At 37.7% G+C, this 72,089-nt stretch overlaps 1 pseudogene; it reads right to left on the reverse strand.

Annotated features, from left to right (window-relative positions):
- Nucleotides 1–24,786: 24,786 nt before the first annotated feature.
- On the reverse strand, nucleotides 24,787–39,843 carry LOC132233868 (RWD domain-containing protein 1-like; annotated as a pseudogene).
- Between the last annotated feature and the right edge of the window lie 32,246 nt (nucleotides 39,844–72,089).

A 72,089-nucleotide genomic window follows, 5' to 3' on the forward strand; every position in this document is an offset into this window, starting at 1 on the left:
ACACTTAATTGTTTTGAGAAAAATTAAATAATGAGGGCACTGAATTTTTAATTCACAAATAAAGGTTTTGATAATATAATTTACTATAGAACAGAACATATTGGGAATGTGAAATAAACAAAAACATTGTGTTATAAAGTGCTAGTGGCCATGTCAAGAAAGTTAAAGCCAGGAGTAGACAAGAAGGGGTTAGAATATGAGAAGTTTGGAGATTTATTTATTTTTTTAAGATGGCCATAGGGAAAGTAAGAACCCTTGAGTGAGGATATATACATATATCCTCACCCAAGGATATATTTCCACTGATTTTAGAGAGAGTGGAAGAGAGAAGAACAGAGAGAAATATCCATGTAAGAGAACCACATTGATTGGTTACCTCCTGCACTAGCCCTGACCAGGACCTGAGCTGGGGAGGAGCCTGCAACCAAGGTATGTGCCCTTGATCAGATTAACTTTGGTCCACAGGCTGATGCTCTATCCACTGAGCAAAACCTGCTAAGGCCTGTCAGTCATATTTATAATCATAAAAGCATAATATGCTAATTAGACCAGTCAGCCGAATGACCTTCTGGACATCCTTCCAGACAACCTTCTGGACGAAGCTGGGGCTGCGAGGGCCGAGCCCCTTGCACGAATTTCATGCATCGGGCCTCTAGTTTTTTAATAAAAACACTTCTCTACCACATGCACTGGTGCTGGCAAAAGCGAGTTTGGGAAATCAAATTGAAAAAAGGGAACAAAAAAACACCAAATCTTTGAGCAATAAAAATGCCTCATGTTATCCAAATTATTACAAGAAAAGACTTTAGTATAATCAGGACAGATGGCTAATGTTAGTCACTTTTGTATGACATTTAGAAAGCAAATTCTTGGTAATAGGAAACAATACTCATTATGGGTTTCCTAAAGACTAGAATTTTCAGATAGAAATTGGAAGGAGAAATAAAGCTACCCTGATATTATATGGATGGAGAAAATTTAAGAATCAAAATCAAATTATTAAAGGAGGAACAATGATAATTTTGAATATACACAGTTTACAGCAGGTCTCAAGTCCATGTCACAACTTGCAATAGGAAAGATTTTATAGCAAGCACAAAAATACTAAGATCAAGCCCGCTACCTGGGTATGTGCCGTGACCAGGAATCGAACCGTAACTTCCTGGTTCATAGGTCGACGCTCAACCACTGAACCACACTGGCTGGGCTGCTTTAATTTTTTATTTTGCTTTTTAAAATTATGGTGTCAATCTTATTCAGTATAAAGTAAAAATTAGGGGCCTTTAACATATTTTTATTATTAGAATATTTTAGATATGACTGGAAAAATCCATTCTTTGAAAACCTGATTGAACTCTATAAAATTATCTGGGCCTACATTGGGGGACAGTGGAGACGAGTGAGGTTTTTAATTCTTGACTCAATTGTTTAATACTTTTAGGAATATTAAGAGTTTTTTAATTCTTCTTGTGTCAATTTTTATAAAACTAGAATTTTCTAGATATTTATCATTTAAAATTGCCGGGGTCCAACCCCAGCGGGTCCAGGGGTCCCCAAAGGTGTGGACGGAGTCAGCGAAGAAGGAATGTCACGGAGACAGCGTTCAGTTGATCAGCAACCTAGCCAGGATCTCTAACCCGGATCTCCAGCCAAGTTCTGGTCTGGATCTCCAGAGAGGTTCTGCTTCGGATCTCCAGCGAGGTTCTGTAGCCATGTTCCCTCGCTAGGTTCTCCAGCCAGGTTCTGTCCAGGCTCTCCAGTCAGGTTCAGTGTCCAGGTTCCAGTCAGGTTCTCCTGCCAATCTCTGTAGTCAGGTTCAGTCCAGGATCCCTTGCCATGTTCTCCCGCTAGGCTCTGTCTCTAGGCTCCGAGGCCAGTCCCTCTCCAGGATCCTCCGGCATGCTCTCTCCAGCGAAATTCTTCTGTCTCTAGAGAACGTTCTGTGTAGGTTCTGTGCCTAGGCTCTGTCTCTCTTGGTCCTGTCTTCCAAGCCCTGTGTTCTGAGTTCTGTCTCTTGCTGTCTTGTTCTGAGTTCTGTCTCATGAGTTCTGTGTTCTGAGTTCTGAGTGTTTCTGTCTTGTTACAACTGTATTTATACCAGTTGATTCAATCCTATCAATCTCTATTACAAAGGTTAGGGCGTTTCTTATCTCCATTCCAGGGAGAAAAGATTATGTAGTTTAAGCATGATTGTTCGTAGTTAAAGGGATTAATTACCCGCCTGGCACTTAGTTGAGGGGTTTTATTCCCTCCCTAACTTCAGGGGAAAATCCCTACCTGGGGATTCAACCTTTCTCGGAGAGGTGACCTTGGTTAAAACACAGCGCCAAGAAGGTGAGCAAACATATTAAGAACCATATGCCATATATGCCAGGTCCCTTGAAACAGCAAGGATGGACCGGCTCCCGGCATAAAATGTTTTTAAATTTTCAGCAGAAGATAGTTATGTTATCTTACTATCTTTTTAATATCTATTGCATCAACATTTATTTACTTTTAACCCTCAAACATTTTTCCATCTCTCCTTTTGCTCTTTTTTCAAACTTGAAATAATTTTGCCAATTTTATCACTTTTTAATGAGTAATATTCAATTTTCATTTCTTTCTATAGCATATTTTAGGGTCCTAGTTTCTATTAGCTTCATATCTTTAAAATTCCTTCTGCTTTAGTAATTAGTCTTTATTGAACACTAGAGGCCCGGTGCACGAAATTCGTGCACTGGGTGTGTGTGGGGAGGGGAGTGTCCCTCAGCCCAGCCTGCCCCCTCTCACATACTGGGAGCCCTCAGGCGTTGACCCCCATCACCCTCCAATAGCAGGATCGGCCCCTTGCCCAGGCCTGACGCCTCCGCCAGAGGCATAGACCCCCATCACCCTCTGATCGCCTGATCGGCCCCTTGCCCAGGCCTGACGCCTGCGCCAGAGGTGTCTGGCTTGGACAGGGGACCCCCATCTTCCCCTGATCACTGGCTCTGGGCCCCGCCCAGGCCTGAGGCCTCTGACCCAGGCTTCAGGCCTGGGCAAGGGGACCATCATATCCCCCCAATGCCCGGCTCAGCCCCCCGCCCAGGCCTGATGCCTCGGCCAGAGGAGTTGACCCTCATCACCCTCCAATCACCAATAATCGGATCGGCCCCTTCACCAGGCCTGAGGCCTCCGGCAGAGGTGTCAGGCCTGGGCAGGGGTGGAGCCTGCAACCGTGGGGAGCTGGGGGTCCCCTGCCCAGGCCTGACACCTCTGGAGGAGGCGTCAGGCCTGGGCAAGGGGCCAATCAGGCGATCGGAGGGTTATGGGGGTCTATGCCTCTGGCGGAGGCGTCAGGCCTGGGCAAGGGGCCGATCAGGCGATCGGAGGGTGATGGGGGTCTACACCTCTGGCTGAGGCATCAGGCCTGGGCAGCGGGGACCCACAGCTGTAGCGGCCCCGCGATCGTGGGCTCTGCTTTAGGCCCAGGCAAGGGACCCCTAGCTCCCGGGACTGCCAGCTTCGACCGTGCCCAGCTCCCATTACTGGCTCCACCCCTACTTCCTGCTATCACTGGCCAGGGCGGCAAAGGCGCCTGATTCTCCGATCATGGCTGGGGGGCAGGGCAAAGGCGGCCCCAGGGCCGCCTTTGCCCTGCCCCCCAGCTCTTAGCTCCCCCCTGGGTTTCCGATCACTGTCAGTGGCAGGGGGCTTCTTCCTGCTTTCCCTTTCGCCTCCCTGCATTGTGCCTACATATGCAAATTAACCGCCATCTTGTTGGCAGTTAACTGTCAATCATAGTTGGCAGTTAATTTGCATATAGCCCTGATTAGCCAATGAAAAGGGTATCGTCGTACGCCAATTACCATTTTTCTCTTTTATTAGATAGGATTTTAAGTTTGAAAGTTAACTCATTTAAATAAAGATTTTTCTTATTTTTAAGTATTAACCTTCCAATATACAAATCTCTCCCACACCTCTTATAACTATTATATCTGTATTTATTAGGGCAATGCTGTTTACTGTAACAGAAAAGAGTTTCAGTGGTTTAAAAAACAGGGTTTATTTCTTCTTTGGTAAAGTTCAAGTGTTCCAGATTTGTATAAAGATCTCCCCTAAGCAGTGATTCATAAATCTAGTCTCCTTCCATTTATCTCTCTGATATCCTCTAGGTCTTGAAGTCAAATGCTGGAGCCTCTACAACCAGTTGCCTTCATAAAAAAGACAGACTGACCCATTCACATCCTATTTGGTGAGAGAGAGTACCATGGCCCATCCAGATGCAATAAAAGGTATGAAATATTACTGGATATCAGCTTGTTAAAGTTCAATGCCCAGGGTATTCACTGGGGCCTGGTCATGTATGCATTCTCTTCATATGCACATCAAAATTCCTGATTCCCAGAGGTAAGAGATGTTCAGAATAAACCATATCTTTTGCACAATTTAGGTACCACAAACCAGCTTAGGTTTCAGATAGGAAGAAGGGGGAAGTCCCTCAAAATCTAAGTTCTCAGATGCCAGGCAAGGGCCAAATTGCAAGCAGGCCTTTGTAAGGGAAGCGATCTTAGTTTTACTCTGTTAATTCTTTTCTGCATATTTGCCTTGTTTTGAGGGAGAAAGTGTCCAATTTAGCACCATATGCATGTTAGATTTTGTGGGTTTTTTTTAAGACGTTTTTGATCATATTGAGAAGTTTTCAGCTATTCCTAGTTTGCCAAGGATTTGTATCATAAATGAGTATATCAGTCAGGGTTCTCTAGAGAAACAGAACCAGTAAGAAGTATCTGTATGTATATATAGTCATGCACAACGTGATGATGTTTTGGTCAGTGATGTGGTCCCACAAGATTATAATGGAGCTGAAAAATTCCTTTCATCTAGTAATGCTGTGGCCATCGTAAAGTCAAGCAAAGCATTACTCACATGTTTGTGGTACTACCTTTGAGCTGGCATTCATATCAAAGTATAACATTTATAGTAATATCCAGTACATAATACTTGATAATGATAACAAGCAAAGATTTTGGTGGTTTAGTTATCTATACTACTGATACCCAAAAATGTGGGTGATGTTTGAGTCCGAGTTCTTGTGTCACAAAAATCAAAGAATGAAGTCGTGGACAAAAACAATTAATAGAACCAAAGTTTATTGGGAGAAGCCAGTCCTAGAAAAAGGAGCAACTGGGGTTCCCGAAGCAGGCCAGTGTCCGTAGCTTCCTTTCCATATTACAGTCAGGAGTAGTTTAGTATTCAAGCTAATTAAAGTCTCAGAGTCCATGTGTGGAGGCCATATGGCCATAAGCCACGTGGATGTGGGGATGTGCTCCCCTGCCACAAGAGTGAACGTCAGGAACCCATTCCATTGTGTTCTGGGAGAAGAGAAAGAGCTTGAGAGGAAGCACACACCTTTTAATTTTGGGGGTGAGTACCATCTTACAATCTCCTAATTCTCAGAGAATTCTGCTTTGGCAATATCCTTGGGATTGGTTTATATGCCTTACTGCCTTGTGATTGGTTATCTGCATGCTGCTTGTCTTAGCAGAACCCATACATTTTAAAATTCATGCCTCTGACTTGTGTGCCCTTTCTTCCCACCCAGTTGGGGTGTCTTAGTAATTCCATCTACTTGGGTTCTTAGGTTTTACTTTCCCTTCCCATGGTCCCACCCCTATGTACCTAGCTTTCTTCTGTCTCCTCGCTATAATATTGTGATTACATTGGTGCATTTTAGTTATCCTGTGTCCTTGGGTTGTGATGTTTTATAACAAGTGCTTCCTAGCTTTAGCCTTGAGGTAAATGGAGTCAGGTAAAAGCTCTTCCCCTAGGTGAATTAATGCTCTGATAAAGACCTTTTCCCATTTCTCATGTTAGAAGGGATGCTTTGTGTTTATTTCTCAATGGTTGATTTTTCCATCACCTTGCCAGATCCAGGAAGAAATCTTTCGTGGTTCTTCAGTGCAGGAGCCTGTTGGAGTTCCTAGAAGTAAAGCTCACAAAATTGTAGACTCCCCAAGATGAAGGCCCCGAGATTTCTCCTGCTAGTCCGCAATCAGCCTCTAGCAGTTTGTCACAATTACCATTTAAGTGTCCCTACTAGTGTTTATGGCTCCTAATCCAGGAATGCAAAGCTTGGCTGATAGTCTATGTATTTAATGTCTAGAGGGCTTGTGTGCCTTTCTGAATTTCTGCTTGTTTTTATTCTTTGGAACCTGTGAAGATTTCCTTTATGCAATTGTCTGCTCAACAGTGCCTTTTAAAAGTGTGACTTTGTATTTTATCAAATATTAGAAGTGTTTTGCACAAAGACACACCTCCAGCCCTAAGATATCATATTCCCTTGTTGACAGAAAGACAAGTACTTTTCATTTCTATACTCTTATTTTAAAACTCTCATTTTAGAACAATTCTATAAAGGCTACACGAACCATGCCAGCCAAATCTTAGATTACATTAAAAAGCATCATGTTAATATGCAGTCAACATAAAAATGAAGATACCTTATTTTATGTTATATTATTTAAACTAACTGTATGTATTACCCTTAAAGCACATTGCAATTAAGTCACCAAATGTTCATCAAATAAAATAAAATGTAGTCTCAATCACGGTAACCAAATTTTAAATGCTTAATAGCTTTATATATCTAGTGGCTACTGTATTGGACAATTCAGTTCTAGTACTTAGCCACTTTAATGTGTTGTTATTAGATAACTTCTCTGGTTATTTTTGATTCTTATAACATACAGAGATGGGAATGCAGATTTTTCTCCTTGCACGATACCAGTATTAGGACAAGGGAGGCCTTAGCTGATTCATTTACTCTCTCTTCAGCTTTTTGAGGCCATAGATAATAGAGATTATGACAGAAGCCCAATGTTTTGGGTCCCTCAAGGCCAAGCCATAAAAAGATGACCTCAAAATAGGAGAATTTGATTAATTTCAGCAGTCTTTCATGCTACCTCTGTATACAGAAGTTCTAATTAGAAAAAAAAAATATTTTAATGACAAAAATTGCAGGGGAAAAAATTGCCTTTATTTGGAAACATTTGATCTGAGAAAATCTAGAACCAACTTATTAAGAATGAACAGAGATTAGTAATGTTGTTAGGCACAAGAGAGGAAATGTAATGTCAGGAATGAAAAATTCACAAGCTATAGAACAGTATTGGGCTAGAGAAAAACTCTAATTCTGATCACAATAAAAATACAAAACTCTGAAATATTAAGACCATATCTCTTACCATTAGTCTGTATTTCCATTGTGCAAATACAGAATAGTGAATATACCTCATCCTTTTTTCAAATTTGTTTTTATTTATTTCATAGAGAGAGAGATTTGTTGTTCCACTTATTTATGAATTTATCTTGTATGTGCCCTGACAGGGAATCCAACCTGCAACCTTGCCATATGGGCACTATGATCCAACCAACTGAGCTACCTGGTCAGGTCAAAGTTTTTGTCATGTTCTATTATTTAACAGAAATTATTCCCAGACCTTGACATTTTAAAAATGCAGGCAATTATTTGCTGTAATGAGAAACTTTTCAACTCCTATGTTGGACCTCAGAATGGAAATTACCAAACACATAATTGACTATTAAATTAGCATCCTGCCTGTAGAACAGGGATGAATTTTAATATTTTTTTTATTAAATTTAACCATAAGCAAAATATATACATTGTTATAATTTGACTAGAGGCCTGTCGCACTAAGATTCACGCAATAGGCCTTCCCTCCCCTGGCTGCCGGCACTGGTTTTCCTCTGTCACCCAGGACCCAGGCCTTTGGACACAGCAGTGAGGCTAGGCTTCTCCACTCTGGCTGCAGCAGAGAAGCCAACCCTCTTCCGTCTTCAATTGTCTTCAGTCTTCGCTCTGTGCCTGCATATGCAAATTAAACGCCATCTTTGTCGAGTTAATTTGCATACTCATCCTGATTGGCTGGTAGGCGTAGCGGAGTGACACAAATTTGCATGTTTCTCTTTTATTAATGTAGACTAGGGGCCCGGTGCACGAAATTCATGCACTGGGTGTGTGTGGGGGGGAGTGTCCCTCAGCCCAGCCTGCCCCCTCTCACATACTGGGAGCCCTCAGGCGTTGACCCCCATCACCCTCCAATCGCAGGATCAGCCCCTTGCCCAGGCCTGACGCCTCTGGCTGAGGCGTCCGGCCCAGGCAGCGGGGACCCGCAGCTGCAGCAGCCCCACGATCGTGGGCTTTGCTTTAGGCCCAGGCAAGGGACCCCTAGCTCCTGGGACTGCCAGCTTCAACCGTGCCCAGCTCCCATCGCTGGCTCCACCCCTACTTCCTGCTATCACTGGCCAGGGTGGAAAAGGCACCTGATTCTCCGATCATGGCTGGGGGGCAGGACAAAGGCGGCCCTGGGGCCGCCTTTGTCCTGCCCCCCAGCTCTTAGCTCCCCCCTGGGTTTCCGATCACTGTCAGTGGCAGGGGGCTTCTTCCTGCTTTCCCTTTCGCCTCCCTGCATTGTGTCTACATATGCAAATTAACCGCCATCTTGTTGGCAGTTAATTTGCATATAGCCCTGATTAGCCAATGAAAAGGGTAGCTCGTATGCCAATTACCATTTTTCTCTTTTATTAGCGTTGATGTTTTCAGATAGGTGGCTCAATATGTGTACTCCCATTATTTAATAGAGTACAGCAGAAGAAAAATAAATCCTGAAAACAGAGTCTGACACTCAGAATTAAATGTGAATGAGTCATAAAAATATCTTCATAGTATGAATTGTGGAAGCAATTTGCTCACATAATTCTCTTGGTTATACTCATACACAAATACTAATCATTACCATGATGACATTTTCCTTTTGAAGGTAGCAATATATAGTTGTGGTTAAAGATTTAGTGTAATAAAATATATACAAGTGAATATTTATGTACAAATACAAACTGTGTATATATTTTTGCATATATGTCATAGTGACATGCTACAGAACATTATCAGGGAAGAAAAACAATCAAAGAATTTATGGATTAACTTCTGCCTATTCAAGAAAGAATTTACTTGTTTCTCTAATAATTGGTATTTTTAAATAAAAGAACTTATAGATGAAAGAATTATTCTGGTAAGGTTTATCTTAGATTTATGTATGTATGTATGTATGTATGTATGTATGTATGTATGTATATATTTGCTTTTCCAGAAAAGATATAAAAACACCAGCCATATGAAACCATGATGTTCTAATTCTACTGCTAACTTGAGTACCATTGTTCTTTACATATTGTTCAAGCTGTATCACAGACCTTTCCACCAAGATGCTTTGAATCTTGTTCCAACTGTAGTTTTATATATATAACTAGAAGCCTGGTGCTCAAATTCATGCACAGGTGCACTAGGCCTGGCCGGCAATCAGGGCCAATCTGTGGGACAACCAGTGGGGCAATTGGGAGACCCTCACTGGCACCCGCCTTGGCTGACCTGGCACCACCCTCTCACCAGCCCCCCCCCCCTGCACTGCCCCCAGTCACCTCCCTCTGCAGGGTGACCTGCGAAGTGACCAGGGGGGCCCCCGCTGTCACCCATCTTGGCTGGCCTGGGGCTTGCAAGCTGGGGCAGCTCCTGTGTTAAGTGTGGTCAGTACATGTCATAGCAACCAGTTGTTCCGCCGTTTGGTCAATTTGCATATTAGGCTTTTATTATTTAGAACTAGAGGCCCGGTGCACAAAAATTTGTGCACTCGGGTGGGTCCCTCAGCCCACCCTGTGCCCTCTCGCAATCTGGGGCCCCTTGGGGGCCCCTTCCCCTGGCTGCTGGCACCAGTTTTCCTCCGGTGCCCGGAACCCAGGCCTTCGCTCTTCGCTGGGAGGGGCCCACACGGTGGGTGAGGGGCTTAGCTCTTTTAAAAATACTTCTGAATGTTTGGTAAATAACCCTGTAGGAATCTACTTTCTGAAACATGCTGGTTGTTAAGGGCTGATTTGGGTAATCAACAAAATGTATGTTAAAATCCTAGTCCCCAGAACCTCAGAATGTACCTGTATATGGAGATAAGATCTTTAAAGAGGGGATTACATTAAATTGTGGCAATTCCAGTGGGACACTTAGCCCATCTCACTGAAGTCCTTATAAGAAGAGGAATGTTGGGGTCCAGCCCCAGCAGGTCCAGGGGTTCCCAAAGAAGGAATGACACAGAGGCAGCATTCAGGTTATCATCATAGCCAGGTTCTCTTTTTATTGTCCTGTTACATCTATATTTATACTATTTGATCCTATAAACATGCCTCTATAAGCTTTTTTTTTTTTTGCATCGGGTCCATTTATTGGGGGGTCAGTCAAAGGGGGAGCTGGCTAGGGTGGGGTAGGGCAGCAGCTTGTCTGGCCCCCGAGAAACCCAACTTAAGTCCAGAGCCTCGAGGGCTTAGAAGCCAAAGTCTTCCTCCACCTTTATCTGCACGGGGCCAGCTTCGGAGTCAGCGGGACTCCTGCCCAGTGCCCTTCCTATGGCACTCGCCGCCTCTTCCAACTGCTGGGCCCCTCGCCAGGGGCCGGGCTGCTGGCTTCTGTGGGCGCTGGCGTCCTCCTGGGCGGGGACAGCCCCTCTTTCTCTGGAGGCTCGTTCTCAGCGTTGCCTGGGTTGGGGGCGTCTCTGCCCTGGCTGCCCTCGTCCTCCAGTAAGATGGTGAACTGGCTGGCCCGGTAGTTGTCACCGTAGGAGTCCAGCACCTTCATGAGGAACCTCCGCTCCTGCTGGAGTCTCCATGTTATCCTCTATATCTGATGGAGCCTGTTCAGGACCCGCTCCTTCGCCTGCTCAATCTCCCTGCAGCGCCGATCCAGCGCCTGGTACTTCCTGTGATTGAGTTCCTGTTGGCGCTGCCCTTGCTGGCCTCAGGCTGCCTCCTCCTCTTCGTCTCGCTCCTGGAGGCTGGAGCTGCCCAGACCCCCAGACACGAACTCCACTTCGGAACTCCACTTCGGTCTCAAGCTAGCTCTCCAGGATGTGACCACCTTCAGCGGAGGCAGCGCCAGCTCCCAGCCGGGAGGTGCTGAGAACTCCTCAAAGCCCACAGCTGCCATGGACCCCTCTCTCTGCTCCAGCTCCATTTCTCCCTGGCTCCCGACGCAGAACTTCCAACCTTGCAAGCCTCTAGTTTAAAGTGGCTTGCGAAACTACAGCCCATCCGATTTCACAGCCAGGCACCCAGGCCCTGGCCGCTAAGCCTCCTGGGAGTTGTAGTTTTCTATTTCCGGCTTGCCTCCCTCGCCCCACCCCCACCCCAGTCCCAACTGAAAGGCCCTGCTGGCTGGTCTAACCCTGTGGCCAGGCATCTGAGTCACCTCGGGTCTTTATTCCTGTCCCGACACCACGCCATCTGACCATGGAGACTCTCCTCTTGCGAGGCCCCTGGGTCTCCTTCTGGGTCTCCTCAGCCCAGGTACTGGATCGCGTGCCCCAGCAGCGATACAGCCCTGGTGCCTGGGTCTCCTTCTGGGGCCTGGCTGTATCGCCCCCCCCCCCCCCCCCGACCAGATGGCGTGCCCCAGCGGCAAAAACAGCCCCGGCGCCTGGGTCTCCTTCTGGGTCTCCTCAGCCCAGGCACTGGATTGCGTACCACAGCTGCAACTCAACCCCGGGCCCTGGGTCTCCTTCTGGGGCCTGGCTGCATCGCCCCTGGGGTCCAGATGGTGTCCCCAGGCAGCTATGCAGCCTGGCCTCTGGCCCCGCCTCTGAGTGTTCTCCCATCACTGGTGATCAGTGATCTGAGAAGCCAGGCAGACATCCGCCTCTTCCCTGCCCCACCCAGCTTTTCCCATTACTGGCCCAGGGCCGGCAAAGGCGGCCAGGTTCTCTTATCACAGAAGCCAGCAAAGGAGGCCTGGCTTCTCCGAGCAAAGGCAGCTCGGTTCTCTGGCTTTTGGCTGCCGCCTGGGTTTCCGATTGCAGTCAGCGGCAGGCAGCTTCTTCCCTCCTTCCCCTTTCGCCTCCCAGCATTGCGCCTATGTTGGCAGTTAACTGCCAATCTTAGTTGGCAGTTAATTTGCATATAGCCCTGATTAGCCAATGAAAAGGGTATCGTCGTACGCCAATTACCATTTTTCTCTTTTATTATATAGGATTTCTAAGCTAAAAATGAGAGAATATGATAGTTATACATTTAAATGACTGCCTCCCTCTCCCATTAAACACTGTTTTCCATTATCTTATTAACAGTAAAAGTGTAGCCTGGCTGGTATGGCTCAGAGGTTAAGCACTGACCTATGAGCTAGGAGGTCAAGGTTCATTTAATTCCTGGTCAGGGCATATTCCTGGGTTGAGGGTTCAATCCCCAGTGTGGGCATGCAGGAGGCAGTCTATCAATGATTCTCTCTCATCATTGATGTTTCTATCTCACTTTCCGTCTCCCTTCCACTCTGATATCAATTAAAAAAAGTAGTAAAATGTATTAATACCTTACATTTTTCATAGCTATTTTGCATACTACTAAGTATATGTAGTATGGCTCTGAAATCAAGTCTATGTTCATGCTCCTGAATGGACTTCTCCTATTCCCAGCAACACTTGAGTGATTATTTCAACCTTGTTTGAAGTCATTCCTTATGTTCTGCTCTTCCCTGTGCTCGACTGCTAGAGCAATTCATGCTGAAATGATCATTTCCTTGAATCATTCCCTCTATATTAATTAAAGAAAAAGAACATTCTCCTGAAATTTTTCAGTTAATATTGCACATGTTTGTTTCTTTTTTCTTTTTTCCTTTATCATTATTTTCAAATGTCTTTACAGTAGATATAAGTAAATATATCATGGAAAATTTGCTGTCTACCCATTACAAATGATTCTGGATATATTCTGAGGGCCCACACTGTATCAGAATTACCAAAGGGCTATGAAAGTTTATGAAGGCTGCAAGGTCTTTTCTAGTGAAAAAGCAAATATAAATTGAATAAAATCTGTGAAAAACCATCTGTGTGTATTCCTCACAGATACCCCCCTGGTTCATCAATTGGTTAACCATTTTGACCTACTACATGTAGGCAACAGCAGTTCCACAATAATAAAGAGCCTAAATTATATTTTTTATTGAATAGTTACCTCAATTATAGTTAAAGCCTTAGGACAACTAGAAATATGTAATTACAACACTTTTATATTTAAAAAATGGAGTCCCAATACTTAAAGGTCACAATTTAATGTGAACTACTTTGAAATAAACTGCCACATGTAGTTATAGGCTAAATTATCCACAAAATTACCAGATGGTTAAGATGTTTTCATTTCATTTTGCAGAATATCAACTGTAAAACTTAAAATGGCACAACCAAATTTAAAGGGAGAGAAAATACATGTTCAAGACTTTCAAAATAATGCTCAGTCAGTTTTACAATACCTTGAAAAAAATCCTATTCAAATGGAGGAACTTTATGTGAAAAAAATTCTAATCAGAATCATAAATAGTTCATATTTAAAATGTTGAATTCCAAATCAATTGTTCTACCAACAACCTATTGAATTTTAACTACATTTTCCAATGGACCTATTTGGAATTCCTTAGAGATGGTCTGTAGGGTCCATTTGCTTCAGAATTACTTTCATTTCATTGATCTAGTAAGAAAAAAGCATGTGAGAGAGGGATTATAGAAGCTTAATTTAAAAGCAAAAGGTACGGTATGGTTTTGTCATTCCAAAGTGAACAAATCAATTAGGATTTGTAGTTCTTAGATGACAGAAATATTTCCAAGGTGATCACATGATGCATTTCAGACATATCCATTAACCACACTCTCACTTATGAGTATATCAAATTACTGTGTTTTAAGCAGAAATGATTGTGGCTGGTCCATGATCAATTACTTTTACTAGATGTTTTAGTTGGAGGCTATTTTGGGGTAAAAATAGCTTCTCTTTTAATAGACCCATTTGAAAAAATATCCATTAGTGGTCAATCATTTTCACAACTTGAACTGTTGTAGCTGATATGCAGAAAGCCACATAGAAAAGTATGAAATCAATAGAAGTGCAGGATCCAAGAGTTGGCTATGCTACAGCTAGTCTCTAATAAATAAAATGTATCTACGTTTTACTCACCATCTCTTCCCCACACCCATACCACCTACTACCCATAATTTGATTCCATTAAGCTTTCCTTTTATTTCTGGTCTTTCTTTTCTAACACTATGGTTCCTCTGTTTTCTCTTTTGAGTTTGGTGTCCTTGTTTAACCATAGCCTAACTGATTTTGGCTTAGACATCAATAATTTGTTTTTAATTTCTCCTCTATTCTAATAAGTAGTGCTGTATCTTAGTAAATCTCCTGCACAGTATAGGCAAAAGGAACCATGCATTCTTAAACCCAGCTACTTTTCTTGCTGCACAAAGTGAGAAAAAAAAATGGCAAATTGCATGTTAGAAAATAATATGTTTTTCCTCATTTTACAACCACAGAGCTAGTTAAGAAGGCAGTGTTTTTCTCCCATTATGCTTCTGGCAATATTTTGCTTCTATTTGGCATTTCAGCATCGAGACAACAGTCATAGGCATTAGACTCATTTGTTGTTAAAATGACTACACAGCATCCATTGCCAAGCATTTATTTAGGAATTTAAAATGTATTAAGAAGTCGCTCATGGATTTTACTGTGCTTGCTTCTGGAATTTAGTTAAATTCTTGAGTATCTAAATTGAGAGAAAGTCTTCCTTTTACCTTTAAAAATTAGATGTTTTTGGTACTATAAATATATTACCCTCCATGACAGAAATAAGATGTTTTCAAGCAACATCTTCTCAAGGAAACTGTTCAGGTTCTTTTCCCACTCTATGCATTAGAAACTTAACAAAAATGATGACATAGGGTCTATTTGCTACAAAACTTAGCAAGGTTCTGGCTTCCAAATAGATAATAAGTGCTCAATAACTATTTGTAGAACAGATAAATAGCTTTATAATGAAGAAGAAATAACTAGTGAAATTATATCGTAAAATAAGAATAAAAATGAGAGATTAACACACACACACACACACACACAAGCACGCATGCGTGCACACACACAGTAAGTACATATCAGTTATATATAATGTGGTTTTAATTTTAAATGCCAAACCTCATATCCAGAGATTTAGCAAACATCATTTTGAAAGCAATATGTACTGGTTTTATGTTTTTCTGTTTTTTAATCATTTTATGCAGTCTCAATCAACTTCTGTTAAGTTTGTCCATTTAATGTCATGGTTTTAGATCTCAGTCAGAGAAAATTTGTAATCCCTACTTGCTCAAGCAGTGAATGGTTATTAACACCTTCTACAGCACACATCATACTGGCATTTAAGAAACTCCTCTCTGTTGAATGCAAGTTTCCTCTTTTGTGTGAAAATTCCTTTTTTCTGTAGCTCTCCTCTTAAACTCCTTCCCCTCACTCTCCAAATTTTTTTCAGTATTCCTAAATTGTGGAATAATGGAATTGCTTCTTTGGTAGGAAATGATGCATTTATTAGATGAGTATGATCTGACTTCAAAATTAAAAATAAGAACTTAACTTCCTGCTTAGACATCAGCACTCCCTCCTGCAAATTTTCAACTAACAACTTGCACTCCACAGTTCAAAATTTCAATCTTTATCCATGTTAAAAAGTCATTTGTCAAACTATAATACCACTTGAATTTGGTGTTTAATTAGTTATATATATATATTTTTAATTTTTATTGTTGAAAGTATTGCATATGTGTCCCTTTTCTTCCCCATTGACCCCTTCTAGCCATCTTCCACCCTCCCCCTCCACCCCAGGCCTTCACCACCCTATTGTCTGTGTCCTTGAGTTATGCATATATGCATACAAGTTCTTTGAGGGATCTCTTTGTACCTACCCACCCACTTCTACCTTCCCTCTGAGAATATCAATATGAATGGTTTTATATTTATACTAGTAGTTATTAATAAATAGAAATAGCAGCAAAATTATTTTTTATTCATTCTTATTCATATAGTTTATTGTAGTCTTCTGAGGTTGCATCTGCAGTGGGGAAGATTTGGAGTTTTAAGAGAAAATGTGTTGATTTTTGAAGCCTTTTGATATAGTGTTCCCCAGCCTCCTCGCCTCAGATCCGTGTCATCTATAGAAGACTTTAACTGAAAAAAAAATAAAAAATGGTGAGAACGGGGGACTGCATCTAAGTGCCTGTGACATGCTCCTTGACTTTACCTGTGATAAGACCAACTTTGCTTCAGTTTTGAACTGTGAGCCTTCCTTGAAGAAAGAAACACAGAAGCAAAGAACAGCTTTTTTTGTTGTTTTTTTTTGTTTTGTTTTTTATCACCACATTTTTCCTTAAGTGATTCTTCAAGCCAAAGGCATAGTCCCACAGTCTTCTCATATTTTAAATGAATTGTCTCAAGCAGCATTTTACATTTGAATTGATGTTATATCACACATCACCATTTTCCTTTAGTTGCAGTATTTTCTTAGACTGACTTTTATTGTTTTAATTAAATTTATTAGCATGGCATTGGTTAATGAAATTTCAAGTATACATTTCCATGATATATGATCTGTATATTGTATTGTGCGCCCACTACACAAAATCAAATCACCATATATTTTACCCTCTTTACCCTTACTATACCCCTACACCCACTTCCCTCTGGTACCCACCATACTGTTGTCTGTGTCTATGGATTTCAGTTTTATATCCCCATCAAAATTCCAATGACATTTTTAAAAGAAATATAACAAAAAGTCATAGATTTGCATAGAATCACAAAAGACCCCGAATTGGCGAAGCAATCCTCAGAAAAAAGAACAAAGCTGGAGGTATTATATTACCTTATTTCAAATTATACAACAAAGCAATGATAATCAAAACAGCATAGTATTTGCAGAAAAACAGACATACAGACCAATGGAACAGAACTGAGAGCCCATAAATAAAACCACATGTATTGGGGCAAATAATTTTTTACTAAGGAGCCAAAAACATACAATGGAGAAAAGAAAGCCTCTTCAATAAGTAGTGCTGAAATTGGAAAGACACATGCAAAAGAATAAAACTAAACTACAGTTTGATGCCATGTATAAAAATTAATTCATATTTTGAAATCCTAATCCTGAGTATGTCAGAATGTGAATTTATTTTAAAACTAGAGGCCTGGTGCACAAAATTTATACATGGGCAGGGGATGTCCCTCAGCCTGGCCTGCACCCTCTCACAATTTGGGACCCCTCAGGGGATGTCTGACTGCCTGTCTGACTGCCAGGAGTCAGATATCCCTCTCTCAATCCAGGACTGCTGGCTCCTAACCACTCACTTGCCTGCCTGCCTGATTACACCTAATCACTTGCCTGCCTGCCTGATCTCCCATAACTGCTCGCCTGCCTATCCGCCTGATTGCCCCAACCACCTCTGCCTTGGCCCCTGTTGCCCCGGATTTGTCCAGAATGATGTCCAAAAGGTAGTTCGGCTGTCTGGTCTAATTAGCATATTACTCTTTTATTATTATAGAAATAAAACAGGTCATTGCTGATATAATTAGTCAAGTTAAAGTGATACTTTAGTGGGAGGTAATCCAATGCGACCCTTATCCCCCAAAGGGAAAATTTTGTCCCAGAGACAGATACACATGGAGAGTAGAGAATCTATGGGAGAACAGCATGTGATGATAAAGGCAAATGTGGTGATATTTCTGCCAGTCAAGAAACCAACCCTGCTGACACCTTGATCTTGTACTTGTAGTCTTCAAAACTATGAGATAATACATTTCTGTTATGTAAGCCACCCGATTTGTTACAACATCCTAGCAAACAAATACAAACATTATTTCTCTCTATCATGCTTCTGATAAAATTGTTTTGAAGTCTTTTTGAGGGTATATTCTTTAAGAAATACCTGGAGATGAGTGTTCTGTGTTGCACAGTAATTGCAGACGCAGTATTTTGTTTTAACTTTCTGCAACCCTACTGATATGCTTCAAGGACAAATATTTTTATCTTTTTATTTACTGATATAATCCAGCAACCTAAATGTTATTTTTGGCATATGGTTGGCACTCAATAAGTATTTCTTGCATGAATGATTGAATTCTCTTATGAGAGTTGAAGGGTGTAGCTATTACTTCTCCTTGAGTAGACTGCTATTCAACCATATTACAGAAGAGGACCAAGGGAGTAATTATCAGCAGATCCAAAAGATATTCTAAGCAAATATTATGGGTCAGATCTGAAAAAAATATATATTGTATCGTGCCTCTAAATTCCCAAATTAAAGAGAATACCAGAATCCTATTTTCAAGCTTTTGTTTCTATATATCCGTCATTGATCCATGAAGCAGAAAGAAATATTGAGAAATGAAAGCCACAATGGAAGGCAAATTTCTGCAAAGTACCTTCTTTTAATCTTTTAGAAGATGACTTTAGGCAAACTTTTTATTCATCTGTCTTTTCAGAAGGTATAATAGTGATTGGACTTAGTCTGGCAAATCATCAAGAGGTACATGTTAAATCACTGCTGTTACCACATTCAGAAAGAAAAATATGAATGCACCCCACTTTGGCACAATTGCTAAGCTAAAAATGGAAAAGCAATTCACATATTCAGAGTCTACAGTTGCACTATTGTAATAGAAAAGGAGTAATAAGAGTACTAATTTGATCTGCGATTGTGGGCTAGAAAAAAATCTTGAAATTAGGGTGAGCGATGATAGCACAAAACTCAGGAATGCATCCATAGGGAAAAAAACCAATCCCTTATTATACTTGTTATATAATTTTCTGATTTTTTTTAAGGGACCATTTCTGATTATTTCAATTCATAATTTTATTTTAAATAAATGTCTATAAGGAATCTATGCTGAATTTTTAGTACTGAATGCCTGTTCCTTGAGACAGAAAGAAAACCCCCAATAAATACTGAGGGTAATATTATATTATTTTAATTGTATTTTAGGTCATAATAAAAAATTACAAAGGTCAGGGGTGGATAGACATGCTTAAATTTCATCTGCTTCTCAATTAAACTAGTAGAGTAATGAGAATATTAGACATGTATTTTATCTGATTTTGAGTAGTTTCCTAATGCTTTCAACAACTGTCCAGATCAAGTAGTTTACTGTCAATGAAAATTATCAGACAATCTAGTTTCCATATTAATTTGAAAAGAATTTTGTATTTGTTTAGGCCAATAGTATGTAAATATTTGTATGAAAAATACTCAAACATATCTGAAAAATAATTGACAAGACTGTAGAATCTTTACATATACAAAAAATGATAACACAAGATATATTTATTTTTTTTTAAAGTTTATAATGGTCTCTATTATCCATGAATGAGTGAGATCATGTGGTATTTTTCCTTCATTGACTGGCTTATTTCACTTAGCATAATGCTCTCCAGTTCCATCCATGCCGTTGCAAATGGTACGAGTTCCTTCCTTTTTACAGCAGCATAGTATTCCATCATGTAGATGTACCACAGTTTTCTAATCCATTCATCTACTGATGGGCACTTTGGCTGTTTCCATATCTTAGCTATGGTGAATTGTGCTGCTATGAACATAGAGGTGCATATATCCTTTCTGATTGGTGTTTCTGGTTTCTTGGGATATATTCCTAGAAGTGGGATCACAGGGTCAAATGGGAGTTCCATTTTCAGTTTTTTGAGGAAACTCCATACTGTCTTCCATAGTGGCTGCACCAGTCTGCATTCCCACCAGCAGTGCACAAGTGTTCCTTTTTCTCCACATCCTCTCCAGCACTTGTCATTTGTTGATTTGTTGGTGATAGCCAGTCTGACAGGTGTGATGGTACCTCATTGTTGTTTTGATTTGCATCTCTCGGATGATTAGTGACTTTGAGCATGTTTTCATATGTCTCTCGGCTTTCTGAATGTCCTCTTTTGAAAGGTGTCTATTTAGGTCCTTTGCCCATTTTTTGATTGGATTGTTTATCTTCCTTTTGTTAAGTTGTATGAGTTCCCTATAAATTTCGGAGATTAACAAGATATATTTAATTGTTCATGGTTTATGGATGAAGATAAGTCTAAAGAAGTTAGTGGGGATTGTTGTAAGTAAGCATAAGTTTGAAAGTCAGGCATATCTGAATACAATTATCATTTGTATTTAGAAGTAATTTAACTTGGTCATATTATTTCACTTCTTGGAAGCTCAGTTTTCTTATATAGAAAATGGAGGCAAATAATTTACTTATAGGTTTTTTTTTGTGAGTTTTAGGGACTATATGCAATCCTTGGTGTCTTAAGATCTGGCTTTTCAACATATAAGAGCTCTTCATATTAGTATGAATATTAATAGTCATAGTCCAGGCCAAAGCAAGTTGGAATTTCTAATCTAAGCGAGTTTTCAGCATAGAGTAAGGTCTTTAAAATGAGTTAGGGGAGCAAGAAAGATTAGCTACTCTATGGAAAAATACAAATTTCTGTAAATATATAGGTGGACCAAGTGAAATCTCAGTTCTTAAAGAAAATACATCTTTAAAAATGAATGAAATTACCAAATATGAATAGCAAAAGTTTTATTTTAACTCTATTCTTTAAATACAAAATATAGGGAGATTGAGGTAAATTGCGTGAATAATGTAAATGAAAGGAAATGGAAAGCTCCCTGGGTAATGACAAGTTTTAACAGGAAGTCTTAAAAGATGATTTTAGAGACAAATAGGAAGCCTATAGCATAAGCATAAAAACCCAGCTACTTTGGCCTGTGTATAATAATAAAAAAATAGGACACATCCCAAGATGGGATATCAGAAGTCATGTGAATGTAGGAAGAAATGCATGAATGGTTTATAAGTGGATAGGAAAGATAATTCTTTTTTTTTTTAGTTCCATTAGACTAATAAAGTATTCACCCACAGAGGGACTTGAATGCTGTAAGACAGCAACCAGTAACTGGTGTGAATCCCACTGCTAATACTCATATTATCGTTAGGCCCAAAATTTTGGCTGTGAGGCAAAAACTTTGATTTAAATATTTGTTTAAAAACCAAACACCAATTGCCCTTACACTTCTATGCCTGGAATTTCTACTATGGTACTCATATTAAGACACAGAAAGAGGAGAAATGAAATCATTTAATTTGTGGCAACATTTTTTGAGTCCAGACTCCTTACACAGTCTTCTCCTACCTGGAAGCATGTAGAGGAGGATCTTTAAAATATATATATATTTCCAAACTGAATTGGATACAGTCCCTGACATTATTTTAATTTCATGCTGACCATCGAGTCCTCAGGTGAAATGTGCATTGGAGTCTATGGGAAACCTTTCAATTTGTGATCAAAGAGGATACATGCAATTTGCAGCTCTTTTCAATTCCCGCTTCCCCTTAACTTTTACCTTGAATATGGTTACTAGTCATTAGCAATTATCTCCTAGAGAATATGAGGTAAAGATTATACTAGCACCATAAAGTGAGCTGCCAAGTTTTTTTTTTCTTCTCTTTTATATACAATAGAATATATTTTTTTTAGGACTGGAATTATCTTTTTCTTGATCATTTCATAAAATTGAGTATATGGGCCGTAACTGGTTTGGCTCAGTGGATAGAGCATCGGCCTGCGGACTGAAGGGTCCCAGGTTAGATTCCAGTCAAGGGTATGTACCTTGGTTGCAGGCACATCCCCAGTAGGGGGTGTGCAGGAGGCACATGATCAATGTTTCTCTCTCATCGATGTTTCTAACTCTCTATCCCTCTTCCTTCCTCTCTGTAAAAAAATCAATAAAATTGAGTATATGGATTTTCACTGACTATCATTTAAATTGCTTTTAATATTGTGAGTATTGGTAAGGAATTTCAGATTACATATGTCTATTGAGGAAGTTTTTGACATGTATACATTCCTGGAATTTATCCTTTTATCTCTTTTTAATTTACTCTCAAGAGGTACTTCTACTTAATATCTATTCAATTTCTAGTCCTATTTTATGTTCCCAACATTAAGTATTTCAGCTGTACTTTATTTTTTAACTTGTCTTGAGGTTTTAAAAATATTATTAATCATTTCAAAGAACCAAATTCAGTTTCTCTCTCCTTACAGTTAAAAAAAACAAACAATACAAAAAACAGAAGGGTGATATGCAGGAAAGCCAAGGCATAGTGTAAGAAGTTACCATTCTTTTTTTTTTTTTTTAGTATTTTTATTGATTTTAAAGAGGGAGAGGGAGAGAGAGATAGAAACAGCAATGATGAGAATCATTGATCTGCTGCCTCCTGCACACACCACAGTGGGGGTTGAGCCCGCAACCTAGGCATATACCCTGACCAGGAATTGAACCATGACCTCCTGGTCCATAGGTCAATGCTCAAACACTGCCATCCTGGCCAGGCAGACGTTAGCATTCATTAACTGTATCTCCCTGGCTATGTTGTTGAGTCTCATTGTTTTCTTATCAGAAACTTGCTTGCAATAATATTTCTCATGTTTGGGGAGATTAAATTAGATAATTTATATAACACTACTTTCCAGCTTTATAGCACTTTGCAGCTTTCAGTATAACAAAATGACATGTTTCAAAAAGATGAAAAGCTTGACATCTCAGTAAATGCAACCATTTGGTGATGAATACAGCACTCTTGATATTATGGTGAAAAAATAGAAAACTGAACCCATGTTCTTACTGCAATAGAATGTGGTTCAGAAAGTATAGTTTGGAGACATAAGGAAATGTTATACTGCACAGATCTTAACTAGAGGGGTTGTCAAAAACTATGAAAGGTTTGAAGCTCTAACCTATTTGCAAGCTAACAAGGTAGCTTCCCATTTTCAAAGATGCTGATGGAAAGCACAAAACCCCTGGGTCAGAGACTAAGAATGTTGTTATTCTGAGAGAGCAGCATGAGTTTCCTGTTTATATCAGTTCCCCTTGCCCTGTCCCCAATTCTCTTGAGGCAATGGAGAGTACCCCGATTGAAAGCTATACCCAGGATGGAGCTCTCAGCAAACCTGCCCAACACTTCCCTGGAGAATGTCATTATTTTTATGAACCTGATCTGAAAACAAAATGTGCTTTCTACCCAAGAACGGGATACTCTATGTTCCAAGGCTATTTGCTACACAGACATCCTTGAAATAACCTGAGACACAAACTGTCAATACTTCACAAGATTATCAGAAATGTAAGAGATCCATTGAGGACTGTCTCTCCACACTAGTATTTACTACACATTTCTGCCTACTAATAACATTCATTATTTTTATTGCAAATCATATATGCATTTTTATCTGGAAAGCATAAACATTCATGCAGTTCCTATAATGGAATATTTTGAGAACTTAGATTTTGATATTTGTGTTTAACAACTTGATAACCTCACATGAATTAAATGAGAGAGAGAAAATCACATGATTCATGACAAAGGATGGCATTTTGTAATTTCTAAATAAAATGACATTTACCATTTCTCCTAGACTATATTTTTATCTCGAAATAAAATCACATCTTCTATGATATTTCACCACCAAGAGGTGGGCAAAAATAATCTAAATGAATGTCTTCTATTTGTAAAATATTATAGTAAGTACCGGATAATATGAATTACACATTTTCACAAAGGAGTTGATGGTTGGATGTGAGGGCGATCTGGCTGCGACATCTGTCACCCCATTGATCGCCAGGGTTGATTCGGCTGATCTGGCTGGCTAGGCGGGTGTCCCCCTCCTCCCTCACCGATCCATGTGCGTCCCTCCCGAAGCTGCGTGCTCGGTCGAAGAGGACGACCTTCCCCCCCGAGGAGAGGACCGGTCTTCGGTCAAGGGTATACGAGTAGCTGCGCTCCCCTGCTAGAACCTCCAAACAAGCTCTCACAAAGGAGTTGATGGTTTCATAGGATCATTTGGACATACATAGTACATAAAAGATTAATCCATTTTAAAATATAAATCACTGACAAAAGCATATCAGTAGTCAGTATAATATTGCTAATTGCCCATTTCAAGGAAGATCCAACTGTAGAAATTTCCTTGACATTTTCCTCAGGCAAAGCAATTGAGAAAAATCTACTTAGTCTCTTTGCAATTTCCCTTTTATCTAAAAGAACTTCATTTACACCCTCTTTATATAGTAATCCCACTGATTCTCAAGCTGGCTTCCTTCTTTTAATATGCTTTTAGAACTTTATAATTTTTATTTCAAGACTACATGCTGGTGACTCTATTTTCATTCTGCCTAACTTCTAGTTTTGTTTCCATATGAAGAAAGAGATTCAATAAAAGTTACCTAAAAATGAATCTCTGATATGCTTGCAGGATATAAATCCAAGGCCTTAAACGGAAAAGTAAACTAGACTAAGAACAAATTCAAACTTGAACATATTGTAGACTTAAATTATGAGAAAAAATAATTCATTTTGAATTAAGATTCTCTGAAATGCACCATTGCATATATATCACCCAAAATTTTAAACTATAATTTGAAGAACAATATTGATGGTTGAAGACTTTGAGAGATGTATCCTGGGCTTAACTAAATACATATTGACACAATTTCAGATAACATCAATTTTTATGTGTATTTATGACAGTGTTATTTATTAGGTGTATATGTTAATTTTTTAAAACAAACTGCCATGCTCAAGAACACCATAAGCTATCTCAAAAGAGATTTATGTAAGACAGACCTGGGTCATTTACTTGACAGGAACAATATGAGCCAACAATGTGTTGAGAAACACAGTATATCTAATTGAAACTTACACACCATCATTGAGAGCATCATGTGCTGAGAAAAGAAAATGATAATCTTTGTAAATCTCCAGAGGCCACCAACTCAGGGAAAAATATTTCTCTCACTGCCTAGTATTCCAACTTTACTTGAAGAAGAAGTATTCAGAACAAGTGTTAACTATATGATGTCATTCATATGTGGAACCTAAAGAACAAAATAAAAACAGACTCATAGGTACAGAAAACAAACCAGCTGGAAGGGCGTTGGCGGGCTGGGTGAAAAAGATAAAGGGATTAAGAAGTACTGATTGGCAGTTACAAAATTGTCAAAGGGAAATAAGCTAAACATTGGAAAGATAGTCAACAATATTGTCATAACTATGTATGATGCCTGCTGGGTACTTGAAATATGAGGGGAAAACACTTTGTAAAATATATGGTTGTCTACCAGTATTGCACACCTGAAACTAATACAAAATGATGTTGAATATAAACTGTAACTAAAAAATAAAATTAAAAATAAATAAATAACGTATTTGAAGCCAGGAGTAGGTTTAATGTGAATTACCCTAGAGAAAAATAGGGAAGTTATACACAAGTAGTTTCCAACTAAAAACTATGAAGACTATTCAAATGGAGAGAAAAAGCTTATCATTATAATGATGGAATGGATTACTTTCTTACAGATTATCATCAGCAGAGTATATGCTAAAGTATTGCTCCCCAACATCTCATGACTATTTCTTGCCAGCAGGGGCATGTGAAAATTCCTGTCCAGCATCGATATTCTGTGATTCTGTGACAATTAACCTGTAGATTTCTAAAATTTCCTCTCTCTTACTGTTTTTTTATTTCAATAGATATAATATGAAGTAAAATTAGTAATTGGTCAGAGGAGTATATTAACATCAGATTATTCAATTAATTTACTTTTTAAAAAGTTTTCTTTAAATATTTATTTCAGTTAAGGGAAATGGATTCAACAGTACAGAACACTTTAAATTTTTTTTATCCCCATACTAAAGGTCTGGTGCACAAATTTGTGCACTGGTGTGGTTCCTCAGCCTGTCCTGCACCCTCTCCCAATGCAAGATCCCTTGGGAGATGTCCGACTGCAGGGATTGGGCTGAAACTGGCAGTCTGACATCCCCTGAGGGATGTAGTAGTGCGCGAAGTAGCAGTCGGCCAGGGAGGAGCCCCAGCCAGGGCCAGGCACTGTGCTGCTCACACTCATCTTGGCCCCACTGCGCCTGCTACCACCAGTGCTCAGTAAGCTCACTAAGCAGCTCTCCTGCTGTAGGAGCACACTGACTACCAGAGAGCAGCTCCTGCATTGAGCGTCTGCACCCTGGTGGATAGTGAATGTCATAGGCACCGATCAAACGGTCAACCAGTTAAATAGTTGACTGGTCACTTAGGGTTTTATATATATAGATTGCCATGAATTCATAGGGAATGGGTTCCAGCAACTCAGGCTTGTTTCCATTGGTTCTCACAAAATGTGCTTCTCTGGGTGGAGCAGGCTGGCACTTCATTTGAGCCCAGGCAACTTTCTCTTTGGCTTCCTTCTTTTGCTGATCATTTCCTGCACAAATTTCAGCAAGCTATCTTGGCACTTAGAGTGCCAATACACTCAATATGAACATTAATTCTTTAGGCAAGAATCTTGCCCTTCACATGTTTGTTTATAGCAATGCCAACTGCATGCTGGGTGACATTGCAGACTCTTCCAGTTTTTCCATGGGAACATTTGCAGGGCAATTTTATTTTGAACAGTGCCCTTTCCCTTGATGTTTACAATATCACCTTTCTTGTGGGTTCACATCTATGTGGCCAAATGAATAACTCCATGTTTTCTAAAAGTCCTAGATAACATACAGCTGGGTATGTTACCCTTATGTGGGTCATTTTGGTGAGTCAGTGGTGAATCATTGAAACATGGCAGTTTAGGCCACAAGGTTAAATTAATTGACTGTTTGCACTGGGATTGGTATCTTTGAATGACACTAAGATTACAATGACATAGTCACATTTCAGTCAATTTTTTTTAAGTCACCAAAAGAAAATTAAACTTATGAAGGAGTGAAATTTTTTAACAGTGAGTTTTCAATTTTGGTGGGTAATATTACATAAGACTATAAGCCTAAAGAAGACTGGATTTGTAAGAGTGAGGTCTGCTGCCGGGGTCCAACCCCAGCGGGTCCAGGGGTCCCCAAAGGTGTAGACGGAGTCGGCGAAGAAGGAAGGGCACGGAGACAGCGTTCAGTTGATCAGCAGCCTAGCCAGGATCTCTAGCCAGGATCTCCAGCCAAGTTCTGGTCTCGATCTCCAGAGAGGTTCTGGTTCGGATCTCCAGCCAGGTTCTGTGGCCATGTTCCCTCGCTAGGTTCTCCAGCCAGGTTCTGTCCAGGTTCTCCAGCCAGATTCAGTCACCAGGTTCCAGTCAGGTTCTCTTGTCAATTTCTGTAGTCAGGTTCAGTCCAGGATCTTTTGCCATGTTCTCTCGCTAGGTTCTGTCTCTAGGTTCTGAGGCCAGTTTCTGTCCAGGATCTTTTGCCATGTTCTCTCCAGAGAAGTTCTTCTGTCTCTAGAGAATGTTCTTTGTAGGTTCTGTGTTCTGAGTTCTGTCTCTTGCTGTCTTGTTGCATCTGTATTTATACCAGTTGATTCCAATCCTATCAATCTCTATTCCAAAGGTTAGGGCGTTTCTTATCTCCATTCCAGGGAGTAAAGATTATGTAGCTTAAGCATGATTGTTTGTAGTTAAAATGATTAATTACCCGCCTGGCACTTAGTTGAGGGGTTTTATTCCCTCCCTAACTTCAGGGGAAAATCCCTACCTGGGGATTCAACCTTTCTCGGAGAGGTGACCTTGGTTAAAACACAGTGCCAAGAAGGTGAGCAAACATATTAAGAACTGTATGCCATATATGCCAGGTCCCTTGAAACAGCAAGGATGGACCGGCTCCCGGCAGTCTTCCTTATATCCTCTGGTGGCGTAATTCTTCCACCTCTCTGTTAAAAGTTGATTCCTGCTCGTCTCTGCATCATCACTTTTATCTCACACAGCTCCTGGTGCTATCCTATATAATAAAAGGCTAATATGCAAATTTTCCTCTTGACCAGGAGTTCTACCAGGAATTCAACGGGGAATTCAACCATGGGGCAGGGCCGGTCAGCCAACCTCCCATAGCCTCTCCCCCTGGCCAGCCAGGCCTGATCGGCCCTGATCAGGGCGGATCGGCTGGACCCCACCCATGCACGAATTCATGCACTGAGGCTCTAGTAATAAATAATGTCAGATCAGTGCTGCATAGTTCTCATAGTCACTACTTGCTACTTACCAGAGGGCTAGAAAGTGCACACTAAGAACACCAAGAAGCACAATCAGCATAGTTTCCCCTTTACAACAGTGGATTGATACATCAAAAATATCTTTGTTTTAACCCAGCCAGTCTGGCTCAGTGCTTGAGAATCGACCTATGAACCAAGAAGTCATATTTCAATCCTGGTCAGGAGGAGAGCAGGAGGAGCCAATCAATGATAATCTTTCATCACTGGTGTTTCTGTCTCTCTCCCTCTCCTGTCCTCTCTGAAATAAATGAAAACTATATGTATATATATTTAAAATCTATGTTTTAATTAATGATTGTATTAGGTATCAATTGGTACATTAAAAATATCTCACAATTTGACAGCTAATACAGCAAACATGTTCTCACAGTTTCTGACTGTCAGAAATTCAGGTGTCAGTCAGTTCCTTCTGGCTGAAGGTCTCCTATGGTTTTATAATTATGCTGTTGGCAGGGGCTGTGGACATATGTAAAAGCTCAAGTGGGGAAAATTGTGATTGTAGGCTGGCTTCAATCTCTTATTACCTGTATATCAGCACAGGGCTTTTTTATGACATGGCATCTAGCTATTCTATAATAAGACAGTTGACTTCTACCAGGGTAAACAAACCAGGAGAGAATGAGAAAGGCAAACCAAGATGAAAACCATAGAATTTTTTATAGTTTAATCTCAAGAATGGCATGGCATCACTTGTGCTGTATATTATTGGTTCAAAGTGAGTCATTAGTCCTGGCCACATTCAAGGAAGAGGAAGAGAGTAGACAAGGCTATGCTATCAGGAGGTGGGGATTAGTGGCAGCCATCCTAGAGTCATTTTATCAGAGTAGACTTTTAATTTTTTAATCACAAAGTACTCAGCAATATTTAGGTCTCAGTGGAATCTATGTTTTATTAAAAACAATATTATAAACAAGGGAATTAGTATTCATGAATTCTTCCTCAAGGGGACCATGACCTTACCACATTGTTAGTGTTCATTCAAAGTGATGCATGCAAACATTTCTTTCTTTTTAAAAAAAAAAATTATTTCAGAGAGGAAGGGAGAGGGAGAGGGAGATAGAAACATCAATGATGAGAGAGAATCATTGATTGGCTGCCTCCTGCATTCCCCACAACTGGGGCATGTGCCCTGATCCAGAATTGAACCATGACCTCCTGGTTCATAGGGCCATACTCAACCACTGAGCCACATTGGCCAGGCCAAACTTTTCTTATTAAGGATTTCCTGTGCTATCATCCTATGATATTATTCAATAGAAACAAAAATTAGCAATTAGTAAACAAATACCTATTTTTAATATTAAGAAAATATATTTTGTAAACATGAGTATTTTCTTGAGTATCTACATATTTTTCTATCCCCACACAGCTAAAGCCCACTTATGCCCCACTTTCATCATTAAGTTCACCTCTCTTTTCAGAGAAATGGGAAAATGTAAAATTTATCACAGGAAGGCAGTTCTTCATATTCTGTTTTGCGGCTCTTCTCACCTTCACTTTGGTCCCTCATTCTGACAACCTTGTACCATAAAATCTAACACCTCCTTGAACACTATGTTCATTATAAGCTACCTTAATATATATCAAGGTTTTTGCTGGATTTATTACCTGCTGTTAATTGGTTAGCTTGATATCCTTTAGCTGGCTGGTTGAATTCCTATAATTTGCTTTAGAGACATGCTTTATTTATTCTACATGCACCTTAGTAAGTATATTACTGCATTATTAATAATGTTGCTATTGACAAAAAGTACAAATATTCTAATGGTTTTCAAAGCTTTATTAAGACTTTTTATATTTAATTATAATAACATTAAGAGTTGAATATTACCATTTTATGATTTAGTTCATTGAAAGGTTCTTAGTTTAAGTGATATCTTTATTGTACTGTTAGTTAAATATAGGTTTTGTCTCCTGCATAGATTAAATTCTATATAATTCAATAGTTAAATTACCTAAGATTAGACTAAAAGATTATAAAACAGTTTATAAGTGAAGGGGACTCTTTTTTTCTCTTATTAAAATAGGAATATCTAGAAGGAAACTTGTTTCTGAGAAAACTTGCTTTAAATACGACATCTAAAATGATATACCCTTGTGATAAGTCAGACGTTCTGTACTGCCAAATTCGAGGAACAGGTACTTGGGAATCATTTGTTGATTTTTGAATTGCTAGATCAATCTGAGTGTTTGCAGAATTCCTCATTGTCTCACTCTGTGCCAGGAATCTTGGCATGACATCCATTAATGATATTGCTAGACAGAACAAAAGCTGAGGCAGGAGTCCCAGGATAAACATTAAGGAAATTCACTGACCTGGCAATCAGTAGGCAATTTAAATAGCTCTAATCAATTCAAAAAAGTGGGTATTAGAATGTGGTATTTAAGCAGTAAATGAATTTCTAAAATGGTGCACATTTACTTTAAATGGAACGTTAGGGATGCACAGAGGATTTTGAATTATTATTATTATTATTATTATTTTAAAAAAGAAGAAATCTGCTATGGCCAGTTTGTATCAGTGGATAGAGCTTTGGCCTGCCCTGGGACTGATGGATCCGGTTTGATTCATGGCATGAACCTCGGTTGCAGGCTCAATCCCAGGCCCTGGTCAGGCACGGGTGGGAGGCAATGAATCAATATGTCTCTCTCACATTGATGTTTCTCTTTCACTCTGCCACACCTCCTCCCTTGCACACTCTCTAAAAATCAATGGAAAAATATCTTCAAGTGAGGATTAACCAAAAAAAGAATTTTAAGTAATTTATTTATAACAAAAATAATAATTAGTAGAGCTGAGAGTTCAATCTCTTCCCTTAATTATTACTTACAGTACGCAGTATACAACAGAGAGATAGCAGTGGTTGCCGTAGAAGACTGTCCATTGCTTAAGTTTAGTGTTAAGCTTGTTTGCTCTTTTTTTCTAGTGAAAGCTTCATTTTTAATTAATGGATTCATCTGTAAACTATATGCCATGCCAAAGAATTATAACAAACTAGAGTTCTGGTGCACAAATTCGTGCACAGGCGGGGTTCCTCAGCCTGGCTGGCAATCAGGGCTGATCTGGGCTGATCGGAGCTGGCCAAGAGAGGTTGGCTGTGGGAGTGCACTGACTACCAGGAGGCAGCTCCTACATTGAGCGTCTGCTCCTGGTGGTCAGTGCGCATCATAGCAATGGGTCATAAAGGTTACTTAGGCTTTTATATATATAGATTAAGCAAAATGTTGAGACTGGAAAAATTGTTTCAAATTGGATCTTACATTATTTATTATTTTAAAATCTACCTATGTCACCGTCACCCCAATCCTATCTAATAAAAGAGTAATATGCAATTGACCATCACTCCAACACACAAGATGGCCTCCCCCATGTGGTCAAAGATGGCCGTCCCCATGTGGACACAAGATGGCCACCAGGGTAGGGCAGTTGGGGGTGACCAGGTCAGCAGGGGAGGGCAGTTGGGTGTGAGCAGGCCTTCAGGGGAGGGCAGTTGGGGGCAATCAGGCCAGTAAGAGAGCAGTTAGGCATCAATCAGGCTGGCAGAAAAGTGGTTAGGGGGTGATCAGGCTGGCAGGGGAGTGGTTAGGGGCAATCAGGCAGGCAGGTAGGTGATCGGTTGGGAGCCAGCAGTCCCGGATTGTGAGAGGGTGAAGGCTGGGCTGAGGGAATCCCCCCCACCCCAGTGCACGAATTTTGTGCACCAGGGCTCTAGTAAATTTAATAAAAGAGAAGATCTACTTATGTTGCTGTTTATGTCTGTATTTGGTTAATGAAATCATATAAATTGTGTAGAGAATAAAATAGTATATATTGCCTATGTTTGAATAATACTTTGAATTCATACATTTATTCATTTTATAAGGATGTTTTATTCAATCTGCCTTGGTTTCAAATGACTTTATTTTCCTCTGTATACCATCTTACTCTACTTTTCCTCGGTATCTCTTACTAATGTATCAAGTCCTAGCATTGTCTACTCTGAAATCCTTTATTCTATTCTCCATCAAAGGTAGATTCTATTCTCCTGTGCTTCTTTAGCATCCTATGCACATGTACACTTCCATCTGTCACCTCACCAATAAAATAGTTATCTTCTCATGACCCCTGCAAAAAAACCCCCAAAACAAACAAAAAGCACATTTGTTTATCAACATTTAAAAGTTGGTCTTGCCAACTTTTTTATTTTTTATGAAAATAGTTCTATCTTAGCATTAGTCTAATCAACTTTTGCCCTGTATAGCATGTTCTCTATTTTTTTATGAGTTACCACCTTATTTCCATGAATTCCATCATTTTGGCTCTCTTCAATATTTTCAAACATAAAAAATAATTAAACTTTAGTTTATTCTAATGTATTTCACTACGGATTGCCAGTCTCCATTTTATTAATGCGAAGTTTCTTGAAAAGGTGTCATGTACTCACCACACATTAATTCCTCAGATCACTCCAGTTGAAAATATTCTCCACCACTGTGTGAAATAAGTCTACCCTAAGTTACCAATAACTTCCTCATTGCTAAATCTTAATGCCAACTTTTATTCCACATATTAATTAATTTTGCAGCATTTGACATGCTTCTTTATTTGTTACTTCTCATTTTTTTTTAATTTCTTGCCATCCTTATTATTTATTTTTGTTCTACTCTATTCATACTCAATGTTTTTGTTTTTTGTGGATTGTGATCTCCCTTACTCATCACAGTATAACTTCGTATTACATAACATCCACATTTAGTTTGAGTTTACTTGCGAACTTCCATTTCCTTCTTTTGCATATTTGCACTCTTATGTTTGTTTCTACATATGTTATATGCCTCACAATTCATTACTAGTTTTTAAGTTTAGATAGTCAATTATTTTTATAGACTTAAAATAAGAAACTATGTGTTCTATGTTTATTCACTTCTAAAAACCATTCTTAGGACTACTAACTTTTTAGCATAGCTCATATGTCCGTCTGGTATCACTTTCTTTCAGAAGGATTATCTGTAATATTTTTGTACTGTAGTGTTGGTCTCCTGATAATGAATACTCTTGACTTTCTAAACTTTCTTTTTATCTGAGAAGGTCTTTATGTAAGTGTTCATTTAAAACACATCATTATTGAGGCATAAATGACATACAACAAACTATACATATTTAAAACTTAAAAATTAACTTTTGACATAATATTGCAAATGAAATTATGATCACAATAATTTTTAAAAGGCATATCTATCACCTCCATGTACTTAGGCAACCTGTATTGCTTTCAGTCATTATGCTTTTTAAAATGTTGAAACTTTTTTCCCTGCTCACATTAGGGAACTAATATAAAGCTCTTAATCCTAATAGATGAAAGTATGATATAAATATGTAATTACAAAGTTAACCACTAGAAACATGTCACAAAGAAAAGTTAAAAAAAACCTCTAAAAATAGAAAACATAGCATAAGAGTTTAAAGGGAGCTAGGATCAAATATATTGCCATATCAATACATTTAAGTGCATTTAACTTAACCTGTTAAATTTCAGTTCAGAATGACAAATTTGTAATTTTTGTCCTCTAAAAGGGATATACCTAAATCACACTGATTTTTAAAATAATTAAAAATGAAAGCATGACAAAATATATGCATTATAGGCAAAATTATATGAAAAGCTGTTGATATAAAAGAAGAAATAACAAATTTCATATTAGCCATGTGGATGCAAACCACAAAGCATTAAGACAAGAAAGACTTGTAACACTGACATTTGGCATTTCTAAAAAGGAATAAGGAAGCAATCTATGTAACTATAATTTTAAATGAAAAACATGTTGAATAGCAATATGAATAGCAGGTTATCCTCAGTAAAAATTAGTAAATCATCATTTTTGTTCTCTGATGAATATAAATTTGAATTAAAAGGTTAAGATATAAATTTTTAGGCTTACACTTGATTATTTTATTTTATAACATTAGAATTTTTAAAGACAGATTTCATTTAGTTAGAGAAATTACAAAGTAACTTAGAAGCACAGAATGTATGACATAAAGTAAATGTTGAAATTTGTAATATACTTTAATTAATGAGAATCAGAAATTACTTCTACAAAAAAATACAATGTTGCTTTTGATATTCCATGTTACTCTTGAAATTTCCATTATGTTGTTATAAAAGTCAATATTCTTTTGTATATAGCTATTTTGTATGATCATGGCAATTGCTTTTACATAGTGATTGCAATCTGTACTTGAGTACATAAAGTGTGTAAGTCTTTGTTATGTATTAATTTTAGTTCAAGTGGATATCATATATACTGAAGAATTATTTCTTCTTGAATTTTTAAAATATTTTTATGATATTTAAAAAAAACAACACCAAAGCAAAAATACATTTGGTTTCTTTAAATTGTTAGGTGTTTAGTATTATCCTAATATATAAAAACCCTTGGTCCGTCACCATGGGAGACTCACTAACCAGAAGTCAGTCCTGCAGTCAGCACTGGGTTGCTGTGATGACCCAGCGCTGACTGCTATGGCTGCTATGGCTGCAGGCACGATGACCCAGCACTGACTGCTGAGGGGCCTGAGAATCAGGCCTGAAGAGAGGCCTGAAGAGAGAAGCAAGGTCTGATCTGTAGCCTCTGTAGCAACTGTCGATCAGCACTTTCCTCTCCCTTTCTCTCTGGGTCTGGCCAGCAGCTGTGCCTCCATTTCTCTCCAGGTCTCCACTGGAGCTGCTGATCAGCCCCACCTTTCTGATCAGGCCCTGCTGATAGGCCCAGAGATGCTGACTGGCATAGAAACCGACCAATCAGAACCAAATCTGGGTGAATTGTGAGGAGCAAATGGCTGCCTAGGAGGCGGAGCTTTTGACAGAGATTGGCATAGAAACTGACCAATCAGAACCCAATTGGCTGGCAGAGGAGGGCAGTTGGGGGCAAGATTAGGCCAGCAGGGGAGGGCAGTTGGGGGATACCAGGCCAGCAGGGGAGGGCAGTTGGGGATGACCAAGCTGGCAGGGGAGGGAAGTTGGGGGTTATCGGGCCAGCAGGGGAGCAGTTAGGGGGTGATAAGGCTGGCAGGCAGAAGCAGTTAGGGGCAATCAGGCAGGCAGGCGAGCGGTTGGGAGCCAGCAGTTCCGGATTGTGAGAGAGATGTCTGGCAGTCAGACATCCCCCAAGGGGTCCCAGATTGGAGAGGGTGCAGGCTGTATGAATTTCATTCACTGGGCCTCTAGTATATATATATATTTCGTCAAGTACATTTTTATTCAATGTACATTACTTTTACATTCCCATTTACTTATTCAAGTATATTATGTATGCTACCCAGAAGCCGAAGATATTAACAGGTTTATTTGTAAGTTTAAAAAATGAATCATGATGATTATTGAATCAAGAAATTGTGCAGAATTTTTAATATTTGGCCTTCATTTTTATTTGTTTTTCTTTGCATTGAGTACTTGAACTTGAGGGTAAAATTTGATAGGGTGACTTTTCTCTAATTTCACTAGATTCAAAACTTGTTTGAATGTGACTGAATAAAAAAGGATTAAATTATTTGTAAAATCCAATTTGCCACACTATAGCAAGTTCCCAGAAACATAAGTCTTGAGGCTTTAAAGTCATTTAACAGGCTGTGTAATTTGGATCTAACTACAGTTGAATAACCTTGAAGAAAGTAGTGAAGTACCTTGAAGGAGTACATAAGTGTGTGTCAAATAAAGTCCTGCTGAACACACTCAACCTGTCTTCTTTCAATCCTGCTTTTTTTCAATTCTAGTTTGTTGAATTCAAACAAGTTCTTCCTACCTCTCATTATGTCTCCCTTATTTTTTTCCTTTGCTTCTTCCTAACTTCTTCTTTTTTTCCTGTTCTATGCCAAAGGCAATACATTTTTGTCATATAGTGAGCAAGATGGAGATGGTTCTCCTATAAGTCCCTTTTATTTGACCAAATATAGGAACTGATCTCTATCAATTTATGTGTGAGTACTGTATTTATGTCTGTGTTTGTATGTTGTGTGTGTGTATGAAGAGAGAACAGCAACAGATAGACAGACAGAGACCACAAAGGGAAGAGAAAGATGTGAAAATCATAGCTTATTTATTTTGATATTTTTATGATATAACACATAAAATAAATAGCAACTTCACAAAACCATTATCTTAAACTAAAAGCAAGATACTCATCCCTAGCCTGTTTTTCTCAGTGGATAGAGTGTGGGCCTGAGTACTGAGTGTGGGCCAGGTTCAATTTCAGTTTAGAGCATGTACCTGGGTTGCAGGCTCTATCTCTGGATGGAGCCTGTGTAGGAGGCAACGAATTGATGTTTTTCTCTTACATCGATGTCTCGTTCTCTTTGCCTCTCCCCTTCCCTTCCACTCTCTCTAAAAATCAATGGAAAAATATCTTCAGGTGAGGATTAACAAAATAAATAAATAAATAAATAAATAAAATATACTCAGAGCAAAGCTAATATTTTGTTTCATTAAAGAAAGTGAGTAGATGTGAGTCATTTTAAAAGGCACGATGCTAATGATTTCAATAAGATGTTTCCAAAGTTTCTCTTTTAGCCTCTAAGACCTCTATAAAAATATTTTAAAACTATAACCATATTCAATGATTTTTCATTTTTCTCTGTAATTCCATTTAGTGAAATTATGATTGAAAACGGAAAAATATGTCTATGAAATTTAGTATTTTCTATGAGTGATAAAATGAATAATTATATGATAGAAGCTAATGGTAAGATGTTCTATTGACAGTATTGATACTGGAATTTTGGGCTATCTTACATGGGAAAGCATTATTTCAGGCCAGTTTGTGTCTCTGAGTCAAACCTATTTCTAATGAATTACCTGCGTTCTTTTTCAGTGGCTGCTGTAACCAATTACCACAAACATGCTGACTTAAAAGAGCAGAGACTTATTCTCTCACAGTTCTGTAGTATCACCTAGCAGAAATCAAGGTTTTGGCCAGGTTTGGGTATCCCTTCTCTTTTTCCAGCATGTCAACTTATATTCCTTTTATTCCTTGGTTCACGGCACCTGTCTCTACCTTCAAAGCCGTTATGTATTAGCTTGCAAGGGCTGATATTACAAAATACCACAGACTGGTTGACCTAAACATGAACCTGGCCCGTGTGGCTCAGTGATTGAGGGTCGACCTGTGAACCAGGATATCACAGTTCAATTCCTGGTCAAGGCACATTCCGTGTTGTGGACTTGATCCCCAGTGTGAGGCATTCAGGAGGCAGCAGGTCAATGATTCTCTACCATCATTGATGTTTCTATCTCTCGCTTTCTCTCCCTTCCTCTCTGAAATCAATAAAAATATGATTTTTAAAAAATACCACAGACTGGTTGACTGAAACATCAAAAATAATTTGCTCTTAAACAGGAGGCTAAAGTCCAAGATCAAGGTGTTGGCAGGCTTGGTTTCCTTGGAGGCCTCTCTCCTCATGAGTGTATGGCTGCCTTTTTGCTGTGTCTGCACCTGCCTGTCTCCCTGTGCCTAATATCTCCCTTCCTGCATTCTCATCTCTCCTCTTATAAGGATATCAACCTATTGGATTGGGGACCACCCTAATGATCCCATTTTAACTTATTTTACCTCTTAAAGGCTTTGTGACCAAATACATTATACTCTGAAATGATTAGGGGTTAGAGCTTCAACATATGAACTGGGGGCATAGTACACATAATTCAGCCCATGACACAGTGGCATAACACCTTCTGTCACTGGTTCTGTTTTCCTCTTCTTCCATTGCAGTGCTAATTTTTAGTCTTTATCACATACACAATTTTTTCCATATATTTACAATATGTTAATAAAATTATTGCATATATAATATTTATTTAGACTTCATTATAATGTGGTAACTCATTACTCTATGGTCTCTTTTCCCCTTCCTTATCTATGATACTCTACAATCCCCTCCACTCAACCCATTACATTTTTAGTAAATAATGTCAACACTTCTCTTTCTATGTATATGAAGATTTTGGAGTAAGCATGATATAATTCTGTATGATCTTCTCTTACATTTTATTTCTCACTTAACAAAATATCATAAAAATGCTTCCAAGACTTTTGGTAAATATATACATATACTGCACATGCATGTATAAACTATATATATATATATACATTGCACATGCATGTATAAACTATATATATATGTATATATATATACATATATATATATATATATATATAATGTTTAATAGCTGCATAATAGTCCCCATTAAAATGTACCATTTTTTACTTACCCATTCCTATTGATGGATATTCCAGAAGTTCCCAGATTTCTATAAAAGATGCCAAAGTAAACACTGTATAATTTTATTATTGATGCTTTCATCTCTAAATATCTATAATAATAAAAGCATAGTATGCTAATTAGGCCAAAAATCCTTCTGGACAACTTTTCAGACAAAGCCGGTGCTGCGAGGGAAGCCCAGTTCCCGGGTGCCGGAGGGAAGCCAATGCCGGCAGCCGGGGGAAGGAAGACCCACTCTTGCATGAATTTCATACATCGGGCCTCTAGTTTTTGTATAAAGTACAATTTTTGACTGAAGAATGTATATTCTAATTTTAATTTTATTATCAGATTGTTTTGAAAAAACTACCAATACCCATTTCTAATAGCATTGTATGAGAACAGCACATTCTTTATATTTCTGCAAGCACTTAGTGTTATTTATTCATTTTTCCTAATCATAAGAAGTCAAGTTCATTATTATATTTGTTCAATTTCCTTGACAATCTCTAAGATTCAGCATCTTTCCTTCAGTCTATTGGCAGCTTGAAGATTCTCTTGGGATATCTTTTGCCTATTTTCTTTTTTATCACTCTGGATTTTTTTCTTAATAAGTAGCAGGTGTTTGGACAGTATAAATACCAAAATTTTATCTCTGTAAACATCTGTTAATAGCATTGTTTTGAAGCTGTGTAATGGTATAATTTTAAATTAAAAAGTATAAAACTTTGTACAGTCAAATATTATATATTTTATTATTTCTGAGTTTCTTCTCTTCTAAATATCTCTTTCCCTTGTATACACATTTATCACTAACATTTCTTCTTTAATCTTTTTTAACTTTAAGGTCATTTAATTAAGTCTAAGGACTAAAACTATCAGGAGAATATCCTCCTGAAAGTTATTATTTGTTTTTTAGAAAGAGAGAGAGAGGGAGAGAGAGAGAGAGAGAGGAAAATCTACCAGTAGGATTGTAGTCTGGGTCATCCTCACGGTCCTCCAGCTCCAGTTCATTTATTTCCTGGAACACAGACTCAGCTATCTCCACATTGTTTCCAGCATCTGCCAAGACCTATATAGCAGATGTGCCAAAATTATAATCTGTTTCAAATAACTATTTCCCATTTAATTTATTTTGTTCCCCCTTGTTCTACTTTCATTCCTATCTTCTTAATTTCCAAGAGTTCTGCATCAAACTTGGGTTCCAACATAAGAAATTCTCAATTGTAACAGTAGGGCCATGAAGTAATTCCTTTCAGCTTCTGCTTCTTTTTCCTTTTGTTGCTTTTCCTCTTCTCTTCTAGGTTTTATTTGACCAACACATCTAATGTTTCTTGCACAGCTGTCGCTGAAGTAAAGATCATCACCATACCAAAGTTTTCTTCTGCCTTCAATGCTAACAATTTTAAAATGCCTGAGACAGTATTATGTTCTAGATTTCCCTGGGAGAATATTTCATAAAGAGGGGTTTCCTCTAGGTATTTTTCACTGTAGGTAAAGTTGATGATCATCTGGATAATTTCATCATTTTCTCTAGCCTCAGATGGCACAATAATGGTGACGCTGAGAGCATTTTCTGATGATGCTGTAAACAGTCAGGATAGGTGGACTCCAGAGCCTCCAGCTGGATGCGCTGCTCCTCTCTATAATCTGTCATCAATCAATCAGGGCTCTCACTGCTGCCCATGGATCCCACAGACACCCAGGCAGCATGCTGCAGTCCATCCCCAGGGATACACCTATGTGTAGTTCTTCCTAGCTTTATAATCAGTCAACACATATTTTTTTTAATCTATTCTCTCCATAAAGAAAAACAAAGATTTTTTTTCAAGTGGCTACTAAAATCAATATATGCAATATCTTTTGTCTTTTAAAAGAATATTTGGTTAATTTTGCAAAATTCTTGAAATAGGGGCCAACATAATTTTTAGCCATTATCTAATAAATTGGAAAGACTCAAAAACAACTCTAAAACATCCATTTCAATATTTTGCCACTCTCATCAAACTTTTATGCATTAAATCAAAGATTTTGGCTTAGTTTTGCCTTTCTCTACTTTGTGTTGCTTTTTCATTCCCAGTGCTTATTCAGAAATCATCAATAGTTCTTCCAGCTTTCAATCTCTATTACAATATCTCTCAGACTTTGGAGTGCCTACTTTTTTTTCTGGAACAGAACATACTTGAGTACTTCTGATTATATTGGGATTGAAATCAGGACACCAAGAGAAAGGAACAAATCAAAGGGTTTTCACAAATCTACTATTCTCTTTCAATAATAATTCATTTTTCTGCATTGCTTTTATTTTTTGCCTAATGATGGAAAATTTGTTTTTCCCTTAATTTTCTGAAAAATTATTGAAGAGCAGAGCTACAATTTAATAATTTAATAATAACCAAAATGGTGATAGGGAAGAAAATATTAGAAGGTTGACTTTCAAGTCAACATCCTGGTCCCTTTAGGGAACACTGCCATGCAATGCCCAAAAGTTAAGGGACCATGCAGTTAAACCATGTTATTGCTTCCATTCTAAGAGAAGTTAACTGCACACAGACACACACAAATACACAGGAGGATGCTGTAACCTGTGGTTCTATCATCTATATTGCATTTACTTCTCTTTATGTTGGATATCATTTTGCTTATTACTAATTTTTAATTAAATTTATTGGGGTGACATTGGTTAAAAATATTATTTAGATTTCAAGTGTTTAGATGATGCATCATAGAACTGTACACTTGAAACCTATACTGAATTTTTCAATGGTTGACCAAATTAGACTTGAGTAAGTTCACTTTCTGTCAACTGTCTATATGTATCAATCATAGAGTTAGTTATGCATTTTAGTATCCACATAAGACCAACTATAGGCTTATTTTCACTTATATGCTACAATTTATTGATATTGTCATTATTTTCAGTTCTCAAAGTGGAATAAATATCTAGAAAAATTTTCCTAAGGGGAGGTTTACAAATTTCTCTTCATCACTTTTAATAGTGGCTACAGAGAGGCAATGGGGAAAAAAGGGGGGACCACTGTAATACTTTCAACAATAAAGATGAATTAAAAAAATAATGTTTTTTTTTTTAAAAAGAATATATGTGGTAAAACACCTGGGTCTCCATGTCAAATGCATTGTCAATTGTTTAGTCACAGGACAAATTAGCAAGATTTGTCCAAGCAAGGCAAAGTGCAGTGGGGAAATTTTGCCTATTCACCCATCTTAGTTCTATTTCTCCCCACCCTCTATGCTTCCTTATTAAGCTTCTTTTACACTCAGTACTCCTGGGACTTTTCTCTCCCTTTCCCCATAACAGTTTTCTAAGGGAACAGAAATTAAAAAGAGGGTATAATTCATTTTGAGTGTAGATAATTGCAGAAGAGCAGCATTTCAAAGAATGCAGAACCCAGTATTTTAAAACGCAGAGCACAGATATTTTTTTTAAAATGCTGTTTCTCCTTAATAAATTGAAGGATGATTTTCTAAATTATAGGAAAAATACCAGAATAGAGAATGTTGATAGTAATTTTCTCTTCCTTAGGTCTTGCATTTTTAAAGGGAACAATCCCTTTATAGGATACAATGGGCCCATTTTCAGTAGATGTTTAATTAGAAGTTGCTTTAATTTTCCAAATGTAAAACATTTTAATCATTCCTTATAATAAGCCCACAATATATTGCGTTCCCTTATTTTGAACCTAATCAATGAAGTAAAAAATAATAACAAATATGTGTTGACTTTAAGTCCTGAACTCCAAGCCCATTTCTCTACTGAGGCACAGACCTCTCTTGTCTCCATGTTTCCACATGCAATTTCCTATGGGTGTTTCAAGTATAACATTTCTAAAATGACTCCTACTGGTCATCATCCCTTCATCTTTTTCATTTTTTTTCCCTATGTATTTTTAAAGCTCATTCAGTGGTCATTATTGTCTAAGTTTATTTTCTTGCTCTGTCAAAAGTTGTTATGAGTATTTTGTAAAGCATTAATTTTTTATGAAGGCAGACAGCTACATCAACTCACTAGGATCAACATGGCTACTTTAAAGAATGTACAGCACAGGCTAAATAAATTTCACAAGTGGATAGAAAAGAAGAGGTGTGATGGAGACAAAGCCAAGATCCCCCCACCCAGGGCTTTCTCATTTAGAGGTTATTCATGGACAGCAAATGTTTTGAAATATAACACAGTTGATAATATTCCTCCTATTTTAAATTCAGTATTGAATACTTCTGTCCAATAGTAACCTCAGTTTCATATATTTTTTAAGTTTGGAATTCTTCCTGAACTGTACCTGTAGGACTATTAATATGTATTTCAATGTGAGATCATTTTGTGAGAAGTTGCAGAGAAGAGAGGATGCCCTCTCCTTTATAGCATTTATGTACTTATAAATATTCCTGTAAATATCTCCTTGGAAGTTCATTCAGCAGGGGTGGCAATTACTTGTCTACCAAAAATTTGCATACAACATGATAAACAGAACCTGCAGATGAACCAAATGGGAAATCAAAATTCTCCTAGAAAGTATTAAATTACAGTAAAGAACTTATTACAGTGCATCTAATCTCTATTTGAAGACTGTCATTTCTCTACAGCACAGCCACAGAACAAATTAACCCAAACTGATGCTCCAAATGAGAAGCTGTGTGGATGTGTTTATGCCTAATAATGTCTTCAGCTTTGGGTGGTAACGCCCACCTGGGCAAAGTCATTTCCACCTCTGCCTCCTCCCGTACATTAATTATGTAAAGAGGGTTTGCAAGCCTATCTGGGAATGTTTAGCTAAGTAAACACTGCATCTTATAAATTCCTACAATCTTCTCATTTCCTGTCATGTACGTGCTAATGTAAATCTTGTAACTCAGGTTTTCAAGTCACTCCATTTTTTGACTTTACATAATGATTCTTCTAAGCATTTGACAAAATTTGCAAATTGTTTTCTATTTTAAAACTTATTTTTAATTGTTGAATTGCAAAACTGATGTATACTTATTACACAATTTGCAAATTATCTTTTTGAGGATAAAGTGCACAACTCTTCTTGTATCATACCATACATCATTTATCACAATACGTCCAATGGTAAACTTCCTGTGATTTTCTTTATAAGACTTCCTACTCCCTCTTTTCCCACCCTCCCTCTTTCTTTCATTTTCTCTTTCTGTTTCACTTTTCCTCGTTTACATATATTTTTCCCTACAATCTGCTTCTTTCTTGGACATTCTTTAATTTTCTATCTCATCCTCATTTGTTATTGTTCTCTCGCTCTGACTTACACACACACACACACACACACACACACACACACACACACACACCATGATTATTCTTATACTGAGGAACTCTAGTTGCCTTCATAAGAATTCCTAACACGCAGAAACCGGTTTGGCTCAGTGGATAGAGCGTCGGCCTGCGGACTGAAGGATTCCAGGTTCGATTCCCGTCAAGGGCATGTACCTGGGTTGCGGGCATATGGAGATGTGCAGGAGGCAGCTGATCGATGTTTCTCTCTCATCGATGTTTCTAACTATCTATCTCTCTCCCTTCCTCTCTGTAAAAAATCAATAAAATATATTAAAAAAAAAGAATTCCTAACATTTCTTATTTTGATTACATCTAGACATGTTAAGGCAGTTGTTGTTTTCAGTTGCTGCTTTTAAGGAAATATTTTTGTCCATTATGTCTTCTAACTGTGTTTTCTGATATATATGAAAACTAGTTTCTTATACAAAACTTTTCATGGATCCTACTTTTATATAATGCTCCTTACATTAGGTAAACTTAATAAAAGAAAACTAAAAGTCACGACAGTGAGCAAGTTTATTTGTTCTCAATTTCAGAAGTAATTCTGCCAGCATTTCACTACATGAGGAGTATTTTCTGTTAGTTTGTGGCAATTAAATTTTCCCAGATTAAGGAAGTGGCTTCTATTATTATTAGTTTGTTATTAATTCACTTGTTTGTTGTTTATAGCTGTGGATTTTATTTAATATGCTTCAGCATTCATTTTGTTGTTGGAAGTTTTTATTAGCTGTATGATAAACACATTCTCAATATAAATAAAATATTTCAATATGGGTTATAATTCTTTTAAAAAGTTCTGTAAAACCAACTATTATTCTATGTAGAATTTTGCATATATATTTCACAGTTTTATTTTTCTAAATTTGTAGTGCTCTATCTCTGTTGTTTTAAGCTTAAGATTTGCTAGTATATAAAATATTTTGAATTACTATCTTTTTTTTAAAGATACTCAACTATGATTTTAAAGTACAAGAGAATTATTCAGTAGAATGATGTCATTTTGATATGAGCTTCTCTATCTATAATGGACAAAGTAAAGACACACACACAAACACACATTCATCTAATGCAGGGGTGGGCAAACTTTTTGACTCGAGGGCCATAATGGGTTCTTAAACTGGACCGGAGGGCCGGAACAAAAGCATGGATGGAGTGTTTGTGTGAACTAATACATGTTAACACTGCTGCTGGTGAAGGAGCGGAGGGGAGAGCAAGAGAACCCTCCGCTCTTTCGACTCCGCGGGCCGGATAGAACAGCCGAACGGGCCGGAACCGGCCCGCGGGCCGTAGTTTGCCCACGGCTGATATATAATATATATAAAGTAAATCCCATTGCATTTGTTGTGTTGATTGATATAATTATTTTTTTTATCTTTTAACTTTGCATTTACCAATTTTGTTTTTTATCTTCCCCTCTTTTTTTAAGTTGATCCAATTTCCTTTTTTGTCCCCCAAAAGTAAACATTCTAGTCCAGCCGGCATGGCTCAGTGGTTGAGAATTGACCTATGATCCAGGAGGTCACAGTTCGATTCCCAGTCAGGACATATGTCCTGTTTATGTGCTTGATCCCCAATGTGGGGCATGCAGGAGGCAGCCAATCAATGATCCTCTCTCATCATTGATGTTTCTATCTTTCTCTCCCTCTCCCTTCCTCTCTGAAATCAGTAAAAAAAAAAATATTTTTAAAAAGTAAATATTTTATTTATTTTCCCACAAATTATATATCTTTAAATGTGTCTAGATATGAGTGTATTTTTCATCTCTGTTTACAAATCTGGAAAATTATCCACCATTTATGCCTTTGAATAGTCCTTCTTGCCCACTTTCTCTTCCCATTTTCCATATAAATAAGAGTTTCCAATGATAAAGCCACAGACTTTTTTTGTTTTAATCTGATTTCAGAAATGGCATTCCATCATTTCTGTAGTGTTCTAGTCTTTAAAAGCTAGTCAAAGAAGTCCAGCCCATACTCAAGGGATGAATAATACATTAGGACAGGAGTCCAGGACAGGAATCATTTGGGGTCCTGGTAGAGATTGCTTACAACGATAAATTATTTAATGATAAGAATTTATCTCTGAAATCTATGGCCCATTCACATGTTTTCATATGTAATAGAACTGATATTTTTGTAGCCTTATCTGATCAAAAAGTGTCATGATGTTCTTGTAACAGAAAAACAAACTTTAAGGTTTATTTTAGCTCATAAAGTTTCACATGTAGCAGGCAAACACTATAGCATAAATCATTCCTATCATGTCTTTATTTTTAACAAATCTGATCTCTGAAAGGCTGAGGAAATTTTATTATTCCTGACAAATATCAGCTATTTACCAAGGTATACTTGTATTACTAAAAGGATTTGATTTCCTTATTTTGATATGGATTTCACTCTGGTAGAGTACTTGTTTGGATATTCATTTGAGTTATTTTCACCAACTCCCCACCCACCTCCAATTCTCAGAAAGAAACTAAAGCACATAGCTGAAGCTGTTTGATAGTAACTTTTAATTTTCAGTGAAAGTCCACACAAAAACTTTGAAAAAATAGTGTAGTTTAGTGCTCTACTTTCAATACAAAGGATATACAAGATATATGCATGATAAGATTTATCAGATCATAAGTCAAATGTAATAAAATGATAAAATAAATAAGTGGAAAAGGTATATAACAAACTCTCAAGAGCAGAAATGGTAACATGACTATAGACAGCATGAATGCATCTTGAATCTAGACTTTGTCCCTGGGCCTCTGAACAATGGTCATATCAACTATAACAGTTAATCTAACTCAAATCTCTAAGATCTTTACATAAAATTGAGATATAAAAAAACACACCCTCATAATGACTGAGGTTAACTTTTGCATAAGACCATTGGGTTTCAGGCACAGTGTGAATTTTAAGTTTGGTCCATTTGTATGTTTTATTTTATGTTTTCACCATGAGCCTTTGGCATCCCTGAGTCTCCACTCCATGCATTCCATACATTACATGCATGGAGCTTTATATCTAAAATTATAATGATTGCAAAGAAGTGCAGGCAGATTAGTCATTAAAGTTTATATATTTGGAAACAAAGATCATGACAGACTTTTTACCATTTTAAATAAATGACTAAAATACTAAATATGTCTTGGTCTACCTTTTGCTTATCCTCAATTGTGGATATGATAAGAAACTCAGAACAAGGTTGCTGCTATAGTAAATGAGCACCAACTCATTGGCATCTTACTGTTCTGTAGGTTATAAATCTCACTGGCTAAATCCAGATGTCAGCAGGGCTTTCTTCTTTTTGGAGTTTCTTGGAGAGAAGCCCTCTCCTTGCCTTTTCAAGCTTTTAGAGTTGGTCTCCAGTCCAGGTCTAACAGCCATCTTCTTCCAGCTCCAAAGTCAACGGAGAGGGTTGGAGACCTGCTCTCCTGACATCACTCTAGCCTCTATGTCTGTCATTACATCTTATCCTACACTAATACTTCTGCCTCCTCTACACTATTAAAAACCGTTGTAATTACATTAGGCCCAGCAGAATAACCCATGATAAGCTCCATATTTTATTTTTATAATAAAAAAATAGGGTTTTATTAGGACAATGTGACAAAAAAAAAGACCCAAAAAACAACAACAAAAAAACGACAACAAAAAAACGACACAAAGAACAGGGCATCCTTTTGAATATGAGCAACAGCCTATGAGCCTATGATTATGTAGCTTCCCCATGAATCCTTACTAACTACTGACTGACCCAAAATTCTTTCTCCAACATGCTAAACACTCACTTCAGTTTATTTAGAAGCTTTTTAAAATGAACCCTCCACTTCTGGCAGGAGGGACATTTCATCTGAAAACCTACAAATGGGGTCTTGTGCTTGTATGACAGTACCACGTAAGCTGGTCTCATATGTGCCCTGTGGCCTTGGCACCTGAGTCACTGACCAGCCCGGGACAGACCAACCCACATCTGCCTGACAGGGCATTCCTGGAAGGGCTCTGCACCACCTGGGAGGGATGGGGGACGGGGAGCATAGTACCAAGGTGGGTGGAGAGTCTAAAAGAAACTGAACCTAAACTCTTCATCAGGAGGGTCCAACATGCCCTCAGGTCCCCAGGCGAGGCAAGGCCTGCAAAGCCTTCGGCTCTTCTTTCTAGTTGCTTCACCTACAAGATATACCTGGGCTGAGTGAGCTGCTGTGAGGGAGGGAAGCGACAGTGTGTCAAAACTGAGTATTAACACTTAATATGAACTCTGCCCATGCAACCCTGACCCCTGTGCATAATTTAACCAATTAACTTCTCCAAATTCTTAGGTAGGTATTATCAACACCCCATTTAAAAGAAGAGATCCACTAATTTGTCAAAGGTCTTAAGGTTACGAAGTGATAGATGCAGGATTTGAATCCAGGTTATTTGAACCTAAACGACTATGGGATCAGATGGAGAGGAATGGACAGCAGAGAAAGTCTAGGCACAGACACAGTGAAGCAATTTTCTGCAACCCAGAAACAGGGGCAGCAGGAGACCAGGCTCCTGACCCTCCCTCCTAGATCCAGATCCGAGTTCTGTGTTCTGGGGAGGCCCAGGCTTCCTGTTTTCACCACTCCCTCAGGCTCCCTTAGCCAGTTCTCTCCCCCAACCAGCCTTGTTGCTTTGAGTTTCTCTTTTCACTCCCTGGGCTTTTGCTCTCTATCCACTTGAACAGAGCAGTCCTGAATCAACCAGTTCCCAGCTCTTTGCCCTTCCCGAGAGCCATATAGTCGCCACATGAGGAGCATCAGCTGCCTCTTCTGTGGCAGCGGCTTCTTTTTGAAGTGCATTACTGTATAGCCTACTCTTACATGGATAAAAATAACGTTTAGCCACCCTCGCTATCCTCACCTCCGGGCATCCTACCCCAAAGGCAACAATCCCATCCTCTGGCAGCACCAGTAGCATATAGCGCTGTCACTGCCCACCTCCCCCAACTCTGCACAAGGCCAGCTCACTCTCTTTGAGGCCAGCTCTCTGCATCTGGAAGCCCAGCTCCTGCTACTCCAGTCCCCAGGCCAGTTCTGGCCCGGCAGCTCTGCCGATGCCTATGGCAGATGAGGGACAGTAGCTTTGGGGAGGATTCCAACACACCCTTCCCATCCACCTTCTTGACATTACTTTGCACATCCCAAATCCCAGACCATCTAATCTTTCTATTTTGAAATTAGCTGATCTACTGCCCCTTCATCTTGCAACCAGAAATGGTCATAGGTTTGGGGATTAGGACATGGGCATTTGGGGCTGTGATTGTGATTCTGCCTACCATATTGTTATTCTGCCTACCATAATTTAAGATAACTTTAAATTAGTCAAATATTATCATTTAGTGAAAATATGCATTTATCCATACTGTTTTATATTACTTAAAATACAGATGTTAAAATAATGATGACTTAAAAACACATGAAATATGACTTTTAAAATGCTCCTTAAGGAAAGATGATGCTGAGGAAATATTAGATTACAGCTGAATCTTTGATAACATGGCTTTGAACTAGATCAGGGGTGGGCAACCTTTTTGTGAGTGCGTGCCAAAACCAGCAAAATCTCTGACTCAAAATTCTTCTGCGTGCCAACCCTAATTTTTTGAGAACATGTTATGCCTACTTGATATCTCTTAAGGTGTACATATGTGAAGAACCTTGAAGAAATAATAAAATTCATTCTAGCGGCAAAAACACAGTATATGATGATGAAAAATACTTTTTTAATGTATACATGTACAATGATAGTCCAACAGAAAACTTTATGACTCCGTTTGATATTATCAGTGGGACTTTTGCTGCTGCATCACTGATGACAGAGATTTTACATCAGGTTTATATTTAGTGACCTTCAGAGATATGCACGAGCTACTACTTTCATCCGTCAGGCTACTCCTATTATGAGACTTAACAAAATTCATCACTGAGAACAAAGATTCACAAGTGTATGTGGATGAAACCAAAACACTGGTCGGATCTAGGAAGACAGGGAGAGTTAAGGCAGAGGCATAGAAATTGCTCTACCCCTCACTCGTCAATCCATGTCTATGGTCTTTAAGATAACTTGTTATGTAAAATTATTTATTTATCTAAGATGAACTAACACTGAATTTATCTAAAAAATAAAAAAGTCAATATTAAGAAAAAAATTGTAAATGGAAGATTATAAGAGAGGGTTTCGCGTGCCAGCAAAAGTTACTGGTGTGCCATGTTTGGCACGCGTGCCAGGGGTTGCCCACCCCTGAACTAGCTGGTTCGTGTAGATGCAGATTTATTTTTATTTTTCAGGTGACAGCAGTTGAATTGACCCAGGCAAGTCATTTCACCTGTACAATTCAAACTCACCTTATAAAAGGGGTGGGGGGCTCCATTAGTGGGAATCTATCAGTGGAGGGCCAACTTAAGTTATATTGGATTTTTGACTACAGAGAGGAGGATGCCCCTAACTTCTGTGTGGTTCAAGAGAAAACTGAATTATGAAAAAATACATTTGAATTTTGAATTTCTGTGAGTCTGTGGGTGTGAGGATGTTGGGGTGTATGGGTGTGGTGTGAAAAAGAGAACATATGCAAAACCAACTTAATTTTATGCCACAGGAAGGTAACAGAGCATTGGAAATAAATAAAGAACAAGAAGAAAGAAGCAAGAGAATATAATATTTAGTAAAACATTTTTTAATGAAATCATTCTCTGTTTAAGATAATATTTGTTCCTTTGAAATCTGTGAGATTTCTTTGGGAAAGATTTGTTTAGACATTCAATCATTTACACCATTCTTTCATGGCCAATTTCCTTTTCCTTAAAACCCACCTCTGCAAATTTCTAACTAAAGATAATGACTGTGCTGAAATTATATAGCTCCCTTCTTTCTCGTTGCATTTTCTCTTTCCTGTCTGTGACACCATCACACCACTGTGTTAATACCAATAATTTTCCTTTCCAAAAGTATTTTCATTGAAAAGAAAATCAACAAGAACTATTTCATATTCTCACTTTCCTATTCAAATTGGCTTACTGTATTCCCTTTATAAGTGGGCTTACATCTATGTTGCTTTTTTGTTGTTGCTGCTACATCACTTCTAACACTTTTTTTAACAGGGCCCCAATTTAAGACAACAAACACAATACCTCCTGTGAACGAATAATAACATTCTTTTCTATTGATAACTCATGGCTTAAACCTCTTTTAAAAAATTCATGGTGCTGACCTTACTCAAGAGAAACTCCATCCACATGTTTATTCATAATGCCCTGACCTTTAGCCTTTCATCATTCCTTTCTTCAGTTTCAGAAAGGTAGTTTATTATTCACAGTCTCTTTCAAGCTATAACTGGTGGGTGGCAATACGTTTCTGAACTTAACATGACAAGACAGGTTTTTTCATCTCTTGCCCTCCATGTATATCCTCTACATTTCATGCTAATGAAGCTGGATGTGTCCTAAAATTCCTACATTATTAACAAAGTCCCAGGGACACTATTAATCAATGTCATTTTTATTCTTCTTCCTAATAGACAGTCTATGAATTCATATTTAGTATTTTCACCCCAAATGTGTCAAGATTGAGTATTCCCTATTACAGTATCTCCTAGAATTCATCCAAGCTAGATGATTCATTATGTTGCCTCATATTTTATACAGTACTGACCACATTTATAATTCAATTTCAAAATTACTTTACTAGTATCTTTCATTCTCCTGAGCCTGTGTATATTTGTTCATCCTTGTCCTCTGACTTTTAGCCTGGTGGCTGAAATAAAGAAACACTCAGAACATTTTGAAAATAGAAAAACTGGAAGATGATTCTTATTTGCCTTTGCATGCTTAACCAGGTTTTGAAAAAAAAAAATATTATCAAAGTAGAGATGAATAACCATTTTCATTGTTATTATGTATTTTCTAGGCTCTGTTAACCAGTATTTTTCAAACATAAACATGGAGACTATATGTATAAGGTTTAGTCCTGTAAAACCAACTTAATTTTATGCCACAGGAAGGTAACAGAGCTTTGGAAATAAATGTCTTCTGGATTCATATCACCTGAGTTAGAGTGATACTCTAGTTACATGATGTTGAATATTACACTTAAACTTTAGTGCCTTCGTGTCAGCATATGGTAAGAGAACTTCACTTTAGAGAGGACTAAAAAAATAATATAGCCCGTATGTTTAATTTCAGGTTTCAATCACAATATTTCTTTCAGGCCCTAGCTGAGGGGCTCAGTTGGTTGGAACATTGACTCATGCACCAGAGGTTTGCCAGTCTGATTTTTGGTCAGGACACAGACCTAGGTTGTGGGTTTGATCTCCAGTCAGAGCACCTAATTGATAAATGCTTCTCTCTCACATCAATTCTCTCTCTCTCTTTCTCTCTCTTTCTCTCCCTCCTCCCTCCCCCCGCACCATGGGTTTCTAAGTAAGCAATCATACTTCATGCAAATGGCAGTTATTTAGCAGTTTTTTTGAAGGAAAATATCTTATATATGTTAACATTTTAATTATGATATAATCTATTTAAATGCTCTTTGGCTAGCCTGGCTGACATGGCTCAGTGGTTGAGTGTCGATCTATGAACCTGGAGGTCACAGTCAGATACCAGTCAGGGTACATGTCAGGGTTGTGGGCTCAATCCAGTGGGGAGTGTGAATTAGTGATTCTTTTACATTTTCGATGTTTCTACCTCTCCCTCTCCCTTCCTCTCGGAAATCAATAAAAATATATTTTTAAAAAATATTATCTGGCTTATTTATGTATTATTTTATCTAATTAATATTTAAGGACCTGGTATATGCTAAGCCTTGTGGATAAAGCGATAAAATAATAAAGGGTTCTATTTCCATGGAGCTTATTTTTTTAGTAGAGAAGATTTAAAAATCGATAAACAAAGATTTTAAGTGACCGCAGAGAGAGATAAGTGTAATGGACAAAATAAAACTAGTTGATAGAGGGTGACTGGAGAAAGGATGTCTTGCAATTATGTAATCAATGAGTCAACACTATAGCTAGAATTTAAATGAAAGAGAAAGTGAGAAAATTCATCTCCAGGCAGAGGAAATAGAACCTACAAAGATTTCAAGTTAAAAAATTAGTTGAGTTGTATGTTAGTTTGCTAGAACTGCATTAATAAAGTACCACAGATTGCTAGCTTAAATAATAGAGATTCATTTGAGGCTAGAAGTCTGGGAACAAAGTGTTGATAGGTTTGCTTCCTTCCAAGAGCTGTGACAAATAACCAATCCCATCACCCTCCCCTGGCTTCTGGTGGTTTGCTAGCATCCTTTTGTGCTCCTTGGCTTGTAGAAGCATCACTTTGCTCCCTGCCTTCATCTTCACATGGGATGGGATTCTCTCCGTTTACAAGTCATTTTTTTTTCCTTTTTTGTATGAATAACAGTCGTGCTGAATTGGGGACCCAGCCTCCTCTACTATGACCTCATCTTAAGTTGTGACATCTGCAACAACCTTATTTCAAAGTAAGGTCATATTTTAAGGTCCAAGTGGTTAGCACTTCAACATATGAATTTTGTGGGGACACAACTCAACCCATAACAGACTGTGTTACAGGAAGTATTTGCTGCATGACAAACCTTCAGAAGATTTAGTGGTTCTAAACACCAACTAAGTATTTTGCCCATAATGTCCTGTGTTGGCAAAAAGGTCCAGAATCAGTTTGTGGGTAAGCTAGGTTTACTATGTGTTTGTGTCCAGCTGATGGTTAATGAAGCAATTCTGCTTCCAGAGATTGTCTGGTTGGTGGCTGAGGTGACAGGTACAACTAAGTTATGTGTCTTTCATGTTCCACCAAGGTAGCCCAGAGATTGTCACATGTTGGCAACAGTTTCCCAGAGCGAGAAAAGAGAATGACCAATATACAGTGCTTTCCAAACCTCTGCTTGATCAAAACAAGTCACATGCAGGCTTAAAGGGTGCAACTCTTGAATTGAGGATCTGTACCATAACATTATAATGGGTCTGGATACAAGGGAATAAAATATAATTTTCATAATTTACCATAGTTTTCCCTGAAGAACAAAATAAGATTTGTATGAATATCCCCATGTTTCAATTTAACCATTTTTTAAGTGGGTAATTTAAAAAGAAACTTATTTTTTTCTTTACTGTGTATATGAGTAATGGGAAAACAGAACAGGTAACAAAAGCCCAAAATTTAACTCTCTCATTCTTAATCCCACAACTTCTTCTCCCTGTTCCCATGGTAGAAGACTTTCATGAGCTACTTGCTTTTATTCATGCAATACACATAATTTATAATATATGTGGTATTAATTATTTTTCCATGCCAATGAAAAGCCAGAAGTTTAGTATTCTAACTCCCAATACCATGACAGAATCATAGACACAATCACTATAATTAATTTTTGCCATCTGTGAACAGAAGATCAATATAAGTAAAATTTCAGTGTTATTATACAATTTAGACATACTTTAATAGATAACAAAGTATACCAAAATGTCTTTAAATAAATAGTTATGGTAAAAAACAAAAAACAAAAAAACCCCTCAACTTGAAGATTTTTTTTCCCCATGCACAACAAAATTTTATTGAATGGCCTCAAAATGTACTCTTTTTAAAAAATATATTTTTGTATTGATTTCAGAGAGGAAATGAGAGGGAGAAAGAGATAGAAACATCAATTTTGAGAGAGAATCACTGATTGACTGCCTCTTGAATGCCACTCACTGGGGTCTGAGCCTGCAACCCAGACATAGGCCCAGACCAGGAATCCAACCATGACCTCAGAATGTACTCAACATTCAATATTATTTTGTGGTGAGACAATTATATAATTTATGAAGTGATCCCCCTGATAATTATCATACCACCTGACACCATCTATGATCATTACAATATTATTGACTATACTAGAGGCCCAGTGCACAAAATTCGTGCACTTGGGGGAGGGGTCCCTCAGCCTGGCCTGTGCCCTCTCACAGTCCAGGAGTCCTCAGGGGATGTCCAACTGACAGCTTAGCCATCAGTCAGACATCCTGAGCCCTGCCTGGGAGGTGGGAGAGGCTCCTGCCATCGTTGCTGCGCTCACCAGCTGTAAGCCTGGCTCAGGGCTTCTGGCTGAGTGGCGCTCCCCCTGTATGAGCACACTGACCACCAGGGGGAAGCTCCTGTGGTGAGTGTCTGCCCCTTGGTGGTCAGTGCTTGTCATAGTGACTGGTCGTTCCACTGTTTGGTCGATTTGCATATTAGCCTTTTGTTATATAGGATTCCCTGTATGTATTTTATCTCCCTATGACTATTTTGTAACTACCAATTTGTACTTCTTAATCCCCTCACCTTTTTCATCCAGCTGCCCCACACAACCCTCTCATCTGAAAACCCTCAGTTTGTTCTCTGTATCTCTGTCTGTTTTCTGTTTTGTCTCCTCATTTACTTTGTTTTTTAGATTCCACATATAAGTGAATGCATACAGTATTTGTCTTTCTCTGTCTGGCTTATTTTATTTTGCCTGATGCCCTCTAGATCTATCCAAGTTATCACAGATGGTAAGCTTTTATATTTTTACTAGAGGCCTGGTGCACAAATTCGTGCACCAGTGGGGTCACTCAGCCTGGCCTGTAGGATTGGGCTGAAACCGGCTCTCCAACATCCCCTGAGGGGTCTCATATTGTGAGAGGGCGCAGGCCAGGCCGAGGGACCCAACAGGTGCATGATCAGGGCCGGGGAAGGACACAGGAGGTTGGCTAGCTGGGAAGGGACCACAGGAGGGCTCCAGGGCATGTCCAGCCCGTCTCGCTCAGTCCCAATCAGCTAGACCCCAGCACCAGGCTAACGTACTGGTCAGAGTGTCTGCCCCTTGGTGGTCAGTGCACATCATAGCGAGCATGTGAGTGGCCTTAGCATATCATTAGAATATTATGCTTTGATTGATTGAATGCACAACTGGACAGCTAAATACTTATTATTAGGATGTCTGAGTAATATGCCATTGTGTAAATGTACCACAGCTTTTGTATCTACTCACCTATTGATGGCACTTAGGTTGTTTCCATATGTTGGCTATTGTAAATATTACTGCAATGAACATGGGGGTACATATATGGTGTTGAATAAATGTTTTTTTGGTCCCTTCAGATATATACAGAAGTGGAATTGCTGGGTCAAAGGCAGTTCCATTTTTAACTTTTTGAGGAAACTTTATACTTTTTCCCACAGTGGCTCCACCAATCTGCATTCTCACCCACAAAGGTTCCCTTTTCTCCACATTCTCACCTACACTTGTTATTTGTTGATTTATTGATGTTAGCCATTCTGACAGTTGTAATATAATATATCCTAGTGGTTTTAACTTGAATTTCTCTGATGATTACTGACATTGAACACCTTTTGGCCATCTGTATGTCCTCTTCAGAGAAGTTTTTATTCAGGTTTTCTGCCCATTTTTAATTGGTTTGGTGTGTGTTTGTGTGTATTGGTGTTTATTCATATGAGTTTTTTATAAATTTTGAATATTAACCCCTTATCAGAGGTATCATTGGCAAATATCTTCTCCCATTCAATAGGTTTGCTTTTCATTTTGTTGATGGTTTTCTTTGCTGTAAAAAAGTGTTTTAGCTTGATATAGTCCTATTGGTTTATGCTTTTCCCTTGCTTGAGGAGATATATCAGAAAAAAAATGTTGCTAAAAGAAATGTCAGAGATTTTGCTGTCTATATTTTGTTCTAAGAGTTTTATAGTTTCAAATCTTACATTTAAGTATTTAATACATTTTGAGTTTACTCTTGTATATGGTGTAAGAAAGTGGTTGGGCTGCATTGCATGTGTCTGTTTTCCCAATACCATTTATTGAATAGATTATCTTTTATCCCATGTATGTTCTTTCTTCCTTTGTTATATTTCTGGACATTCTGTTCTACTCCATTTGATCTATGCAAGTACCATGCTATTTTGATTACTATAACCTTGTAGTATAATTTGATATTAGGAAGTGTGAAACCTCCAAATTTGTTCCTCTTTCTCCAGATTGCTGTAGTTATTCAATCTTTTTTTGTGGTTCCATAAGACTTTATGAATATTTGTTCTAGCTATTTGAAAAATATATATTTGTTTTGCTATATTATTTTTATCTGCAGTTTTTTCCCATTTTTAAAATAGGGTGTTTTTTTTGTAGGAAATACCTATAAATGTTTATCCAATAAAAGGTGTATGTAGCCAGCTTTGTTCATAGGCCAGCTATTGTTCCATAGCATTTCAATGCACTGACGTTCAAATGCTAACATTTGCATTTCTTTGCCTGAAGGTTTTCTTTGTTGGCAGAAATCTGTTTTAACAATGGCATAGAAGTCAGGAATGCTGGACAATGACATTTTTCATGAACATCCTTCAACCTAATATTAATGGAAAAATATCCTACTTTCCTTACCTATTGATTGGGCAAATTTCATGGCACTTATTCTAAATTTTCTGTCATTGTTTTCTGGCAGGATTAAGCCATAGTTATCACAGAAGTAATTTCCTTGATAACACATTGTTTTTGGCTGTTTATACCTCCCTTTTCACTTTCCCTTCACCAATCCTCTACCTTTAATCTGAGTTTCTTGGGATAACCTCCAAATATACTACTTGCATTTGAATCTTTGTCTCAAGATCTGCTTCTGGGCCAACCCAATCTAAAACAAAAGAAATATTTTATGCTATTTGATTTATTCTTTATAATATGTTGACATAAGTAATTAAAAAACATAACATTTATTTAATATAATATAATTTACAGACATTCCTAATATTGTGGTACTTATTCCTCCTTGCTCCTCCCTTTGCAGGGCACCCTCATGAAACTTATTTTTCTTGTAATTTCTTGTAACAATGCACAATTCTACCTTCTATGTTTTTCCTCCTGTGGTTTTCTGTGACATTATTACTGTTAATTTATTGCTTTTTATTGTATGTTTCCACAGGATATTTACCTCTAATTTAGAACAGACTCAATATCATTGTGAATATTTATTTACATACATCTCATACCTAGCATACTAAACCTTCTAAAAAAACAACAACAAAGTTGTAAAAAGTTTACAGAATAAAAAGTGCAGATTTTGCTGCTTGCATGCTTGACTCTAGAAATCATAGACAGTAAATATTTCTGAAGAAGTGGAGGATGTCAGAAAGTATATTTGAAATATGTAGCTTGGGAACTTAAGTAAAAGTAAAAATGTTGACTATTGTTTTTATAAAAATGAAGAAGAACACTTTCCAAATACCCATTTTCCAAAATGTACCTTAATGCCAGACTTAGTGACTGCAGATTTTTGGCTCACCTCTGGATCTTATAATTTCATATCTAATTTGAAATCATTTATATTACATAGAAACCTAGCTTTAATGCACATTTCATTGGTTCTAAATGATTAAAATAGTTTTCAATGAATTAAATATGAGTACATTTAAAAAATATTATACTGTATGTCTAAAAGGACCAAGCTTCAATGTTCCCTTATAGTCACGAATTGACATCAGATGACAAATTATCAAATATTTCAACAATATACAAAATCTGAGTCAGTTGTTTATATGTTGCAAAAAGGAGCACTTATTTTTTTCCTTAAAGTAGAAAAGGGTTTATGCATCATTCCAATGTCAAGTGATTTTCATGTCTTTAGAACCTAAAAAGATCACCTAACAGCACAGTGGAAGAAAGGGGAATTATACAAATTCAAGAATAAAAAGTGAATTTCTTATTGTTTTATGAAAAGTCCTCCCTCTTCAATGCTTGTTTACAATTTCCTCTATTCAGTAATAGAAAAACAAACAAACATGTTTTCATATTATATATCCCAATACTTAAATGGAGCAGGAGCAACTTGTAGAGGGCCAATGGGGGCAAAAATGGGACATCTGTAATACTTTCAACAACAGGATAAATTTAAAAAAATAAAAAGAAGGGTTGAGTTATTTAGATTTCTTCTTAAGATATACATATCTAGTAGTCAAACTAGAGGGATTCTTTATTTATGAAAATATTGATAATACATTGATTCAAAAGGCCTCCAACTAAGAGATGACATACACAAACTCCACTGTTTGTTGAACTACAAGGAGGAAGACAAGGAAAATAAATATATATTCCCTTGTAGAGAAAGAAATGTAAGGAGAGTGCCAATGTTCCCTCATGGGCGGAAAATAAAAATATTTTCCTGGTACTTGTTTTCTTTATTTCTTTTCTTCACACCCATGTTGCTGTGGATAGTAAACTATTTTTTTTCCATTTGGGTAAAAAAGTTATATTTTGAAAATAATTCCCTAAAGAGTGTATAAAAATATGGTTCTGAATTTACAAATAGAAGCCATTCATTCATTCAATAAATATTAAAGAAGCACCTTGTATTTGCTAAGCCCTGTGCTAGGTCTGCACATACCAAAATAAATGATACCATCCCATTTGTGAGCAATGTAAGCTTCATATACAAGGATAAAAAATAACCAAATAATTATAGTATTGCATGTAAAGAAATAAATGTAATTAAGTATTACAAGTTCTATAATTTTACATATGAAATGAAGCAAATGATTGAACTTAAAGCAAAAAAAAAATTTTTAAAGATGTTTCTTTACTAAGTCAAAAATGAAAAAAGTTGTAGCTATTAGCATAGTTTTAATCATTCTTGCATTTATAGTTTTTTAAAAAACAATAAATGATGCCTTATTAAAATTATTTCTAAGCAAGACAACATAAAGCACAAAATATTTCATAAGATGACTTTTTCTTCTAGTAAGCTTTTGTTTTATTATTTTGTTTGTTGTTATCGTTTTTTGGTTTTTTTTTGTTTGTTTGTTTTCAAGAAACAGAATTAGGAAGTGTTAAGGAAAGATATTTTATGATAAGGGCATCTATAGAAGGAAACTGGAAAGCCTACTGAGAAGTAGGCTTCTCTAGAAAACAGATGAGCATATTTTTTGTTCTTCTTATTCTTTTTTTTTAAATATATTTTATTGATTTTTTACAGAGAGGAAGGGAGAGAGATAGAGAGTCAGAAACATCGATGGGAGAGAAACATCGATCAGCTGCCTCCTGCACATCTCCTACTGGGGATGTGCCCGCAACCCAGGTACATGCCCTTGACCGGAATCGAACCTGGGACCCCTCAGTCCACAGGCCGACGCTCTATCCACTGAGCCAAACCGGTTTCGGCCTTCTTATTCTTTTATTCCCCTTTTTTCTTACCTTTTCACTTTTATGAGTTTCAAAATTTTTCTACTCAAATTGCAATTTCTCCCTGCACTCCCATTTAATTGTCCTCCCTTTACTCATCCTCTGGGTAGTCATAGTCTGTGCTTCTTCCCAACCAGAGCTTGCCAAATGCATAATGGCAGTTCTGGCCTTTTGTGCTATCAAGATCGCTCTATTCTATCCCTCTCTGCCAGGAAATGCTCCCTTTATTTGTAGTTCAGATATCTAAAAAGAAAGAAAAAAAGAGAACAAGATTAATCCAGGCCTTCAACCAATTCTGCCACTTTTTAATATTGCAGCCTATTTCTGAACTGAACAGTTTTCCTTAGCATGGAATGTAGGTCTGGGAACTAGTAGATATGTTCCTAAAACAATACAGCAGCATAATTTTAAGCATGTGAGCAATAGAAACAAAAAATGTATCAAAAATACTATTACCATGGTCTTAAATGTTTTTAAGAATTTAAAAATATGTCTATGGAACTTCAAAAGGGACATATTGGAGAGAGCATGCCTTCCTGTATTTAAAAGTTTCTACAAGACCATTAACTCTATATCAGTGGACCGACATTTAGAATTGACCGAAAGTTCATTGAGGATGTATGTTTCACACACCAGTTTAGTTAGCTTGAGAGAAGATACAGGTGACAAAGCAACTCAGAGAAGAAGAGTTGTTATGGGATGTTCCACAACATGTCAAGAATAGTTTCCCAGGCCCTTCACCTGACTAGTTCCTCCTCCTGTAAAAAAAGAGAAGAGACTGAAGCAGTTGCAGACCACTTCGACGCAGGGAACTCACCCCTCCATTCTAGATTTCTTCATGTGCCATGTTTTTCACGTGGCCTCTCTGGGCACATATGCCAAGACCATACCTGCCAGTGAAAGTGCATCTCCTCAGTCAGGAGTGTCCAAGGGAAAAATTCTGAAAACCAGGTAAAAACTGACAGTTACTAATGGCGTATTTTATTCAGCTCATTTTATTCTGAACCTCAGTGGTACAGGTGAAAGCCAAGGGCCATCCCCAGCACCCTGGTCCTGGGGGTTACGCTCAGACCAACAATTAGCCATGTACCTAAACAGGTTTCAAGATCAGCTGACCCCTAAATCTAGGTTTATGTAATCATACATGCATGAACTTCATGGGTTTTGCTGAACTGGTGAACATACCTGTACAAGTGTGTGTACGTATGTCCATTCACCTGGGTAAAGGATACGATCTTTCATCAAATTTTCAAACTTTGTTATGAAAAGATTAAAAAAGCATAATCCAACATTACAGGCAGCAGGAACTGACATAAGGGATTGCATTAGCCTCAAAGAGCAAACTCAGAAGTCGTATGTGCTTAACAGAGACATTGCTTTCTGGGAAACATACAGACCAAGATGGAAACTAGCAAAGAGCTCATCTCACAAATACTAACAAAATGACTCCAGATTCCTCTGAAGTTAATACTGCTATGTTCAATACAAATTTAATTTAATGGTGCAGGTTTTTATTTCTATAAATATGCCTTTTTCCTACAAATGAAACACGTGTTTGACAGTAAATTAATCTCTTATTCACAAAAGGCTCGTTAATATTTAGTTCTATGCTCATATTGAAGCATAACTTAATAATGATGTTTGTATCTTCAGAATTCTCTAGCCGCCTGTCAAAAAGTCCACGTCTATCATGTTGATTTGTTTCTAATATCCACGGGTTAATTATCAGGGGCACCATAGGCGATACAATTTCTAGTATCTTCTGTTGCAGCAATTTTCATTGAAGACTATTAAATAGCAACATAGATTTTATCAATATGAGTTATCTGTAAATACATAACTCATTATTTCTCTATTGACTAACCTCAATTTGGAAAATTTAAAAACATAAAGTCTGGCAAACATGATTACTTTCTTATGTAGAAAACATCTTTATGTATTTGACAAACAGAAGGTACAAATATTTTATAGAACACGGTGATTTAGAAAAAAACACTTATTTATTTTTTTGAATGGTATTACTATGTTCTTCATTAAAAATAAGTTATTAAAGCCTTAAAACTAATGTATGTATCCAAATTTTATAACATTCTCATTTGAATAGACATTTTGAGTCTAAGTTGAAGCATTTTATATTTTGGGATAAATTTTATCTCAAATATGTTTGTATATATGTGTTTAAGGCAAAGTATAATTATGTATTTGACCAATATATGGATGTAGAATTTTTTCAAGTTTACAAACTATAAGTTAGAAAATACATTTACAGAAATGCATTCGGAATGTATAAGGAAGCATATGTGACTTGGTTATTTTATAAATCAATATACTTTTAAATCTATTGTTACTATTCGTGAGATTCGTACCCATTTTCTAAAGTTTGACACACACGTGTTTGAAACAGTAGACATTACAATAGCATACTTGGTTATATTTACTCTACTAGTAAATAATTTAAATAGTAAATTAATTTTTAATGTTTTATGTGCCAACAACTGCAGCATATGATATCATGCTTAAAAAAGAACTCTGCAATATTGGCGAGAGCCCGTTAACACACCCAGCTTTACAATATAGTCATTGAGATTTAGAGAATTTATACTAAAGACCACAGATTTTACACATTTATCTCAATTTTTCAAAAATGTTCTCTGTTAGCTTGATTGGCTGAGTTATCCTATATAATAAAGTGCTAGTATGCTAATTATACCGAAGAGCAGAATAACCATCCAGACAAAGCTGGGGCTGCGAGGCCTGAGCCCCTTGCATGAATTTGGTGCCTTGGGCCTCTAGTACTAAAATAATAATAAAGGAATATCCAAATTTAGTAGCTTAAGACAAGTTTAATGGTACATATTCTGCATGCTTCTCACAGACCAACCAGGTACTCAGCTTTTTGAAATCATTAAGAGTCAAGGGTAATGGGACTCAATCTAAACACAGATTTCCATGATCACAGAGCACTCATGATCCACCTGGTGAGTGGCTCACAATGCTGCTACCTGGAAATGGTATATTTTACGGCCATATGTATTTCATTGACTAATGCAAAACACATGATCAACTTGTTAGGAATAAATTTCTCTAGCAGAGGAACATCGAGTAGCATTTTAGTAGAAAGAAATATAGTCTATCCAAGATAAATTACTTCAGAAAATGTTTAAAATTGTTCTATTTAATTAAAATGGTAAGCTTTTCTTTCCCCACTACTAAAATAGTTAATATAATGATTTCCACAAATATTTACCTATAGTAATGAATGTGAATTGTACTGCAAAGTGGACTTATAGAGAGATTATTGAATTTCATATATAACTCTCTAATTTGAATCATAAATTTTATATATTTATTTATTTATCCTGATGACCACACATTTATCCTGATGTTCCAAAATGTTCTGTTAGCTTGATTGTCTGAGTTATGCCATAATAATAAATAAATCTCCAAATTTAGTAGCTTAAAAATTTTATTTTATATATGTATGTATAACACTGTGCTATATATATATTGCAGAATTTTAGAAATGGCTTAAAATCTGTAATCCTTGGTTTTCTTATCTTAAAATAATGTTACAAATTTCAGGGATGGTGGAATATTTTACTATTCAGATAATATATATCTGTCCTTATCTAAGAACAAGACCATTTAACTTGAGAAACTTGAGGCTACTTAACAGAGTCTAATTAAAAAATTATATATCCACCCCTAGCTGAAATATATATTTGGGGGGAAAGTTTGTTTGGCCTGTAATGCTGGCATAGCATGGTCCATAAATGACTGCTTGATATAGAGAAAAGCATAACCAGACATTATTCTATCAGCTTATTTCTCTATACGGGCTAAAATCCTGGTGAAAGAAGTATTCTGAATTCCATAATGAAATGATTGGAAACCCAAAAGACTCAGAGTGGCACTGAATGATAAAAAACAAAGAAGCAACTGAAGCAATGAAGAAAGTACTTCAGAAAATAGATGTAATATTTCTTCATGTCAGTTGATAATCACTTCAGTGAGATGCATCACTTTCATACCAGTGGAAATTCTAAGGGTGACAACTAGAAAAAAAAAAGAAATTCTGTAAAAACATTTTCAAGTATAGAGGATCAGAGAGATGAGGCAATTTTATTTTCAGAGTAAAAATCATAAAGAAATTTTTTAATTGTTAAAATGTTCTCTGGGTGTGGGAATACAAATAATATCTACACTAATAAAAGAGAAACATGCAAATTGGTGTCACTCTGCTATGCCCACCAGCCAATCAGAGTGACTATGAAACTAATCCAACAAAGATGGCAGTTAATTTGCATACACAGGTGTGGAGCAAAGACTTAAGGCTCTGGCCGGAGTGGAGACTGAAGACTAAAGACTGAAGACTGAAGAGGCTTGGCTTCTCTGCTGCAGCCAGACCAAAGTCTGGGTCCTGGGTGCCAGAAGAAAACCAGTGCTGGCAGCCAGGGGAAGGAAGGCCTATTGCGCGAATCTCTGTGCAACGGGCTTCTAGTTAGCTTATAAGACATGGCCACTGCCATTAAAGTCTTGAACTCTGTATATGGGGATAAGGTTTAAACATCCAAATTGGGAAAAAAATGCAAGACTAACATTGAAGAGTTGTTTTAATGCACTGCTTACTTCCACTTGAGTGGTATATATTAATAATACATATTTATATATAAGAGCCATCATTGTGAAAAAGAGAATTCTTTCAATATACATTACTTAAACAAATATTTTTGCACATCTGCTTCCTAACTGTTCTAGCCTTTGGATCATAATAAGAGCAGCCCATGTCTTCATTAAAAATGTAGGCTAGTGCATTTAAAACAAGCAATGTAGAAATGAATAAATAATTATAATTCTGGGTAAGAGCCACAATGAAATGAAAATGGGTTTCTCATTTAGCTTTTGCTGGTGACTCTTAAGTCTTTGAAAGGCTCTGTTGGGCTTTGCTGCACTTAGGATGTGTGCACATGCTTTTTGATTCTGTCACCAGGCTGAGGGATTAGACCTTTTCTCATGACAGAAGACAGGAACAAGAACTCAAACCATATTATTCAAACCCATTTAAAGTTTCCTCATGGGAAAGGAGTGCATCAAATCACTAGATAAGACAAATAACATGGTAAACACTAATATGGGTGTAGAAATATAGTCTACCTTGCAGGAGGCATGACAAGAATGGAAATGAATAATATTGTTATAGGGAGAAAGAACAATTGGGAACAATAATGCAATAGTACTGAAGATTAGATGTTATTAGATGTGTGGATTCTGGAGGCATAGAAAATAACATATTCACAAGCTTTGGGTTTAAAAAGGGTTTTATGTGTCTAACTAGCCCATAAAACACCAGTACTGCCAAAATGTATTAACAGGGAGAGGGAAAGGCAAAAGGTGAAGGGGATATGCAAGCTATGGCCAGATCAACTAGGAATCATAGGCAAGAGTGATGAATTTAAATCTTTATTCTGTGCAATGAGAAAGTATAAAGTTTATTTAGTAGGAGGGGAAAAAGTACTATTTATGTCAGTTCAATATGCATTTACAATGTCTTTGTTTGAGCTTATGAGAAGCAGTATGTAAGATAACAATTTGTGTGCAAGTGATGTATTAAAAATGTGCTTCCAAGAGAAAGTAGGAAAGGGCAGGAGAAGCAGGAGGAGGGGAAAAGTCAGGCCAGATGACCATAAACTTGATCCTTTTGAAGCATGAATTAAGACTCAGCTGTTCCTCCTCAAGACAGGGGAGCAGGGGATCACACAGTGGCACCGGTCAGTGACGACTTAAGGACCACATTCTGGAATGTAATTCCCTGGCACTTCTTGCTGTCCTTGAATGTGGGTCCAGTAGTCTTTTGAGAAAAAGGCTGCTGCCACTGCCTGTTGGAAGGACGAGAGCACTAAAGCCAGGGATACCCCAGGTGAGGTTAGGAGTCAGAGTCGGTGTGCCCATGAACCCAGGTGACATTCTTTTTCTTTTTTTATGAATTTTATTGGGGTGACACTCGTTGACAAAATTATGTGTTGTTTTATATATCTACTAGAGGCCCAATGCACAAAATTCATACAAGAGTAGGCCTTCCTTCCCCCGGCTGCCGGCACCGGCTTCCCTCTGGCACCTGGGACCAGGGCTACCCTCTGCCCACCAGCAGGCACCCGGGACCCAGGCTTCCCTCCAGCCACTGGCAGGCATCCGGGACCTGAGCTTCCCTGGCAGCCCTGGCTTCATCCAGAAGTTCATCCAGAAGGGCATCTGGAAGGATGTCCAGTCTAATTAGCATATTACACTTTTATTATTATAGACTAGAGGCCTAGACCACGAAATCATGCATGGGTAGGGTCCCCAGGCCTAGCGGGCTATCAGGGCCATCTTCTGCCCATTCGCCAGTCTCCAGTTCCACCCCACCATCAGCACCCACCCCAGGTCCCTATTTGTCATCTGGTGATCTATTGGAGCCTGTGGGCTGGGGGAGGGACCAAGAGGTTGACTGTTCCACCCATTCAGCGGTCCCCAGTCCCGCCCATCCCGGTTCCCTGTGGTTTCCTATTTGCCATCCAGGAATCAGAGCCTCCAGGCTAGGGGAAGGGACTGAGAGGTGGTCAATGCACCTCATAGCGACTAGTCGATCGGTCGTTCTGTTCGTGACGCAGTTATGGTCACTGGCCTTTTATTATATAGGATTATATATACATAATTATATATGTTTCAGGTGCACATTCTATAATACATCATCTGTACTTTGGATTGTGTGTTTATCACTCCAACTCAGATCTCCGTCCATCATAATTTACCCCCTACATCCTCCTCTACTTACTCCCCTTGATATCACCACACTATTTTCTGTGCCCATGAGTTCTTTCTATTTTTCTTTTTCTTTTTGGCTCAATCCCTCCACACCTCCCCATCCAGCCATCACCTCCGACCCCTCAACAACTGTCAGGTGACATTTTTGTAGTGCTATCACACTTAATATGTAGTTATGTAGTGCTTATTTCCCAGTTACTTCCTTTGGTATTGTCAGTTGGTGCTAACTTTTTATATAAAAAATGCCTCTAGTCTAGACCTCTTATCATGGTACTGACTCCCTCTTCTGGATGTCAGTAATGTCCTATGTGGAAATGTGCTTTATGTTGTTCTCAAAAAATGTAATAAAAGCACTGAGAGATGAGTTACATGCACCCAGTTGTCTTGATCTCTTTTGTCCAGACAAAGATTTGCCAAATTTGTACCTAAGAACTTACACTTCCTAACTTTTTAAGGTGACTGTTTTCAAAAATCTCTATTCAAGAATAGAGATTTTTGGAAGGGGAATGTAAGATACAATTTAGCAAAAGTAAACCCTTTTTATTGATAACAAAGTTGATAGTACTCAGAGGAAATTTCCTACCATGATAAATGTGGGGTGTAATGTTTTCTTTAAAATAATGATTTTAAAGAATGTTTATTAAGATGTAATACCCTTTGTAATACTTTAAGCAATAAAAAAAAAAAGATATTGACAACCAAGTAAAGATTTGATATTTAATCATGAAATAAATCCCTGAGAAATACTTCAATCGTATGCCTCAAACTGGCAGATACTGTGTTGTATGCTTTTGTATACGGTCATGAGGATTAAATGTCTTAGGCCTTTATATCCCTTCTTATATTTTTTCTTCCTCAATTATTAATGTACTTATGGAGAGCAGTGTATGCAAGGGTGGAAATAGGGGTTTTTGAAGTGAGAAGTGAATTACTTTCTTTGCCTGAACAGGAGTTATTATTGAACGAGGAATCTAATGGCACACGGAATAATCTACACAGATGGCGTATCACACCCCTTAGGGTGCCCCGCCTGCTAGAGTTGTGGGAATACTTTAGATACATAGCAGAGATAATGTTTAAGGAGAGAATGACATCAACTGCAGCTTTATTGACCTCAGCCTTATTTCTAATCCTGCCTATCAGAAGTTTGCAAATGTGCTGTATTACTGCACACAAAGTGTTCAAATTTTGACTTAAAACTTGTCTATTGCATCCTGTTAATTAGTAACTAATGTTCAAGTTCAGTAAGGATATGCAACCACTAGATGTATTTTGTCTTTCATTTTAGTTGCAGTAGCTATAATATAAAACCCATTATCCTACATTTTTAAATTACAATACATCCTATGTAGTTTGAATTTAAAAATGATCAGGAATGCATGTCATTTTCCTATTTGTCATGACTTGGTTAGGCAAATCCATTTTTATCTCACCTATTCTTAAAGGTGGGTTCATATTTTAGATCTCATTAAATTAAAAATAGAAAAGCAAAAACTATCAACCAAGAATAATGACTCTTATTCTCTAGTTTCATCTTGATAATAGACATTTATTGTTCACTTTCTGTTTTAAATGAATGGTGTACTGAGTTGAAAATGGCAATAGACTTCATTTATTTTGGTTATGTATTCCCAGAAGTAACTGGTAGGTTCATTTTTTAATACAGACAGAGAAAGTTTCTCATATGTAAAACTCTTATTCCTAGATCAGTACACTGTGAGCCTTGTGCTGATGCAAAGATCTTAAAAATTGAAATAAAAAAAAAATCCTCATTGGAATTCAGGCAAAAACTCCTGCCCCATGCTTATATTGATTCCCCTCAAATTTGTCACTAGATATTAAATATTAGCTAAAGGGTGATCATTGTCAGTTACTTTATTTCCCAGTTTAAAGTAAGTGACTGCATTAGCATTTTCAATTAAGTTGACATTCATTGTCAGGAACACCTTTGGAGGAAAATAAACCGGCATCTCTAATATTGCATTTCTGGGAGTCAGAAGGTGGAGTCAGGTCGTGGGAGGGGCTCTGTCAATATCACTCTGAACAGGACAGAAACCTGGGGATTACTGATTGTGGGAAGACATTTCAAGAAATTCTTGGGGTTGAAAACATTTGATTATTTTGTCATTTCATTAGTCGCTTTAACTCAAACTCAGGGGGGAAAAAAGTAAAACAATAATCAGAGATTATTAAAACTAAACACAGTGGCCAGCCAGCATGGCTCAATGGTTGAGTATTGACTTATAAACCAGGAGGTCATGATTCCATTCTAGTTCAGAGCACATGCAGGTGTTGCAGGCTCAATCCCCATGGGGGGGCATGTAGGAGGCAGCTGATTAATGATACTCTTTTATCATTGATGTTTCTATCTCTCTCTCCTTTTTCCTTCCTCTCTGAAATCAATAAAAATATATTAAAAACAAAGGGCGGTGTTCTCAACTGCCTGTTAAATACAGACAACATTTTGAAATATTGTAATATAAAAAGTAAATTCAGCAGATGGTAGAAAACTGACTATTTAAATGCAGTTTAATAGAAATAAATATGTATCATTTAAAAACCAATTCCTTTTCTGTTTTTTTTCTTTTTAAATTTATCCTTATTGTTGAAAGTATTACAAATGTCCCCCCTTTTTCCCCATTGACCCCTTCTAGCTCACACTCACACCCTGCCTCAGGCTTTCACTACTGTTTCAGGCAACTGGAAATGAAAAATAATCTGGGGTAGCAATACTTATATCTGACAAAATAGACATCAAAGTGAAGGCCATAACAAGAGATTAATTAAAAAGCAATTCCTTTTAAGGAATTTTCAAAATTACAAAAAATGTCCAAATGTTCCGTTTTTTAAATGGTAAAACCAAAGCTCAGATTTTAAGATTTGCCCTTTCTACAGTATTATAGAATAGCAACATCATAGATGCTAATCTGCAGTATATCAAATATCATTTTGTTGATAAATGATATTCCCTTACAATATTTTTTGAAAGCCTATTGACTTTGTGTAAATAATTTTGGGCAGATTATTAAGGCATAATGGAGCCTTCATATGTATATATATGGCTCCATATTTAAAGACTCTATCTTTATACATATACATAAAATCTATCACAATTCTATTTACTATTTACAAAATTCCCCATATGGTCCTTGAGTTTAGAGAGTCAGTAGCTATTTTTAACTGTTTTAACTGAATGTTAAGTAAAATTTTTAGATAGGTTAGATAGATTAATTTAGATAGCTAAAAGATGTGAAAATGACCACACAATTCAGAATCTGCCCTAGATATGTTCAAAGGCAGAGAATGAGTAAGGCACATGGCATATTATAAGGGAGTGATTAAAGAAAACGAAATGTTTTCCATATTGTTCTGCACTTGGTCCATTCTGTACATCATTTCTATTTCTATAGACAACTTTAGATGACTGAAAATAAGACTCTCGTATGAGAATTTCCACAACGGTTACCTCTATTCAGTAAGGCAATAACCCCAAAGAAGAAATATAGACATTATTTCTCTGTTCTCACTTTACAAGGAAGAGTTTCACCTATAATGTTGCTTACAATTACCTGTGTTCCTTGGATAATAAGGATTAATAAGCTCTTCTAAAAGAGAAAAAGTGAGGGAAAGGGTCAGATACAGAGTTCAAACTTTCTTTTTTGTTGGGATCTGTGGGTTGGTATTAAAGAAGGGAAGAAAAGTAATTCTCTTTTCTCTGATCCATTCTGTTGCTAGGCAAAATGTTGCTTCCCTTGGGTGGAGTATTATGAGAAGGAAACTGCTGCTCTGAGGGCCCAATCAAATATCCTTTTTTTTTTTTTTAATTTTGGCCAGCATTGGGTTATCTACATCAGGTATCACTCTTCAGTATCAGTTTTTCTGATTCTAATAAATAAGTTCCTGACTTCATTTGCATACATCTTTCTGGAAAGCTTTAGACAAATGACCACATAATTTACATTGTTTTGGTTTATCAGCGGGTTGTTCTGGGCAAGTGTCCTGAGAGAATACCTTGAGAATCCAGACCATAATAACTTTTTACAGTCTCCATTGTGTTAGACTTTTGTTGAGTTTCCTTTTAATAAAATTTTACTTTTATTCGAATAAAATAAAGATGCGATTTTGTATGAAAAGTAAGAAGCTTAATACATCCTATAGGGATTTTCACAGTAACATAAATTGGTAGATTGTCAGTTGAACTTGACTATTTTAAATTAAGACATTTCTTTACAGGTTTCAGGAAAGATATTTAAAAATTCATATGTAATACAGTAAAATATTCCACATAATCTTACTAAATATTAAAAATGCATTTTGATAAATAGAATATATATTTGTTTGAATTCTTTATGTATTAAATGTTGAAATGTTGCTCCCAATCATCTATATTTATTTACACTTTTCTTGATTATTCAAGCCTAATGTGAAAATATTTCCATATACATAGATATAGATTGTGAGATTTGTTGAGTTTATCACAACCCTGCTTTATTAATCGATTTGAAAAAATAGACTTGAATAAAAACTATTCTGTAAGCAAACTTGATCATCAAAAATGCAGTCATGTTATCTATTTTGAATTTTCTATTTTCAGTTGTTTATCTTAAGTAGGCTTTTGCACGCTTTGCATTCTAATCAGTATTCATTGCTATTGGGTATTTCTTATCTCTTCTACATCCTTAAACTATGCATATTTTCACATAGTCTCACTCTTTGCTAAAACTTAATCAGAGGTCTTAAGAACATCAATTAAGATTCAATAAAGAATTCCTCCTTGCTTGATAATGCGTTGCTCTATTCCAATTAAAACAGGAAACTGGCCTGGCCTGTGTGGCTCAGTGGCTTCATGTCAACCTATGAACCAGGAGGTCAAGGTTAGATTCCCAGGGCACAAGTCTGCACATGCCCAGGTTGCAGACTTGATCCCTGGTGGGGGGCATGAAGGAAGTAGCCAATCAATGATTCTCTCTCATCATTGATGTTTCTATCTCTTTCTCCCTCTTCCTTCCTTTGAAATAAATTTAAAAAAATAAAAAAATGAATAAACAAATAAACAGACACCAATGACTATAGGCAGCATGGTAGGCAAGGCAGCACATAGAATTTGACATAGTATTCTGTACTGTGTTAAACCTCTCTACCCTAGGCTGAAGGGTTGCTTTACAGATAGAGCAATTTTACCTAAAAAACACAGTTCCATCCTAGTATATAAAAACCCAGGTTCCAGAACAACTGAAGGCTGGACCAACCAGAAGTCAGTTCTGCAGTCAGTGTTAGGTTGTCATGGTGACCCAGCACTGACTGCTGCTGCTGCGGGCAAGGTGACCCAGCACTGACTGCCAAGGGGCTGAGGATCAGGCCTGGAGAAAGGCCCGAAGAGAGAGGCAGGGTCTGATCCACAGCCTCTGTGGCAGCCTTTGCCTCTCTCTTTCTATCAAGGCTTCGCCAGCAGCCGCACTTCTGTTTCTCTCTGGGCTTCCGCAGGGGCTGCTGATCAGCCCCACCTCTCTGATCAGGCCTGGAGATAGGCCCAGAGATGTTGGCTGACATAGAAACCGACCAATCAGAACCTAATCTGGGTGAACTGGGAAGACAGAA

This window comes from Myotis daubentonii, chromosome 4, assembly GCF_963259705.1.
Source record: "Myotis daubentonii chromosome 4, mMyoDau2.1, whole genome shotgun sequence".
In the NCBI taxonomy this organism is placed as follows: domain Eukaryota; kingdom Metazoa; phylum Chordata; class Mammalia; order Chiroptera; family Vespertilionidae; genus Myotis; species Myotis daubentonii.